At 33.8% G+C, this 72,089-nt stretch overlaps 3 protein-coding genes across 3 annotated transcripts; 2 read left to right on the forward strand and 1 right to left on the reverse strand.

Moving 5' to 3' along the window:
• Positions 1-4,766: 4,766 nt before the first annotated feature.
• Smp_197740 (hypothetical protein) lies at positions 4,767-5,140 on the forward strand (the record flags this gene model as incomplete). The annotated part of the gene is made up of 2 exons (XM_018791270.1): positions 4,767-4,808; positions 4,874-5,140. 2 exons carry the CDS (start codon positions 4,767-4,769, stop codon positions 5,138-5,140), a joined length of 309 nt encoding a protein of 102 aa, XP_018645547.1.
• A 1,529-nt stretch (positions 5,141-6,669) lies between these two features.
• Smp_138120 (Bardet-Biedl syndrome 7-like protein) lies at positions 6,670-23,168 on the forward strand (the record flags this gene model as incomplete). Its single annotated transcript, XM_018791271.1, has 9 exons — positions 6,670-6,692; positions 7,813-8,038; positions 10,105-10,189; positions 11,329-11,431; positions 14,625-14,883; positions 16,139-16,359; positions 17,367-17,677; positions 21,863-22,156; positions 23,026-23,168. 9 exons carry the CDS (start codon positions 6,670-6,672, stop codon positions 23,166-23,168), a joined length of 1,665 nt encoding a protein of 554 aa, XP_018645548.1.
• A 2,497-nt stretch (positions 23,169-25,665) lies between these two features.
• On the reverse strand, positions 25,666-51,067 carry Smp_138110 (homeobox protein distal-less dlx,putative; the record flags this gene model as incomplete). Its single annotated transcript, XM_018791272.1, has 7 exons — positions 25,666-25,773; positions 27,867-28,450; positions 28,601-29,105; positions 31,304-31,432; positions 44,289-44,866; positions 44,966-45,817; positions 50,956-51,067. The coding sequence occupies 7 exons, from the start codon at positions 51,065-51,067 to the stop codon at positions 25,666-25,668; spliced, it is 2,868 nt and encodes a 955-aa protein (XP_018645549.1).
• Between the last annotated feature and the right edge of the window lie 21,022 nt (positions 51,068-72,089).

The following is a 72,089-nucleotide window of genomic DNA, read 5'->3' on the forward strand; positions in this document are numbered from 1 at the left end:
TTCCAAAAAGGAACGGACTCACAGTTAATTGGTTTGGTGTACCAGATCACGTTAGGCTCACCACAGAAGATACGACGGATATTCTAGTTTTACAACTAGCAACCAGTAGTACCTTCTATATTCGATCGTTCCCAGCCAAAGGAAATCAGAAGTCAGACGAGAAGAGGTAGGAAAGATATATTTGATACGTTATCAATATATCGAGGAACCTTTATTATAAGCTGGCTAATGAACGTAGGAGCAGTGTCCCACGCCGAGTTGAAACGTGATCTGGTACGGATGCATGACCGAAAGCCTTCAGTTAAACAAGTCCACTTAAACAACGTGGTCATCATCCAATGTCGAACACTTAATGAGCTATTGATTTCGGGGAATTATTTACAGCTGCAAGCTCATAATAGCTATATCAGAAAGCAGCAAATAGTGATCTGTTGTTATTAAACACCTAAGTAAGCCAGTTGTGTGGTCTGCATGTTAATGAAAGAAAAATATTGAATTGATCATATATATGTACTGTAGACGACTTGTTCTCAGCCAACACTTTAGAGATGATGGAAATTAAAGATGGAGCTAGATATAGAAAGCATAAGAGCAAGCGTTGAGTTGAATTAGTGACAATAATTATTACAGAATACAATTTAATTCTGTTTTGATTACTTGGCTCTCGATTCTGCTTCATCAACTCCAAGTTATACACAGTTTGTCAGCCTTGCGCTTTACAATGTAGTTACTGAATTACTTCAATAGCCTGAGGTCATATCAGTTTACGTAAACTATGAAATTGATTATTTAGCTACAAACTTCATGCTAATTTTTTCTTCATGTAAAACCAACACGACCCTAGAAAAAATTTGGTTTTATAAAACATAAGTATTAGTTCAAACTGCTAAGGTAAATCTTTCTTTTTCGTCAAAAGAGACAGGCTAAAGCAATGATATGAAATTACCCAGGTAATACAGTTATTTATCACCAGATTTTGATTCAGTTTGGTGAACAGAAGCTCATTTTTCCGTAAATTTAGATCCATAAAATTAATAGCAATCATTGTCTTTATCTTCACGTTTATTGCGCCTGATGATGATTCTTTTACAGTGTGTTTCTTTATTACTACATGGCACTTACTGTTCAACTTACCATATAATACATCTTAACTTATAATATCATAACTTTAAAAAATGCACTTCTGCACAACATTGGAATATTTCATTAGAAGAATAACACTGACCATACAAATTAAGCTGTCTTATGAAGATTCATTCATATTATCATTTGACCTCGAGCTCTTGAAAAACTGTTTCAATGGTTTTATCAAATGGAAACAGTAACTACGACAATCACACAGACCTTCCTAGATTTACTTCTGTATTTAACGCTTTCAAATGATCCTCAAAGTTGTGAAACTATATTCTCATAGCAATTTGACAAGTAATGTCCATTTTCTCTTTTAAGATTTTATTTCAGTATTAAGTCAATGTGGCTTCTTCGAATTAAAATCAGTGATGTCTAATCAATAAACTAAAACTTTAGTACGAATTCACGGTGTGGATTGTGGATTCTTCAGTCTTACTTGCTGAGTGAGCATCACAGTTGGCACATGAAATTGTAACTGAGTATCCGTTAGAGGAAGTCCTGGATCGTTTGCTTCATATCTCTCATTACTTTTGAATATATTGTTAAGTACAGTGAGACGTAACTTATGATCAATAACTTATGAATCTAGTGAAAATATCCTCACTCGATTGTTTGTTTTCTAGTTATCTGCGTTTGTAAACATCTTGACCTGATAGTTCACTGACAAATCTCTCGGTAGTAGATCTACTGACCATTGGATGGCATCAATCGTTAGTTTGATATTTGACAAACTCATGGATGCGTTTAATAATGCTCTTCCGTTAGTCTGCAAAATTTGTTGCTTCAGAAACATGAACTCAGCCACTATTATTATTTTGATTCAGCAGTCAATAATTTTGCAAATGTTTTTATGTATCTTATTTTGTTGTGCATATTTAAACCTGGAGATTAAAAATATTTTTGAAACTCAAAAATATATTAGCAACTTACCACTGTGATGCAATGGTTATTAAATTCTTGCTGTATTTACATTTATTAAACTTCAACTAGGTCTGTCAAAACTATATAATCTGGCTAACTGAACTGGAAATCTGTATTTTCTATGACAGATGACGGATTTTCATTGACAATGAAGTCTCTTTACCAGCTGATCAGGCATATGTAAGGTGGTAGTAGGTCCGAGGGCTTGTGAAAGATATATGTAGACCAAAGGTGTGATCAAAGATGTCCACTAAATATTGCTTGAGAAACGTGAGAACACTGTGTTAGTCATTTTGAGGCTGAACTAAGGGTACTAGGTAGCAGGTCGGTTGATGAAATTCTAGATATTCATCAATTGAGGTGGTTGGAATATTTGTTACAAATGCTCAACTACTGCCTACTTCGATGTGTAATTTTTTACTGTTGTGGAAGTAAGTCGAAAGAAGTCTGGGCGGTCCTAAATCAGTGTATTGGGTCAGCTAATGAAGTCAGTGACTTGGTTTGATGTATGTTGATAGGTAAGGAGTATGTTGTTGTGGTCCTTGCTATGACCGGGTTTATTTGTTGGAAGCATTAGTGATATGTCCCAGAATCAATAAGGATGATACCAATCAACTAACTCTCCAACTTCTCGATCGTGAATTCTAGTATCCCTTCTCTTATACCTTTCCACACTGTCTTTTTAAACCATGGTTTTAACGTTTTGTATTTCTTATTATGATTGATAACATCATTATTTTAACTCCTTTTCTAGTCATATTTTTATTTTTATCTCATTTTGCTAATATGATGTGGCAGCTTGAGCTAAAATACATTCACGTTAGGCTATACGATGATTATAGCTGACTGACTAACCCATTTTTCTTCGTAGAATTTTGAACAGGAGAAAAATGTTTGGTGTGAACTGCTTACTTGATTTCCATATAGTTACTTCAATCCGTTGGTTGATTTATATCGTTTAATTACTCACTCGCAGTAATTGTTATACAATGTAAGTTATGTGTTTTATCATGAAACCACCAAAATGTAATTGCTTGTAGGATAATGTAAGGATGATTAAATGATATGTACTAGTTTATGGATAGTAACTTCGTATTTAGTGATCGTTTTTCTAAAATCTCAAAAGTGACTTTTAGAACTTAGTTTAATCCTTATTACGTTACTTTGTTGTTTTGGTATTGAATTGAAGCAAAAAGAAATCGAATTCCATTCTTTTCGGGTGACGTATTTTCACTAAACTGTTTGAAATAATGTATTTTTGGTAAAGTAACTGGTTTATAATAAAAGTTTTACCCATCTAATTCAAGTCATTAGAATACTTTTTACGAAATTCCTAATTTATTCCTCAGTTACACTGAAACATTTTATTAATTGTTTATCACATGAAAACGAAGCATTTTATATGACGAGTTCACTACAATTTCTCAGTGCCTCTCGATTAGAAGTCACTTCATATTGTCTGGTTTTATTCAAACCTTCATGTTTGCATAGTTCAGAAAATTTCATGTAACTGGATCCTTGTAGTTACACTAAAAGCATGAAGTTGCCAGTGTTTTATTATTTCACTCCTATCCATATCTTAAGTTTTGTATGAATGATGTGGAAACTTATTATTGATATAATATTCCACACCTGAACACGATTTCTAGTCGATATGTGATCAATACGAACTAATCAGAATATGATCACCTGGGTATTGTTTCTTCAAAATGTATACCGTGTCAAATATATGTGATAGGGAAGAATTAAAAATCTAAAATAAAATAGAAACAATGACTAGAATTAACTCATTTAAAAATGTATTAGTGTCATTCATCATAAAAAGTGTAACCTAGAACTAAATACATAAACATATACTTGATATATGATATATGGGTTCGAGTCCCAGAGTGAACATCAACTCTGAGATGTAGGTACAACCAGCTGACGAGTCCCAAATAGGTCGAAACGCGCGTCCTGGATTCCACTGCTAACCACTATCCATCTCTACTTACCATGCTTGTGAATTTAGGCTATATCGAGGCAATACGCACAGTATGCACATATTTCAATTAGAGACTGACCAGTTGCAGTCCTAACACATCGATGGGAAGATTCAAAACAAACAATACAAAATGAATTTAAACTTCACCCCATCGCACAAGCAAGTGGCTATCAGGACTCAGTGGCCGAGTGGATAACGCGATGGCGTTTGAAGCGAGGGTACTGGGTTCAAGTTCGAGAGTGAACATCAACTCTTCAGGTACATCCGGCTGACGAGCCCCAAATAGGACGAAACGCGCGTCAAACTGGATTCCACTGCTAACCACTATCCATCTCTGCTTACTATGAGTCACATTGTTTGATATTTTAAATTCTTGATTTTTGATGTCAATGAAGTGTGACAACATCATTCAAATCTATGGTTAATGACAGAATAATTTCGAACTGTTATCATTCTGTTACAACTAGTCGAACTAATGTAACTTTTTTTTGTTACATGTTTTCAGCTCGATATACCAAGGGATTTCTAAATACACGCAAAAACTATCGGATTTCCAATGTCATTCAATCTTCATCAATCCCACTATACATCTGTAATGGAAAATAGAACATAAATCCATCTCTTATTACTTTAGATAAAAACAACCAGTAGAAATTCTGCCAAAATCTTACTCCCATCTAAGTCATATTCTAATAAACATTGTAAGTGTAAATTAATTGTAGCAGACACCATGGGTGATGTACATTCATTTCAATATGTGAATGGATTAAAGGTAAATGGTGAAAAGAATAAGACGTTGTTATAATTAATATATATTACTTTATTAAATTCTAATAGCATACGAAATTTACTGTTGAATCACCAATTACTTGTATTGATATTGGAACATATCAAAATAATGAAAAACAACGTATCATTGTTTGTCATAATTTTAATATATCTGGATTTACGCCGAAAGGAAAACAAATTTTTGAACATCATTCAAATATTCAAGGTCATGTGGATTCAATGTGTGTTAATGAGTTAAAACAAATAATCGTGGCTTGTTTTTTCTCTTCGAATTGTTTAGATTTATACAATCTACTAATATTTATTATACTGTAGGATGTATGTATCAACAATTAACCAATTTTAAAGATACTGAATTTCTTTTACTACCTGATATTATTACAAGTATATATGTGATCAAAAATGATGCTATATGTTCAATACCTCTTGTTGTTCTTGCTTGTAAAGATAAATTAATACGCATTTTGAAAGTAAGTGAGATCTTTAAATTTTTCTATTATTCCATAGTTGAAAGTATGAGTCAATTGTACCCCTGAGTCTAGGTCGGACTAGACCTTGTAAAACGACGGCCAGTCCAGTGTGCTGGAAAGGGACTCCTCAGTGGTGCGCATCCACGATCCCGCGTCGCGAGACTCGAACCCGGGACGTACCAGTCTCGCGCCAAAGCACTTAACTGACAGACCAAACCATCCAGCTCAGAGAACAAAACTCCATGATGACCATTCACCTGAGCTACAAATCTTCTCCACTATATCTAAATTATCATAAGGGGTTTTGTGTGCACATTTTAGTAATTTTATAGTTGAAACCATGAGTTAATCGAAGCTAGACCAGTATGAAAAACCTGAAAGCACTGGACGGCCGTTTCGTTCTATTGTGGGACTCCTCAGCAGTGAGCATCTACGATCCTGACTGAAAGGTCCTGGGTTCTAATCTCGCCGTCCAGTGTTTCCAGGTTTTCCATGGTGGTCTAGTTTCAATTGACTCATGCTTTCAATTATGAAACATACTAAATCTCCACAAAACCCCTTCTGATAATTTTCTATTATGTTTCATAAGAACTTTGATACTACTGATTATTGTTTTATTTATTAGAATGGTGTATTGCTATGCGAATTGGAAATTTCTAGTTCACCAGTCTGTATAAATAGAGCTCATAAAAGTTATCCTTCAAATTATTTAATGTATGGGACGTCAGAAGGTTATTTTAGTCTTTTTCAAGTGACAAGGTAAATATTATCTTTGCTAACATATCTATAATTTAATTTGTATGAAAAGATTCTTAAAAAAGACATAATAGACTAAATAGATACATTTTAAATAAATTTTGTACTTTATATAAGAGACTGATCTTAGTTGTGTACTCTTTGAAAACTAGGGATATTTTACAGCTGTTTTGTCCAAGTATGAAAATTATCAGTGGCACTACACATCCATGACCCCACATGAGATGGAACATAGGATCCTTATTTCTCTCTACGAGGGTTCAAACTTTAGACTACTGAGTTAGCATCCAACGGTTTATTTTTCTAATTTCAATCAATTCGTGATTGATTATTTGATTGACTGGAGTTTTATTTATTATAATTAAATGTTCATTTTAGACAAATGTTTTAAAGTCTTAACGTTATATTGAAATGTATGAAATCAACCATATCAAATGATCAAGATAATCACTTCAATGACAAGCTTTGTCAATATAATTAAGAGAGCAAATATCAACTCTCTGTAATCTGCTGACCTAATGACTGCATAGCAACTGATAGAGTTGCAGATTCCTAGTTCAAACCTGTAATGAAAGAGGTGTGCACGAGAGTAAGAAGTCACAGGGTTTCTGTTTTTTAATGAATGTTGATAGTTTGAAATGGTAACTTTCGTTAAGTTTACCAATACCTCTGAAAACACTGCAGTATAAATAATTCAAGTTTGTCAATTTGTTTGGCTTATTGAATATATTATATCCCGTGATGCTAGAATAATGGTAGCACATTTACTTTTAGACCTGAACGTTATGAGTTCGATCTGTGTTGGTAGCTCACGAGTGTGGATACTAAATAAGTCATATATATAAGTACAAACCAACTTCTTATTGCTTTATACTTTTCGGTAGTTGGGTAGCTTAATTAAACTTTCTTCAAGGCAGACAATCTGGATAAATCTTCCACTCTGATAAGAAGCATTTCTTTCGGCCTACGTCAACTCATCCTAGTATTGATTACTTTTCCATGATTAGTTTTTATACAGATCTTGGCTCCTATGTAGCCACGTGGGTTTCTTGAATAATATTTACAAGATAAATATTCAACTTCGGTATTTTTCACATTCCGTCTTTAGTTTTGCAGTACCTCTGTAAAAGATATTTTTAGCAAATTAAATATATTTTCCAATAGTAACTAGGGTTGGAATTTAGAACTCTAATTTCGTTGTAGCTATTATCAATCTCAAATGGACGTACCTTGATCTTGGTGTTGATGCTCACAGTGAAACATGAATTTATTATCTAGCTCCAAAACTTATGATAGCTACCAACTTGTTTAAAGGTTACATACTATTATTCATTAGGATTTATGTTTTCGTGTTGTTAACATTCTGAGGTGTATTCAAGCAGTCTCGTTTGATATAACTATTAAACAAGCTAAATATGATCTTGACTCATTAGCTTAGTGGATAACTCAAAGTTCAAAGAAATAGGTGCTGGGTTTGTCAGTGGGATACAAGTACATTCAGCTGATGATACCTATACTGTAGGTTCCACTGTTAGAAACTAGTGTCATAATCATGTAACTGCAAGCAGTATTTATTAAGACATCCATTGAATGAACCGCTTATATCAACAGATACTGATAAAACACATTGTCGTGAATATTGACAACGAAAAGACAGAGATCATTACAAATAGTAATTTTATCGATTTAAGCCTCCCTGATAACAGTTTTTATTCCACACTTTATAATTATCAGTACTATTATTGTCATTGTTTTGTTCAGTGAAAATGTCACAAGGATATGGGAAGCTTCATCAAAATTTGGTACCAATGAAATTCTCTCACTGGAACATTATGATATGTTGAATTATGTTGATAACAACAGCAATAGCAATGATGATGATGATAATGAAAATACTGAGGATATACTAATTGTTGCTTTTACAAATGGAAGAATCGAACTATATAAATATGATCAGTATAAATATCCATTACTGATGTATGAAACGGTGAGTGATAGATACGTTAAATAGTTTTATGGAGATTATTAATATATTGGGAGTTTGGTAACAGAGGAACCTTTCATCAAGAACTGATATTATCTTCAGAAGCGTTCAAAACTAGACTGCATCGGACGGATGTTTTTTCCTTAAATTAAATAGATGTCTTCAGTAGCACTCAATCATGGCTTCAAAATATGAGATCAAACTCATAACTTTCAAATCCTGGTGATAAGATGTAAGCGAGAGGTCAAGAAATTACTGGCCTCTGATATTCTGTGGAGATCTTGATATATGTATCAGATAGTTTTTATAATTGAAAATATAATTTGTTGAATACTTGTTTATCGATTCATGATATCGTGCTTCCTGTATAATTTAAGGGTTTTGGGTTTGATTTCCAGTGAAGTTATGGATGCGCACTGCTGAGGAGTTCAATACTGGGACGATACAGATGTTTAGTGCTTCTTGGTTTTCAATGGTGACCTAAGATCTGTCCTTGATGTAAACTATGAAAACTAAGTAATTATCGATGAACACAAAATACAGTGAAGAATGGATTGAGGGTCAGCGAATAGAATTCAAAAAAATTAGTCCCTTTGATAAACTTTGACAATAGAATTCACATAAACTAAATTAATGTTACAAAAATTCACCTTAAAACTATATTGTGATACCGTTCATACCAATTTATGTTTGTAGATTTCATATCCTCAATAGAATGCTGATGTACCCTATGAGATTCAAACCCAGTTTCGTGGCCTGGGATGTTGTCACTGTCTATAACGATTGTAACGATTCGGCTAATTGGTAAACGTACTCGAATGTACGTAGCTTGTTGAACTGTTAATTTGTACACAGAATTCTAACCGAATAGTTTTCGAAAAATTAAAAAAACTAACCGACTGAGTGTATATGCATATACATATTAGACATTCAAGACAGTTATTGTTGATAGACAATTATTCAACCCAAATATCATGACCTCGAGCTAATTATCAGTTGTTAAATGACTAAACATGGTTGAAAATAAGTGTCAGAGGAAAAACTAACCAATGATTATTTTCATTCCTGCCTTTCTTAACTATATTTTCGCTGTTGACACTACTAGTCGGTCTAAGCTAAATCACCATTGAAAATCTGGGAGCACTTGATGGCCTAGTATTGAAATGCTTAGCAGTGCGCATTCTTGGCCCCACACGCGAGAATGGAACTCAGGACCTTCGGTCGCGCACTAAAGCTTCACTTCTAGACCCCCTAATCGGCATCCAGCGGTGTTAATGTCTAACCACAACCAATCCACGATCTTGCGCAACCATTTACTGATCATTGATTAGTGACATGTGCCAAGTTGTCTCGTTCTCAACGTTTATCAAATTTTATCGACGAATTTTCCAAGTGTATGAAGATTACAACAGCGTCTTATGGGAGAGGACAAACTAGCTTCCGGCTGAAGAGGAAATTAGGAAAAGACGTTGGAAGTGGATAGGAAATACATTAAGGAAATCACCAATGTGCATTACAAGGCAATCCCTAACTTGGAATCCGAAAGGGAAGCGGAAAAGCAGAAGGCCAAAGAACACATTACGCCGGGAAATAGAAGCAGATATGAAAAGGATGAATGTTAACTGGAAAGAACTGGAAAGGAAGGCTCAGGACAGAGTTGGATGGAGAATGCTGGTGAGCGGCGTATGCTCCTCGACGAGGGGTAACAGGCGTAAGTAAAGTAAGTAATGAAGATCACAGTGAAATTTGTTTGATATAAAGTGACTAAAAGCAATAGACATAAAACCTTGGTTCTCTTAAGCTAGATATTACTCATCAGCAAAAGTTACTTACAGTTATTGAGAAAAACGGATACGTCCCAAAACAATGTCATTCGGTAACAAATTCATCCAATGGTCTTTGTGTTACTTTGGAAACTACCCAGGAATGTCATTTTGAATTCATCCTCTTTGAAGACTATATATTCTTTTAGTCCCATAGTAAAACGTATGTAGATGTCATATTTACACTAAATTTCGTATTCTTTTACCTAGAACTTAAATGTCCCATCTACTTTTTTCACGTTTTAGAATGTAAATTATCATCTAACATCCGTGATAGCTGGTCGATTTTCTAATGTAAATTATCCGGAACTTTTATGCATAACATATACTGGTATGTTTTATTTTTATGCAAATAATAAGGAAATCTATTCAATCCCTTGTTCCGTTATGATCTTAACCCCCTAGTTCTCCAAACCCATTACACTATCTTCTTCTTTTGTACTCAACTATACTTTTATCCTTAACCTACTTATTTCGTTCTCCATGTCTTACTTGATTACATTTCACTTCGGTTTCTAAATTTTGTCTTATCATGTTGCACAACTATTTTTCATTTTTATTTATTTTATTTTTATTTAAACACATAAGTATTGGTTCAAGGAAGCACCAGATGCATATGCGCCGCACAAAACTCATTCGATTTGTGTCAGGGCTGTGATACTGCTCAGGTGCCCAAACTGAAGCAGGTGGTTATCTTAGGGTAACATACCCGGAGCCTTTGACCTGAAGGTCTGATCCACAAGGCAGTGGGGCATCGTGAGGAGATGCAGTCCCATGATTGCCGGTGACCAACAATTGGTTCATACGCCATTCGTTTCTTCAGGATACTGTAGCCCATGTGTACCATTGGTTTGTAATCAGTGTTTTCCAACTCCCCTATGTGGATCTTCAATATCCATCAACCCGGTTAAAGCGCCGGTTATTCACTTTTCGTCCTCTCAATTTCGTAAATAACATCTACGCCGCGAGAAGGCAGTGAGTAGGACTTCCATGGTAGAGGCTATATACGCGTATCCATTATGAGAGCATTTCGAGAGAGAGAGAGAGCGGACTCTCCCCACTCTTGGCCGTACCAAGGCCCTATTTTTCATAATTTACGGTCTTTTTCAAAACCTTGCGATGTTGTTCATAAACATGCAAGTTCTCATCAATTACATTTTCAGTGTATTTTGATAAGAATAAAATTTTATTCCTTTCCCGTTACTGTACTCAGTAAATTCCTATTGCTGTTGAAAAAAAACATGTCACTGACTGTCGAATTGAGAGTTAAACAGTATTCATTTATGTTTGTTTAGCTCTGTGCATAAATTTCCTCAAAAGAGAGAACTATTTCACTGTAACAAACTAGAAATTTGTATTCCAAGCATTCAAGTATGGCCTGACAAATCATTTTTGTACTACGATTATACTACTTGCAAATATAATAGTAGTCAAATTAGTAATCTACACTTTCATGACTTGTTTCTCAAGGTTTGATTTTTGGTTTAACTACACAACCAATCAGAAAAGAAATATCCTTAGACCAACCTGACCCAATGGAACTTCAATTTATGTCAAAAATGGATAAATTAAAGTGAGTTAGCAGTTGCTGTGATGGTTGGCTTCTGTGTTTCCTGTTATTCCCGCACTTTCATCTCTGACATTAAGAATATTCCGTATTAGGTTAGAGCAGTAGAGAGTTTGTAGATATTTTTACTTAGAAAAATGACTTGAAAGGGGTTTATAATTAGATCACGAAGTTTGGTTCATGAATGGTTAAACAAAGTCTATTATATAGCTAATTTTTGTTACATTTAGCCAATAGTGGTCATGTGGTGAAGATAACCATGGCGTTCAATGTCAGTTACGGTAATCCAGGGAGTTCTTTTTACCGGGTTCTGATATAACGATTGGTTTAAAGTATTTTTCTCACTATCAGGTATACTAAGACAATACGTTAATACGATAATGGAGCCGTTTACGTCATATTAGACTCAGGATTCACAACCCAGAATAGAGAACCAGATTAACACTAAATAATACTCTATTGAACAGTTACAGGTAATTACACTCAATAGGTTCTGAGTAGAAATGTGTAACAAGACGGGAAATTACATATTTAATGGTCAGTAGGTAATGTCCGTTAGTCAGCGCTCAATGATCAGTCATATTTTCATCTCACTACTGCACATTAGGTTCCAAACCATCTTCTACTGTAACCAGAAGGAGCTATGAACTATCTTCACTTTTGAAATAGATGTAAAATTTCAATCATATGCCAGAACTTGGTTGTATTTAATTAGGAGAAGCGAAAAATGCTTTTACTAATCTTTGAAGATAATTAATTAAAAAGTCACTTTGGATGACGATTTTATGCCTAGTAGATATTTTGTTACTTTATTCTTGTTTTTTTTTTAATGGTAATGTCTTAATCTTAAAGCTGGGTGACACGGTATCAAATTCCTTAGGAAGCTTCAGTTTTATGATAATTGTGTGAAAGACTTTCTGATGATGAACAAGTGGCACAAAACGTAGGTCAGGAAGGGTTTTCGATCGACTACGTTTAGCCACCTGACGTCTTGACATAGAGCATATGGTGCCAAGTCACTCAGACTAGTAGCTACAATTCAAGTTAATCAATGAAATCCTATCAGTACGTAAAGGGCTGGATAGACATGGCATTGGTTACTATAGTTGACCAATTAATCATGATCCTAGTTTTGTGGAGGACATAAAGTTTGCGTTGCAAAGTTTGTAAACTACATTCCGAAAATGATTTCCCCTGAGATCACTTTTATGAGTAAATTTCTTTGACTAAACAAGTGTTTATTAAGTTGACCCTAGAAACATGCAGACTGAAACCACAAAATTGTTTTTTTTTCCACAAAATTGAAGACAAAGTCATTCTTTGAAAATACTCTCTAATTATATCAAATCAGTTATATTATTTTCCATTTCTATTGTTACAATAAATCCCTGGAGAAATTTAGATGTCGGGTGTCAGTTATTGTGTAAAGAAAACAGATAATGTTTATTGATAAGTAACCGAACTAAGATAAATTACCAAGGTGCGATTGACTTTAGTTAGTGATGAAAGGGTAATTATTGTTTGAAAACTAGCTAGTGTGTGTCCGTAACTAACTATTTTAGTAGAATGATTTGCGTAATTATTGAACAAACCATTGTAATTTATCCTTCAAGGAGTTAATGAGGTGAGACTATAATTTATGGACGACCTTTGAGTGACGCTCAACTGATTTTGAGAGTGCCCACCTAATAACCAGAACGAAATGAGGGTTATAAACCAGTGTGAAGAATCATAATTATGATTTAAAGCGGATGATTAAGTTTAGGAATTAGATTTAGCGTTTCTCCATCACGAACTGATATCAGCTATAATGCTAAAACTATATTTAACCAAATGTTTAAGTGAATTTCGCGCCAAAATCGGAGAACTGTTATCTTGTACCTGATTGGTTCGTTCATAAATTACAATCTCGCCGCTAACGCTTTTTTAACTAAAATTTATTATAATTTCAATAGTTGAAATCATGAGTCAATTGAAGCTAGACCACCATGGAAAACCTAAAAGCACTGGATGGCCGTTTCGTCCTACTGTGTGTTGGGGGTGTCAAATCCCCAGAACTTACTCGGTAAATGGCTTAATTTTGTAATTCTATTTTGAAAATTTGAATTTCTTTGTTTTCGCGCCAAAAGCGCTCTTTTCACCTTCGGGTCGAATTTCCCTCTTGTAAAATATCTTAACGCTATTTGTCCATTGTTTCTTTGAGTGTGTTATTTTGTAATACTACCCAAGGACAATTCATTGCTGTATATATACGTTTGGTTTTTATCCCTTATGATTGTTTTGCTTCTGGCTGCTACGGAATATATTTTCCCCGCTTCCAACGGCAAGACTAAACTATATGGACGAGCCAGTCAGAAGCTTTCGCGGGTTTTCAAGGTCATGGCGCTAAGTTCGGTACCTGATGCTTACGTACGGTCGGTTCACAACGGATTTTAGAGAAGACGTTATAATTTAGCGTGTACAAGAGAAGTGATCATAAGATTTTAGCGCGAAATTCAATTATCCATTTGTATAAATAGAGTTTTGGCATTATAGCTGATGTCGTGATGAAAACTTTAAACCATAACCTTAACTCTAACCCTAAACTATACCAACATACCAACAACATTGAAGCTATGTGGTCGAGGCCAAAAGAATTTTTGAGACCTTATCATGGTTCCAGAGGTCGACTACTATGGAGCCACATGGATAAGTTCCTGTACCGTATGCACTATGATTTTAGAACTTCTGGACCTATATCTAACCTTGATAAGTTTTTGAGTCATGTAAAAGAACACTATCCCCTTTAATTTTTTAGTTTTGTATAATATATTTTTACTGTATACTAACTGTCTTCTGATTGGCTAATATTTCTCAAGGTCATTTAAGATTCGTTCAAAGGTCATCCATAAAGTTTAGTCTCGCCGTCTTTGTTCCGTTCGCTAACTAGTGAATTCGAAACGCTTCAGATATAACACTGGGACTCATCAGCAGTGCACATCCGAGATCCCGCCACGCAAGATTCGAACCCAGGGCCTATCAGTCTCACTCATGAGCGTTTAACCTCTAGACCACTAAGCCTGCCGGCATCCAACGGTGTTAATATCTAACTCCAACCTAATTTAACTGTTCATTATTCATAATGAATATATAAATGGTTTTTCAATTGTATGTTGTTCAATGTTTATTTTTCTTTATTTTTGTTTTAATTATCAAATAGTGAAGAAATTTCAAATCTAGAAAATCAACTACAGTTAATGAAATTAAAACAAGACCAAATTGAAAAACAACAAATTCATTTAATTCCATTAGAATTAATTTATAAATTTTATTTAAATAAACAATTATTTATTTATTGTTTAAATATAGAAACCCAATTACCAATTGATCATATATTAATACAAAGTGATTGTCAAATTGATTTATTCAATATTGAAGAGAATACAGCTGTGAATAGTTTAAGTGAATGTAAAAAAGGTGTAAGTGTTCATATATTACTTATTTACTTACTTACTTACGCCTGTTACTCCCAATGGAGCATAGGCCGCCGACCAGCATTCTCCAACCCACTATCTCCTGGGCCTTCTTTTCTAGTTCTATCCAGTTTCCGTTCTTTTTTTTATGTCTGTCTCTATTTCTCAGTGTAATGTGTTTTTTGGTCTTCCTTTTCTCCTTTGGCCTTCAGGATTCCATGTGAGGGCTTGCCTTGTGACACAGTTGGGTGATTTCCTCAAAGTGTGTCCAATCCACTTCCAGCGCTTCTTCCTGATTTCTTCTACCACTGGAATCTGGTTTGTTGTCTCCCACAGTAGAATGTTGCTGATAGTGTCTGGTCGACGGATCCGAAGTATCTTGCGTAGATAACTGTTAATAAACAAATGTATCTTGTCGATGATGGCTTTTGTAGTTCTCCACGTCTCCGCAAGTGTTCATATATATGTATATATAAATATTTCAATGTATATTATCAAGCTCTTTGTTTTATAACTAACTGTGATAACTTGTGGCCTAGTCGATGACTTGGTAACGTATATCGGGATAAGGCCGCCAATCAGAGAGCAGCGAATTATCGATTGGAATAGTAACACACGGAAATCTGTACGAGTAGTCTAGAGTACTTGTCGGTCCTGCTTTCTGCCTAGCCCAGCCAGTTAAGTCCAGAGCATCAATAAAAGCTTCTGTGGTAACAGTCATTATATTTCAAACATACTGAGTTTATATAACAATCAACACAGCCAACACGTCCCACCAGAGCACTCCTCTTTACATCAGGTTCCTGCACCAGACCTCTCTAACTAGCTCCTCTCCCGGCCCCACAACGGTGTCTGCAGAACCTCACCCTCTCCGCCTCTAGTTTGGGAACCACACTAAATGTAGTGAATGAACACTGAGGTGGGAAAGATCAATTTATTGTTTAATGTACAACCACACAGTGGTTTACTAAAATCTGAAAATCATACATCAAATATATCATTTGCACACCTTCGAATTGTCTCTAACAAGCTTCACCGTCCTTTTATTTCTGTTGCCATCTTGATTGCTTTCAGCTTCCTTCGCTTTATTTCAGTCTTCTCAACCTTCTGCTCTCAAACACTCCACTTCCAACTGGTGCTGCATGCTGCATATATCTGTTAACGTAACTCGCATGCCCCACAATATCACTGACCAATCGCTTAAAATGTTGATTTATATTTTTAACCACATGTTCATTCTCTTCTACTTGATTCTGATTAGGACGGGAATGCATTATTGACAACTTATCGGTGCCAAGTGAATACAACACGGTTTGACATTCAATTTCGTACAGTTGAAGGTCATTACGGTTATGTATCTGTGTATGTAGTACCAAAAATAAATTTATCAACTATGGTCGCATGTAAATGTATTAAGTTATTAATACATCCGTTATCATTACATTGTCTAACTCATCATATAGAAGATGAACCGTTAAAAAGGTGAGTTTACTGTTTTACTGGAATGATTGGTATGGTCTAATGGATTTGTTTATTCACTGAATTAACCCCCGAAATCTCTTGTAGACTTAAAATTTCAGGGGAAAAATCACTGACCAACTGATTGAATTTACACTTTCGAGAATCCAATCTCTGATTTTTATACTTATGATTAAATGTCAAAAGGTTGACCAAGGTCAAAAATGAATGTTACCAAAAAAACAATGAGACTAAACTTCTACCAGTCATATTATAGTTGATATTACTAATGAAGCATGGATTTGTTTGTTATATATGATATTGATATTTTGACAATGTAATTTGATATAATATGTGATGAGGAATAATTAAATGGGCTTTAACTAGTAGATTGTGCAGTATGAGCTTCCCTCCATTTCTTGTTTTGATTTTGAGCTGTTGAATAGTGTGCCAATGGTCCTCATATATCTCGTTCGATTTGCGTGAGGGCTGTGATACTGCCCAGGTGCCCAGACCGAAGCAGGTAGTTTTCTTAAGGGGCCACACCCCGAGCCTTTGACCTAAAGGTCTGATCCACAGGGCAGTGGAGCACCGTAAGATAACCGGTAACCAACGATTGGTTCATACGCCAATTGGTCCCTCAGGATACTGGAGTGCATGTGCACCATTTGTTTGGAATCAGGGTTTTCCAACTCTCCTAGGTGGAGTCACTGTGTCCACCAACCCGGTTAAGGTGCCGGACATTCGCTTTTCGTCCTCTCAATTTCGTAAACAACACACGTGGTGCGAGAAGGCAATGAGTAGGACTTCCCTGGTAGAGGCTATATGCGCGTGGCCATGTGAGAGCATTTCGAGAGGGAGAGTGTGGTCAAATGATTTATTCAACATTTCCCAGTTTTTCCAATGAGCTATTCATATTGTTTATTGATTCAACTTAATGTACACACATAATCTGATCCTAATTTTGTCTAACACGAGATACCTAGGGAGTTTTTTTCTTATTTTTATTCCATTAATAGACACTGGAACAGTTTACAACTAACTGGAAATTTTTCTTTAACGGAAATGCATAATTGGTTATCTATGTGTTTACCTGAAACACCTGAAAGGCCTACATTAATTAAATCGGGTACATCTCAAGCTAAGAATAATGACAATCAAAATATTGAAGAATTTGCTCAACTGTTCTATAAATCAATCTATCTTAAAAGTCAATTGAAATGCATTTATGCAAAAGGTTATGCTAATCTCCAATCGGACAATCTCACTACAATTGCTATATTGAAAGATGTCTTAACTAAAGAAGCTACTAGAAAGAAAATTCAATTAACAATTAACTTAGGTATTATATATTATCTTATTATCAAATTTGGAAGTTGAATTATCTTGTGCTTAATTATTCGGTGATAAGTTATTTGGTATAACTATAAAAGGCTAAAGTTATGGTAAAATAAGTTTTACAAAACGTTTAAACTACTTGTCTGATGTTTAAGTAGTTAAATCGTACCAACTAATTGATAACAATGTGGCACATTTCTCTTATTAGAAACTTTCGTGAGCTTTTTTTAAAAAAGGTGAATTCAGATTTAATCGATCTCTTATCATTTCAATCACTTCATATAGTTCCTTTTCATAGTAAACGAAAATTTTCATTTTATTTGTGTATATAATGTTATCGCTACTTCGAAAGTAAGCTATGAATATTGTCAGAAGGGGTTTTGTGGAGATTTGGTATTTTCATAGTTGAAAGCGTGAGTCAACTCGCGAGATTCGAACCCAGGACCTGCCAGTCTCGAGCCAATGCACTATCGGTTAAGTGCTCTGGCTGAAGACTGGTAGGTCCTGGGTTCAAATCTCGCGAGTGCGGAATCGTGGATGCGCACTGCTGAGGAGTTCCATAATAGGACGAAACGGCCGTCCAGTACTTCCAGGTTTTCCATGGCGGCCTAGCTTCAACTGACTCACGCTTTCAACTATGAATATTGTATTAAATTCCATACAAAATTCAATTAACTGATTAGTAAAATCTAGATTATCGTATTCCGTGAACATATGAAATTTTCGTATCATTTAGTATTGATCGTTATTCTATAGTTGTAGAGACCTAATATCTAGGATGAAGTTTTACTTATTCATAAGTCAAAGTGTACCTCGTTTGGAACTTAAAGTATCTTTCTTCAAAACCACTCAACAACAGTTTACTATTGTTACGTACCATACAGATTTAATTTATAGCAAGTCAAATAGATTCTAGATGGGAAATTACCAAGGATCATGCAACATTGAAAAGTTTTTGTTATCTCTTTATTTGGAACTTCTTAAAAGTGAAATCCTCTTGGTAATCAGGTTAGTGACGTTTGGATATTTCAACAAGTGTGTTACATGTAGACCACTGTATTGTAATTCAGTGAGCTAAGCTACGAGCTTCATTCAGTTCCTAGATATAACGCGACAGTTTTGGGAGCTATAATGTATTACACAGATATGTCTTCAGCTGTTTTGTCTTAGTCTGGGACTGGGACTCCTCTGTGACAGTGATCATTCTTGATCCCACATGAGATGGAACCCAGTAACATCAGATCTCTTGTTGAAAGTTTAACTTTTGATATACTAAGCGGGTATCCAAGATTGCACATCCATATTTCTGATCAACTGATCTATTTTTAAAAAACGACATGGTTGGTAGCGATTATTAGATCAACTGCAGAGAAAAGGATATCTAATAAGGAACCGTAAGTAATAGTATTAGTTGGATGAACTAGATATAACAACCTTACACAGTAATATAGACACATATTCACTAATGCATTTGTTTTAACTGAGATAAGAAATAGAAATGGGAAACTTTGAGAGTTATTCTTCACTATGAAGCAGTATATACAACTTTTACTCTGTTTTTATATGCATCCGCGAATTTGTAGTACATTCGTTTTCCAATATCCAATATGTTCATAGTATCAAGCATTTTTGTACATGTTTCTGTTCACTTTGTTGGTGAATACTGAATATAAGAGCATAATTTTCACTGAAGATTTCGCTTTATGCTCTAATTTGCTTTTTTTTCATCAGGTAAGTTGGGGTGCACTTCAGTGGCGTATTCATAGAGGGATGATATGTATATAGCTTTAGGTGGTTCAAATGAAATCTCCATTGAAAATTATGCTCTTATATGCAGCATTTATCCACTAAGTGAATCGTAATATGATTGGAAATGATGAATATTACACGTGTATTAAATATTGGTTGACCGTAGACCTTTTTAATAAACGATTGTTTCTTGCTATTTTGATGTCCCCCGTCTCCTTAATCATAAGCTACCATTTCATTTCCTATTAGTTGTCACAACTTTTTACGTCGTACCAAGACAGGAATTAGTTCACTTAATTATTAGCTGTTTATTTAAGCTGTATGAGAAATTGTGAAATTTCAGGTTGAAATCTGTAAAACAATCATTAAAAATTATAGGTAAAAGTGGATGGTGGCTACTAGTGGAATCTAGGACACGTGTTTCGTTTTATTTAGGACCGGTCATTTGGATGTACTTGCATCCTAGAGTTAACGTTTATTCCAGAATTCGAACCTAGTCCATTTTGCTTGAAATGACATCGTGTTACGCAATCTTATTCGAATTTATTATTTATTTATATATCCTTTCCATACATTTCCTACTACTGAACTGTTATTTCGTATAGTTTATTTGACAATACTATTGGAATTCAGTCAGTGAGTCTGCTACAACGTAGGACTTGGCACACAAGTCAGTCAGCTACAACGTATTCGTTCTTCTACTTTGATCAAGTTATTGCTAATATGATCTTTATGTAAAATGAAACAAGGTTCATGGTGCCTCATAACTTTTTAAAGTTGTCTAACTATGAAAAATAGTAAATCTCCACAAAATCTCTTCTGATAAGATCTAATTGTTATAGATAGTGTACAACTTGTGGTAAATGTTTATCAATACCAGTGAATACATTTCTTATTAGAACAAGTATAAAACATTAACAAGGTCAAATTTATATCAGTCTGCATAATAATAGTATAAATGGTGGTAAAACAAAAACCCAGTAATAATGAGCACAGTTTGTAGTAGTAATGTAGTGTGGTCTACTTATATCCATATAAATAGTATATAGTGTTGATCAAACATAGAATGTATTTCGGCAGAAGATCGATAAAGAACGAACAGGAATGAAACGCAATCGGTACGAAAATGCACGAACAATGAAATCAGAGAAGACGGACTGATATTTGAAGAAGGAACAGTTAACATTGAGACAATTGATTGTTATTTTTCAAATTAACTGTTCATTGTATAGTCAACAGAAATTAGTGAGATAGTCTGTAATTTGAGCTTAAATACTTCCGATTGTTCCCACCCATGTTCTTGTTCATTACAGTAAGAAGCATAAAATAATGCTAGAATACAAGATTGGGAAAAGTGTATCTTAAAAAAATGACTACATCTGAGTTACTGTGATCTATTTTCAATTATATCACTTAAAGCCTCCAAACATAGACCTCAACGAGAAAGATTACATCTATCGACACAGTTTGGGCCGTCAACAAATGAATTCATTAACTAATGTTACGTTTTGGATTGTACACTTTTGGCTTTTTCCCGATTTCTACTGTTGCGCAAACAAACTATTAAATATATGAGTAGACAATGGCTGGGATATACATAACATATGACCTAACCATATGAGTCAAGGAAAGTTTCTACTTTACCAAATAGTTTGTAATTTTTATTAATAACTATTATATCCCGTGGAGAATTATAAATGGTAACTTTGAGGACTATTTATGGACCAATGTGATATGTATATTTCCTATTGTATACTTGCTAAGTAACTAAACTATTCGTATTCGTGTCCCTTTTATTATAAGCTTTATTTTGACCTATAGACTATTATTATACGATTTACCATTCTTGAGTTATCCCCAGTCTATTGATTACTTTTCCCCCTATTCATAACCACATTTGACCAAATCTTGTACAAATGTTATTTTCTATTTTATGGTACGATGTGGTCTGTTTGGTTGTTATATAAACCCAGCATGTTTGAGTATAACGAGTCATATTGCAGAGGCTGTTCTTGGTGTTTGGGACTTAACTGGCTGGGCTAGGCAGATAGTAGGACTGATAAGTACTCAAGACTGCTCATACGGCTTTTGTGTAATCATTGCTCCGATCGATAATTCACTCCTCTCTGATTGGCGCGGATCATCACGTCATATATTAAAAGGGCTCGCATGCAAGCGACCTCAGTAATAATAACTCAAAAGTTTGAATATACGTGGTATATACACCGAAGATATCTAAGATTGATGATTAGCAGCTTAAGCATCATTACTTCTTACCTTCATAAACTATGTTTCGCAACTATATAGTTATGTAGATATATATGTAGTATCATTTTCCTTTGATAGACCGATGGACATCTAACCTGTACTACTGATAATAAAAGTATACTAAACATTAATCCTCATGAAAGATTCTTTTGTTTCGACTTTTTTTCTTTAGATATACAGATGGATAGTGCAGAATACATGTTAAGGATGATTGACACCAAATTGATTTATCTTAAAGAATTAGAAGAGAAAGTAAAATTAATCAAACCAATAACAGAGCTGATTACAAATGAAATTCAATCTATTAATGAAATCAATAGAAACCATTGTTTTTTAGAACAAATTACTAAAAGTGAAAATCCATTGCCAAATTTTTTACCATTAGAATATGCACAAATATGGCGGGATTCAGATAAATTAAAACAAGAATTCAAATATCAATCATGTCAGTTGAATAGATATTATGGTAAGATATTCCATTTTACTAATAAAAAACAAAACTCTTGACACTTAAGTTTCCTATATGAATTCACTTGAGTGCTGTTAGATGTATGAGGGCAGTTATCACTTCCCGGTTGCCCATACCGTGGAAGGATTCTTCTAGAGGTACCTGAAAAGGAAATTGGGTTATAAGTGGTCTTAATGACCTGAGAGCGTGACCGCAGTGCCCAAGGGACAACTGCTTGAGATCGGTCACACACGACCTTTTTGTGGGTAGTTTTTGTGTTAGCTCCGTAATTGTTGAGACCTTACCGCCGGAGACGGATATCCGTGGGATAAGGCGAGGTGTGCACTATTTTAGGGTCGAACTTTTCTAACCACACCCCTCCTTGTGGAAAGACAGCATCGCTGTTATACTGGTTGTCTGAAGGAAACACCTCACTGCAGTCACACCTCTGTACAATCAGCAGTACGACTTCGCCTTCGGACCTTGGGTTTGCTGCTTTTAGTCTTACCACTCTTCAACCGCTCTGTCTGGCATTGTAGGACCTTGAGGAACGATTGTTCCATCCAGTATAGCTCGATTGGTTCATCACGATAGGCAAGCCCAACCACCACGTCAAGGTAGCAGCGACGGTCTGGTGTTCATCTTGTTATGCTAACGAGGTGCGGCAACTTGGACCGATGCATAAATGTGCCTGGTCCTACGTTGTAGCTGACTGACTGACATACAAATTCACTATTGATCTAATGTGTACGGTGTAGTATCACTTATCTCATCAGAAATGATGAAATAACTACATCTATGTATATCACAATGATCTTGGTTCGCTGCAAATAGTTCCTTAACAATGTGTTGTTTATTTTTTTCTTTTCTCTTTTTTCAACTTTTAGAGTGTATTGTCAGTCTGTACATTGACAAATATCGTTTTCAAGGCAAAGATGTGAACTATAGAAAGAATGATTTACTTAAACTTTTGGAAAATTATAATTTGGATAAATTAATTGAATATTTTAACCAAGAACTATCTGTATAAGACTTGTTTTTTTTTGTTTGTTATTTTCTGATCGATACCTTCATATTTCAGAGCTTGTAATCATTAAATTTCATGGTAAATATACCAATTTCATACTGATTTAATTTGTTAATAAGTCACGTCCTGAAAATTTCGTCATAAGACTTGATCTACTAACAAGTAGTTTAAACAGTAATGTAAAAAAATAATAAGGGATCTTATGATCAATACCTATAGTTGTACTCAATTATGAGTTGGTCATATCTAAAAATAATGACCTGTCTTTTTCAGCTTATTACAGCAATAAACTAACCATTTACAGCTACTGTGATGTATTCTACTTATGTAGATAAAAGTAGTATATAAAACCAGTCAGAAGTGGAATACCTGACAGTGGAAAGAAAATTTTCTTTTCGATGAAATCATTTACTTTAGCTGTACATTCATATTTATAGTTATATGAAAAACATATGTCTATAGAAGGATAGAAAAGATTGCATCATAAATCTATTCGAGACTCTTATTATCAAGTGAGGTTACGCAATAATCAAAGGAGTAAGGAAGGAATATAAGGATGAAACTAATTTACGGATCAGATATCTCTTTGTAGCTTGTTCGTTTACACAATAATGATTGAATAAATTGTCGAGTGTCTGCAAAATCTACCTCAAAAAAATATAAGTATTGACCATACATTAATGTACAATGATGGTTTTAAAAACAGATAGTGTTTTGTTCTAACATACAATGATTGATCATTGGGTAGCGGCAATTGTCTTGTTTGATCGAATTCTGTCAATAAAGTTGAGCTGTTGCCATACGTCTGAGCGATGGAAAATCACGTTCATCATGTTTTTGTGTCAGGTGGCCAAAGTTATTCGATAAGGAACTGTACTTGACCTATGCTTCGTGCTATTTGAGACTCAAGTAACGTATACCTAGAATCTCGAAGGGTTTTATCTTTCCTATTGGATTCAAACTTCTATCATCATTTAGGCTCACAGTCTCAGACATCACTAGTGAGGTATTGAGACCGCAACTTACTTGATGTGATATGAAATACAAATTCCACAGGTAGTATCAGTTCTCTCAAGGTTGCCTTGTTTACGAGTTCTAGCTAGCATGAAACCTAAGGTGAACGGGATTTTCTGTCGACCATCTTCAGGCACCCAATATTAAACCACTTATTTTAATCTGTTAGAATTCAAAGTAAATATGAATTAAGAGATCGTGAAAACAACTATTTCATGGTTGTCTTACAAAGTACACGTCTCCTTTTTGTTTATTTAAGTGAATAATATCTACTTAATTCAGAAGGGGTTTTGTGGAGAATTTAGTATTTTCATAGTTGAAATCATAAGTCAATTGAAGCTGGACCACCATAGAAAACCTGAAAGCACTGGACAGCCGTTTCATCCTATTATGGGACTCCTCAGCAGTGCGCATCCACGATTCCGCACTCGCGAGACCCAGGACCTATCAGTCTCGCGCCGGAGCACTTAACCGATAGGCCACTTAATTATGTATCAGGTTGTCTGAAATACTCTTTTCGTTACAAATCATCAACTCTTTTCGTAGACTTAACGTAACTCTGAGTTATAAGTAAAATGTTATGAATAAGCCCATAATCACATGATAACAATTTGTACTTGTTTGAGTAAATAGATTAGGGTTGATTGATGTAAAGATAGCTTAGAACAAAATGTGGTATATAGTACTGTGGTGTGGGTTACTTATATCCACATAAGTAGTATATGGTGATGGTCAGGCATAGAATTTTTTTCGCAGAAGGTCGATGAGGAAAGAACAGGAACGAAGCGCAATTGGTATGAAAATGCACAAACAATGAAATTAGAGAAGATGGACTGATATTTACAGAAGGAACAGTGAAGATTGAGACAATTGATTGTTATTTTGCAATTAACTGTTACTGTAGGTTATCATATTTAGTGAGACAGTCTCTAATTCGTGCTGACATACATTCGATTGTCCCCACCCGTGTTCTTGTTCACTCCAGTACAAGGTTAGTGCTTATATACTTGCTCTCAATCAATGATCCATTCATTGTCTTCAAAAGTGACAAGTAACTGGCTGAAAGTCAATGTAAGTCTATTAAACGTCATGGTGACTCTACGATTGTAGAGTTTCAGTAAAATTCAAGTATTCTTTACGAATATAGAATATAACAGGAAGGGATGTAACTAGATCCAGAGTGTTAAGGGATATATATATATATGAAAACATTTGTCTGAATTTGATTGAATTGCTGACACAAACCAAGTGAGTAGGAATAAATAGTTGGATGTATTAAATTTACTGAAATAGGTTTCTTGGTTTCACTGTTTCGGTAAATAACTTTAAGTATGATGACGAAAAAAAGTCTGAAATTTTATCAAAGTCAGATATAAGTTTTAGTGATACCAGTCACAGATTAAAGATTGATGAAAACCAGGGGGCTTTGTGCTCATCTCGTTCATTTCGACATGAAACTCATCAGCAATGCACACTCAAGATCTTATCAAAGGGTTGAGTCAGGGAATTTCAGATCTGATGGAGATTGCTTAGCCAGTAGTTCAGTATCCATCATTTGTATATTTGCATGATTTTTGTGAGTCGATTCTACTATCTTTTATAAACGTTCATTAGCTTCAGATATCTGTCAAACATTCTGTATTTCCAACTCTATTTGTATTTTATATTATTAGAATATGAAAGCGATACTATGAACTGTATTTCCCCCATCTGTTAACCATGTTTTGATTGTAAATTTGTTTCAATATTACTGTTAGTAGAATAACGTAGTTCTGAATGTGAACATAATTTACAACATTGGTCGATTCGTTTCCTGGTGATTAGTTGAATGACATTGGGGTATCCTGGACGTCTATTTCAGCCTATTTTAAAATGCTTCAACTGTAAAAACTCAACACATGATTGAGCTCATAAAACTATCAAGTTTTAATCCAATGCTCTACATTTACATTAACTAACCACTAAGTACTGGCTACTGGTGAGTTCGTTTAGTTTTTAGTGTTGACTATGTTCTATTGATCGTGATGAAATATGGTCACTAGTGTAAGTGATTCAATATTATCTTCGATCAATCTTAGCACGTTATCAAAGTTTTGATGATTCCTAATATAATCTTGTAAGGATGGTTCGTTGGTAAACTCTAGGAAGCCTTCAAGAAGCCCAGAAAGAGCCGAAGACATTCCATCCAATCACTGCTAGGGGAATATTCTAGAATGTCGACGTGTAGCTTCCCTATTGGATGGATACGAATGACCCCCTATGTGCCTATTGGTTGTCCGAAATGATGATTTACTCTCAGTCAAAAAACTATAAATACATGAGATTTCTGTACTATATTTTGACACTGTTTTGGGGAATAAACTTCCTACTTACTAGTCTTCTGTCTTCTCTCTTGCGACGTTGCGGGTTCGATCGTTCAAGTAGTCTAGTGGTACGCGGCATTAGAAGGATAAAAGCTCTAGATATAACAAATCTGTGAGAACTAACATGAAGAATGTTCATCACTGAAGAGAACATAACTATTCAATTATCTTTGATTTTGAATTACTCTTTAACTAATATAATTCAGTGTTTCAAATATACTTCAAATTAAACAACCTTCATACAAATCGTAGATTATTGAAGAACTCATTGTTGATTTCCTTGAAAAATCTTGGATCAGATTGCCAAGCAAAACGTTGGATTTACTTCAAATTCATTCACTGAGATTTTACAAATATCTTCTTCATACTATTAAATGTCTTATATCAACTCGGCGCCCATATACTGTGAAACTATTCACTCTAATTTAGACGAAAGTTCTTATATATCATTGTTGATTCGTTTGATAATAAACAATTTTTAGGAGGGGGGGGGTTTGTGGAGATTTTAGTAATTTTATATCGTTGAAATCATGAGTCAATTGAGGCTAGATCACCATGAAAGCACTGGACGGCCGCACTGCTGAGGAGTCTCACAATAAATAATTTGTGTAAAGATGCATCATCTCTTTAAACTACTAGAATGGATAGATAAAATAAATGAAAATTGTTGTATTATATATAAAGGAATTAAGTAGTATTGTTTAGAAGTAACAATTTTGTAAAGTAACAAAGTCAACAATAGTTTTTCAAGTTCCTTATACAAATAAAAACAAACAGTATACAAGCTGATAGAGATGATGATGAGGAGGATGACGATGTAATGATCATTGTATATTCATAGTTATTCATGTATCCAAATGACAGGTATTTGGATTTATCCTGAATATGTGTTTTACACTTTTCTTTGTATGTAAACCAGTTTATGTTTCCTTTAATGATTATTAATTACATTAACTTAACATTAGAATATACACTACTTATATAGATCAAATTATTCAGTAGTATCTCTTCACTTAATTTGTTATTGTATAAGAAGAAACCAAAAACGTACTTTTCGAGGTAGTACTTATGATTAATTCACTAACAATAATAGTGATTATATTTAGCTTTATTAGGTGAAATATATAAAGAATCATCTTATTATTCATATGTATTTTTATTTATAGAAGAATGAAGGAATAATTTGATTGGAATTTCATCCTTTGTCAGTATTCATCAGTGAAACATGTTTTTTATTAATTTAAATGTACAATATGTTGTTGTGTAATGATGTCGATGACGATGATGAGGAGGATAATGATGATGACGGTGATGTTGAATCAACCATGATAGATGTCATTGTTGATGTTACTGATGTTGTATGTTCACATGGATCAGGAAATTGTGGTTCTTGTTGCTTTTGAAATTGATATTCACTTGTTAATGAAATCATAGAGTTTTTAAGAGTATCAGACATTTTCGTGAAATTATGATTTGTAATAATGACAGAGTTTTTATGGTTTAGTTCAGTTTCAGTCTGACCAGTGTTTTGTTGTTGTTGTACACAGATTGATTCTATAAGAGACCATGATGATGGTTGTGTTTCTACTGATGGTGTTGCTTGGGTTTCAGGTAATGTTTGTGAACAAGAGGAATGGAAATTGTAATTGAATGGATCTTGTGATGTTTTCGGTGAATTACCTTGTTCAAAGTTATAAGCTAATTGATTGGATTCATTATTGAAACAATATTTTTTCCATCCTTGATATGATGAATAAGTTTGTGATGGGGATTTGGAATAAATTATTTCAGAATTGTTTAATCTATCCTTATTCGTTGTTGGATTGAAATAACTGTGATCATTGAGTTTATTCAAAGTCCATAAGTCATGTATATTATTATTATTAGTGTCATTACTCGTATCCTGTTCTAATTCACTATCTTCGTGCTCATCATCGTTATCGTCATCATCATTGTTGTTGTTATCATCATCGCCACCATCATCTTCATCATTATTATCATCATTGTCGCATCTTGGAGTTGAATACGATCTGGGATTAAAATATGAACATTGATTACTTGTTGCCATTGGTAACCAATAGTTAGATGATGACGATGATGATGATTCAAACAATGATTTTGTCCAATAATATGGTCTTGGTAATGCATCCAATAGATTTATTTGATCAGTATTATTCGAGGAATAAAAAGTTTGATTTAAATAATTATTACATTGAACTGGATCATTGAATTTGAATTGATTTGGAACTATTTGGTTATCCGTGGAAATACTGTAATCATCTTTTAGATCTGTTGGCCATCCTTGATAGTTTACGAAGTTATTAGGCTGTACATTCAATTTAATATAGTTATTATTGGCATTAGTATTAGTAATATGTTTATTAAGATTAGTTTCAGGGGAACTGATTATTGATTGATTGATTGGACTGTTTGAGTTACTATTTGAATGACCATTCTCAAATCCAGATGAAGAGTCAATTGGTATATCATCTGAATTGATAAGAATATCAGTTTCAGATGGTATAGTTTTTATTAAGAGATCATGACAATCTTCATAAATATTCTAGATTAAATTAAGGTAAGAAACGGAGGGGAAAAAAGAGAAAATTTTAAAAATATCATATTACGTATGTTTGAATATTGTTAGATGGATGGCGACAATCAACAAGAGTCAGTGATTATCCTTGATTACAAGTTACTTAGTGTATAGTGGTTGTGGGTTTCTGAGCTCAGTTACTCAATATGATGGAAGTTTTGTTGGATTGCAACTAACTGTGGAGTTTATTCTGCATGTTTCATCTAAAGTGGGACTTGTCAGATGAATATATATGAACCTCAATGTTGATTTTCATGCAGAAATTCAATCTCAGCAACCATCTTTTCAAGTATTAACACACTATAATTTGTGTTATTGAGTCAAGATAGCCAGTGGCTTGTCGACAAACTGCATCCAGATGAAGAGTCTTACAGTTAATCTTACAGTTAACCACTATGTGTGACTAAATAACAATATCACTATGTCTTAACAAAGATATTTTTATGAGCTGACATTCATCTTTTGTGTTTCATATGCTTTGTTTGTTCCAAGCTATTTTGTTTCTTCATAAACGTGGTCACAGAGTTGTTCTACTTGTAACTAACTAACCAGTTGATATGATGCTTAACTAAATTAAATCCAAAAATTGCTCACTGATGGTAAACTAATTTTACATTGTTTAGTGTTTCTAGTTGACTAAGAATTGATGTGTTCGATTTAATCCCACACAGAAATGGTTTCATTTTAAATTGCACACTGCCTTCATCTGACGTGGTCACTGGTTTAAATGATTGGATAACTCATGCACTATGTTTTGATGTTCATATTTCTAAAGCTCTTGTGGGTCAGAATATTTGTACTTCTTGAAGTGGAGGCTCAGTAGATAAAGTATCTAGCTAAGTCTACGGTTCAAACCCCTCCCCACTCACTTTATTCGGGGAACTGGGTAGTATCATTAGACCCCATGGATAAGGTAACCAGGAGCAGAGTATAAGAATCTGTACATAGAGAATAATTCATCTGAATTAAATGAAGAATGAAGTTTTTTTCAGAATGTTCCCAAAAGATATTCCTGTGACTTTAAAAGTGCCCGTCAAATGTTAACACTCACAATTAATCGTTATGCTGATTGAATGAACTGATCTGTTGAAAATTGAATGGTGAATTGACCTTATATTTTTTTAATTTCATCTCTGAAATTGCCATACATATCTATGTACCACTGGTGAATGTGCAAAATAAGTTATTGTGATAGAAATAAGGATCATTTTTTTATGATTTCTAAATCACGAACTCGTCTTAGACAATTATTAAAAAACCTGAGAGTACTGGTGAGCCGTTTCGTCCCAGGAAATGACTCCTCACCAGTGGAAATTTACGACTTCTCCACTGAGAATTGAACCCAGAACCTTAAGTCCCATGAACAAACACTTAACCTCTAGACTACTGATCTGGCATTCAATGGTATTAATGTCTCACTTCAATCAATTCAAGATTTTGCACAAGGTCGTGTATGCACACTACAAAAGAGTCCCATATTAGGACGAAATGGCCGTTCAGTACATTTAAGTTTTCTGAGGTGGTCTAAGTAAAATCATCACAAAACCTTAATGCTGATAAAGATCACTTTTATTTAGCTCGAAAACATTATTACTATCGATTGAAAGCTAGTAGTGTTATTGTTACATAATAGTTTATTTATAGTAACACTCGAAAATTAATAGAATAAAGTTCTTCACGTGTAGAGTATTTGGTCATTCGAATATTTAAACTGGTTTGCAAAAATGTATATGCTAGTGATTGTTATTTTTACTTGTCCCAAGTTGGATGGTGACTAGCAGTAGAATCCAAGACGCGCGTTCCGTTCTATTTTGGAAGTGTCAGCTGTGTGTACCTGGATCGCAGAGTTAGTGTTCACTCTCTGGCTCAAACTCGACACCTTTCACTTCAAGTAACATCATGTTATCCAATTAACTATTAAGTACAGATAGTCACTGGCCAGTACATCCACCTGATGAATGTACATCTTGGATTCCGATTATAGCTGTTTATAGTGCTTACTACTCAATGGTATACCCAAACAACCCACACAAGTTGCGTATGTTTTCAAAGAGACTGATCAATTACAATCATTGACATCAATAAGAGGATAGAAATACAAAAATTAATTTTATGTATTCAGTTATCTAAAAAAGTGCATTTATTGATTTATAAACAATTCTTACCTCTGTTTGATTATTCAATTCACTTGTTTCTGATTTACAAGATAATGAATTTGTTAAAAGTGATACATCATGACCTTGATTGATTAATTTTTTAAATTTTGAACGCCTATTTTGAAACCATATTTTAACCTGTTAAACAAAAATAACACAGTATCCAAGTAATTGTAAAAGTATATTTTAGGTGGATAGCAACGTAAGTTAATATTACGAAAACTGATTTATCAATTATGACTCGTATTTACAATAAAAAAAATGACCATCTTTCTATCTACCATCTTGATTTGGAATAGAATAACTGTAATATAGTATACAGTTTTGTAGGGCAAAAACTTGGTATATTAAACTAGCCACTCTAAGCAGAATCAAGTAGGCACGTTTCGGCCTGTTTCGATGACGTCACAGTTGGGTGTACCTTCATTCTAGTGTTAATGTTCTGCATCTAATTTCTAATCTTATTAATTAATAGTCTCTTTTTCATTCTTTCCATACTCTTTCTTTGCTTCTGTTTTCTTGTTGTGTTCATATTATCTCCATTCATTTTCGTCATATCGTTCCAATACATAACATTTTATACTAGCCTTTTATTCTGTAGATGCCCCCAAATGTCCTGGTACGGCCGAGAGTGGGGAGAGTACGCTCTCACATGGCCACGCCTATATAGCCTTTGACACGGAAGTCCTATTCACTGCCTTCTCGTGGCACTACTGTTGTTTACGAAATTGAGAGGACGAAAAGCAAATGTCCGGTGCTTTAACCGGGTTGTTGGATACGGTGCGTCCACCTAGGAGAGTTGGAAAACCCTGATTCCAAACCAATGGTGCACATGGGCTAACTCCAGTATCCTGAGGGAACAAATGGCGTATGAATCTATTTCCAGTTGCCTATCAAAAAAAGTGAGAAAGCAACAAGCAGATTTATCTTCTCTTGTTGTAAGATCTTCATCAATCATAAACTCACAGGACTATACACATAAGTTACCTGACTACAACACACTACAAATATGGAATCACAATAGATATGTGTATGACAATTTGGTTGTAAGTGATGTAAAATTAAGTAACAAGTCCATAATCAATTCATGGTAATCTAGTAACCGTAAGATGTTTGAAATGAAAGCTTACATCAAGATCAATATTATATATATGTGCATTTATGCTGAACTTCATGCTGAAATAGCACAGCGTTTTATGGGAGAGGACAAACCAGCTTCCAGCTGAAGAGGTAATTAGGAAAAGACGTTGGAAGTGGATCGGACATACAATAAGGAAATCACCAATGTGCATACCAAGGCAATCCCTAACTTAGAATCCGGAAGGGAAGCGGAAAAGAGGAAGGCCAAAGAATACATTACGCCGGGAAATAGAAGCAGATATGAAAAGGATGAATGTTTACTGTAAAGAACTGGAAAGGATTGCCCAGGACCGAGTTGGATGGAGAATGCTGGTGAGCGGCCTATGCTCCTCCATGAGGGGTAACAGGAGTAAACACATGGACGAGTTAATAATGAAACTTTACAGTCGTAAGTATAAATGAAATTCTAAGTGTTAATTCCTTCAAGAAATATGAACAACAAACAATAATTATGACGTAATAGTTTATAATATTTAACTTAATAGTGTAAATTTTCCTATTAAATCATCATATCTATTCATTGAAGGAACTAGCACTTGAAATTCCATCTAGATACACTGTTGTACAGTTTGATAACAAATTTACTGAGAAGAGATACCTTCTTTGCATTTTGTGTTTTGAATGTCCAAATAGAAATTATGTAAGCCTATTTGTATAGTACATCCTGAAGGCCAAAGGAGACGAGGAAGACCAAAAAACACATTACGCCGAGAAATAGAGAGACGTGAGAAGAATGAACAAAAACTGGATAGAACTAGAAAAGAAGGTTCAGGACAGAGTGGGTTGGAGAATGCTGGTCGGCGGCCTATGCTCCACCGGGAGTAACGGTCGTAAGTAAGTAAGTAATTTATATAGTACGGTAAAAATACGTCTATACATTACACTAGATATGCATTGATTTCCAAGTAACATTTTTTGTTTGGATAGTTGACTAAAATAATAATGAAGAATGAAAGTTTTTTCTCATTTTAATCTTATACAAAAGGAAAATGGAGGCATTTTGCTCCCCGTTTGTATTTTCTTTTAAAACAATATTTCCAAGTTCTAGTTCTTTCTTTACGCTTTCTCATCTCGTGTACAGTATTTTCGAAACTGTGTGCACACACACATTTATGTATTTACGTACAGATTGCTTCGATACTTTCTAAGTTATGCATGATTGAACAAAGTTTATTCAACAATCACGATGATGACGATGAAATGGGGGGGGTGAAATTTCCGTTGTCTCTTTGACTTTATTTGGTTAAAAGTATTAGTTGGATAATTATTTATTAACCATCCATCCAATCAGTCATCGATGAGAATCATGGCAGATATGGCAGCAATGGTAACAATAAAATCATACTTCCGCACATCCACATACACACACACACACTTGTTTGCATTCATAGATATCATGGTTTGTTTTTTATCTTACAAAGGAGAATCAAACAGTGGAATAAATTCCAAAATAAACGAACGAAAAAAAGAGTAAGATTCAAAAAGAGAAACTATATTCACTGAAGCAAGATCAAGAAGAATATCAAAGTATTTAGATCATCTTTTGATTTTTTTTGATGGTTGGTATAGATACATAGAAACTGACAAACAAACAACAATGACAACAAGTTACCCAAATTAAGAAAAAAAGAAAAAAAAGTAGTGTAGATGATGTATTCATGGGTTTATTGTTTGACTCTTTGATCATTTGTTGTTTGTTTGTTTTTTCTCAGAGAATGAGAGAATGGAAGAGAGAGAGGGGGGGATTGAAAGCGAAAATGAAACAGGTTTGTCTTAGTTTTTTTCCATTACATTATATAATGTAACTAACGGAGGAAATTGTTTCGTATTAATTATGAAAACATATTTTTTTTATTTAGTTCACTATGATAAAGAAAGATAATGTTAAGGATAAATTATTTTCATAGTTGAAATCATGAGTCAATTGAAGATAGACCATCATGGAAAACCTTGGAGCACTGGACGGTCGTTTCGTCCTAGAATGGGACTTCTCAGCAGTGCGCAGGACCTACTAGTTTCGCGCCAGATCACTTAACCGATAGACCACTGAGCAGGATAAATTAGTTAATAAAGTCTATTAGTCATTTATGATCAGTTTAGAGCTTGGAACAAATATGCGTTGTCCCAAAGAGATGATAACAAGATGAATTTTAAAGTAGAAATAGTAACTAAATCAAAGTTATATATATATATATATATATATATATATATATATATATATATATATATATATATATATATATATATATATATATAATGTTGCAGTAATGATAATGGGGAAAACTAATCTCTGAAAATATAGATCGAGATGAAGGGACACTGAGATTGAAGACCCAGAAAAAGATAAAGAGTGAATCTGTTTACACCGCTATGACTGGTTTTTAACCGATGTCACTTGTCATCTCCAACGACTTATTGTGGTTTTCATATGGACCTTAATCGGGTAACCTAGATGTATCTATACAGATCAGACGAACATTCACTGACTGTGTGAACTTATACCCAGCATTGATTTGGCCGCCTCAAGCTTTTTCGCAACTTGCTACTACATCAATAAACGTTTCCCGCCGAAGCAGGCAGTTGTTAAGGATATATGACATCTATCTCAACCACCTGAGTCGATGTATGTTCAGTAAGTCGATGAAATATGATGTACTGTATAGCTGTTTCAGCATAGCCTCGTGTTCAGTACCCAGTAAAGTCTAAAGACAAATTTTCAGGAAGTTGAGTTGATAGTTCCTTTACCTTGTTAGTACTTATTAACAACGTGTTTTGATGACAGATTTCAAAGATTTTAAATGAGGTATCATGATCAGTGGAGTCTAATTATCTCGATAGTAAAACAAAGAGCACTAATCATATTGAAGGATCGTTAAGTATTATTGAGTGAAAATTAAATTTGTGGGTGTGGGACAATGATTATTGACATAATGATCTCAGTATATTGTTCTTTCTTTGAAGATCTACGGGTTCTTGACTCAACCTAGTGTGGTAGTAAGCATGCATACTGATGTTCACTGGTATACTGCAGAAGCACATATTTAGATTAGCGATTTAAATGTAACATTTTATAGTATCAGAATGATGTGTGTGTCATCTTAAACAGAAACAGACGTGTATTATAAAAATTTGAGTACACTCTTGACGAATGCACCCTATATTTCAATTTAAAATTGTTAATCCAAGGGTTTTTGTGCAGATTTGTTTTCGTAGGGCTACATTCGTCACAGATTAGTCTAAATTCTCGACGTGTCTGAATTTCATCAATCAATCTGTGACTGATACTACCCACAAAATACCATCTACTTTGATCATTAGTTTGTAAAGATCCATTTGTTAAATCTGAAGGAGGTTATAATTATCACCAGGTGGAAGATTAGGAAGATCCTTTAATATGATACAATGGATATCCACTACTGAGGCATAGCAATCTACCATAAACTAGCTATTTAGTAACAATTTCTATCCTTGATGGCTGATTTTGTAATAAATCAATGAAAAACTTTTGTGTTTCTACGGCAATTTTACAGATGACAGAAAGCAACAAAACGTTAGATGGCAAAATCTTGCTGGACTATCAAAATTAGCTTAAATTAAGTTTTGAAAAATCCCCCTCTATCTCAGTTTATCAAATCATTCGATGGAGACATTATGGTATAGGGACGAGTTTAAAACAGACATGAAAAGTTTCCAACTAGTTTCTAGTCAGTCAGAAGACGGTTTTCACAAGTGGATATTTTACTGCGAATAAAACAACAAGATTGCGAAGTGTAAGCCAATTTTACATAAATAACAAGTCGGTTAATGTTATATATAGATCATTCTGTCCATAAATGTCCATAAAAAACAGGAACAGACAAACTCGTTTTTCTGAACATAGATTACCCATCTTATCGAATCATTAAAAGGACTTTAACAGATTTTTAAGAGTACTGCATTCATCCCAGTTACAAGTTAAGTATTTGAAGTTATTATTAGGGGGTATCGGTTTTCATCATGAAATGACGTTATCTACAATGTATAAATGCTCTGGTGACATATATATATGAATAAAATGATCTCCCAAATATTATGGGATCTATCTGATTAATCCATCTGTATTGCCACCAACTTAAGGTTTATATCATGATTAAGATTTAGGGAATAGTATTGATCTATCTTTTATATACAATTCGAAGAGATACAATTAAGCATTTGATACATTTTTTACTATAAATGTCACTCTATAATTGTAAAAGTAAATAGTTTTCCGCTATCATGTAAAATGTTTTAAACAATGCACAGACTTATAAGCAAAGATGGATAGTGGTTAGCAGTGGAATCCAGGACGCGCGTCACTTCGTCCTATTTGGGACTCGTCAGTTGGATACACCTGAATCTCAGAGTTGATGTTTACTCTGGGATTCTAACCCACTACCTTTCGCTTCGAACACCATCGCGTTATCCACTCAGCTACTGAGTCCGGATAGCCGCTTGCTTGTGCAATGGAGTAAAGTTTAAATTCACTTGGTATTGCTTGGTTGAAGATTCAAGCAAACAATATCAAGTGAATTTAATGCACAGACTTGTTTCCAATACACATTGTATATATGAATTTCTGTAGTTCACACACACAGACAACCTAAAGGCTACGTTCATATTGGCTAATCCCTATACTGTATGTACACTTACCTATTCAATTTTCCTTTAAAATTCAAATATTGATATTGAAATATTGATAAAAATATTTAAATAATCTTCATTTCACATTAATTTTAATTTAAACAAACCTGTCAATATAAAAATTACTAAAATCTCCACAAAACCTCCTCCTGATAATGATGATATGCTCACTAGTGGCTGGCTCCATGAGATATTTCCTGGAGTTCTAGTGAGAAGTAGTAACCGGTGAAGTTCAACCAGGTCTGTTGTGAGATATCAACTCAATGAAGACATTGGTGAATGGTTGCTCAATTTCGTGGATTGGTCGAAGTTAGACATTAACAAAGTTGGATTCCGGCTCAATGGTCTAGAAGCTAAGCGCTCGCGAGGGAGACTGATAGGTCCTAGATTCGAATCTCGCGAGGCGGGATCGTGGATGCTCACTGCTCAGAAGTCTCACAGTAGTACGAAACGGCCATCCAGTACTTCCAGGTTTTCTATGGTAGTCTATCTTCAATTGACTCATGATCTCAACTATATAAGAATTACTTAAATCTCCACAAAACCCACTTCTGTCAATATGATTATAGTTTAAAAGTGTTTTTCTTTTATTATAAGGAATTGAAAACCAACATTTTTCATTATTACCCTATTCATTACATGTCATCAATTCAAAATGTCAGTTAGAAACTATTATTATTATTATCATTATTATTACTATTAGTGTTTGATTGCGTCATAATTAATGTGTCTGGTTTAATGATGGGGGTGTTGTTATTGTTGTTGTATTAATTTAAATGAACTATAAAATCATTACAATAAAAATCGATAATAATTTAAATTTATGACATATGTGTTATCATATAAGTTTAATTATCTTCTTTATTGATTGACCTTGAGTGATTTCATTTAAAGAAAAGGAATTAAACACGTGTTATTCAATTAAATTAATCATCAAGTCACGTGCTATTTTATAAATAGAAATTGATGAACCGTTATAGATTTTTATTAGAAAGGGGGGTATTGTGGAGATTTTAGGGATTTTAATAATTGAATTCAAAAGTTAATTAAAGCTATACCATCATAGATAATCTAGAAGCACTGGAAGGCTGTTTTGTTTCTGTATGAGACTACTCGGCAGTGTATGTCCGGTTCAGTAGTCTATAGGTTAAGCGTTCGCGCGCGAGACTGATAGGTTCTGGGTTGGAATCCAATGGGTGGGATCGTGGATGCGCGCTGCTGGGGATCCCCATACTAGGACGAAATAGCTGTTATAAGTTTACTTATCTCTGTTATGTAAATAATTTTTTAAATGAATAAATAGATTGTGGTAATAGTTTCTATAACTCAAATTGAGATTAGCTAGAAAATTATTACCATCAGAAAGGGATTTTGTGGATATTATAGGACGAGATAATGGATGCGAACTGCTGAGGAGTCCTACATTAGGATGAAACGACCGTCCAGTGCCATCAGGTTTTCCATAGTGATTTAGCTTCAATTAATTCATGAATTCAACTATTAAATTAGAAAATAATTGTTTACTTAAAACAAATAGAGAAGAGTAGGTATCATTACCAAGTTTCGATTTAATAATTTTGAATAAATTGAGCATTGGGTAGATTGTTATAAATATATTAATTTATTAAATAGACAAGAGGTTTGTGTGAATTGGAGTTTCACCAGTTCGATGTTCATTTATGAAGTAACAGGATTAAACTAGTGATATTGCGTATCATAGGATCCACTTAATTTTAATTACAATGTTTAAGTGTAGTCAGTCTCTAATATGATATTTTAAAATTCTGAGATCCCCACAGTAACCTGTTGGAGGCAGATACCATTGATGTTACTAAATGATAATTCCATCTGATTACTAATTGATGAACGTTGAATATGTAAACTATTGGATTTTTACTCAATAGTCTAAAGTTATCATTCTCACTTGGAGCATTGAATGTCCTAGATTCTATACTTTAGAGGTTTGCATATGCATAACTCGAATGAGTTTTAAATAGATTTTTAAGTGTTTTTTGACTCTTTATCAGTTTCTGTTCGTCATGGAAACTGAATTTGGAACGATTTTAACTTAACAACTTATGGTAAGCAAAGATGGATAGTGGCTAGAAGTCGAATCCAGGACGCGCGCTACGTCCTATTTGGGACTGGATGTACCTGCATCTCAGAGTTGATGTTCACTCTGAGACTAGAACCCAGTACCTTTCACTTCAAACGCCATCGCGTTAACCACTCAGCCACTGAGTCCCAAATAGGACGAAACGCACATCCTGGACTTCACTGCTAGCCACTATACATCTTTGCTTATAATGCTTGTGAATTTAGGCTATATCGAGGCAATACGCACAGTATGCACATATTTCAATTAGAGACTGACCAGTTGCAGTCCTAAACATCAATGAGAAGATTCAAACAAACAATATCAAGTGAATTTAACAACTTATGTTTAAACTACTTATATGTTTGATTTAGTAGGATATAAATTAATTAGACGTTGATAAAATCTGTGCATTCACTAATCATTCACAGTTTTTACATATACATTCAAATGTAAAATAACAATAAAAAGGACCGACGGAGTATTTTAACACTACTTGCCTATCTCATAAACCAGATTTTAATAACATACAGTGATAAACAACAACAACAACACCTTTTTTTCCTTCTTTCCATAAGAAATAAAAAGTGGGGAAAGAATGAATAGTGAAAATAATAATTAAATTGTCCACTTAACCTATAATTATAGTGTTTTCTTTTCAAAATGTAAGCATTTGGAGACAGAATTTTGTTTTGTAGAGATTTAAGAAAATCAATTCAGCGGTTAAACTTAAATTCAATAATCAATGGTAGTGACACTATGGAAACAATATATCTTTTAAAGTCACTTGATATTGTTTGTTTGAATCTGCTCATTGATGTTTAGGACTGTAACTGGTCAGTATCTTATTGGCACATGTGCATCCCGTGCGTATTGTCTCGATATAGACTTAATTCACAAGCATTATAAGCAAAGATGGATAGTGGCTAGCAGTGAAATTCAGGATGTGCGTTTCGTCCTATTTGGGACTCGTGAGCTGGATGTACCTGCATCTCAGAGTTGATGTGCATTCTGAGACTCCAGCCTAGTACCGTTTGTTTCAAACGCAATCATGTTATCCACTCAGCTACTGAGTTCTGATAGACACTTGCTTGTGAATTAAGGCTATATCAAGGCAATACGCGCAGTATGCACATATGCTAATTAGAGACTGATCAATTGCAGTCCTAACTCATCGATGGGAAGATTCAGACAAACAATACTAAGTGAATTTAAACTTCACCCCATTGCACAAGCAAGCGGCTATCAGGACTCAATAGCTGAGTGGATAACGCGATGGAGTTTGCGAAAAAAGGTACCAGGTTCGAGTCCAAGAGTGAAAATCAACTCCAATGCATCCAGCTGACGAGTCGGAAATAGGAAGAATTGGTGCGCGTCCTGGATTCCACTGCTATCCACTATCCATCTTTGCTTATAATATATTTTTTAGTTTAGTGAAAGAATTGAAAGCCATAATAACAAATGCTTGTAACTTAAATTGTATATGATCTTACTGACTTTAAGGCTACAGTTACCACTTTATTTGTTATTGGATCACAATCTAACATTTCTCAAAAATGCACAAAGTATTCGACTCAGCTTCACATCTTAGAAAGTCTGTAATGAAGACAATTTTTATAAATTTTAAATGGGGTGAAAGTTGTATTTCACTTAATATTTTGGATATTTACCACAGTTTAGGAATAAATAGTGACTAAAGAATCATTCACAATGAAAACACACAAATCAACTACAAGTTTAATGAATTACCTACCCCCTCCAGTGTTTTGTGTCGCATATATAGTTCATGTTCTATAACTCAAAATAATTATTATTTATCAAGAATATCAATTGCTTGTTTACAAATGAAACCAACTGAGAATTAATATGGAAAAAATGTTCAATAGTGTCCATTGATTCAGCTATCTAACAACAGAACTGACTATCTATTAGAATCAGTTAGGATACATCACAGTTGAAAAACTTTTGGCTGATTCGCTGGTCAATAGTCCAAAATGTTGATCCTTAATTCAATGAATAATCATTATTACTGATTTGTACTCTCAGTTTTGGTAAAAAAATAACGATTATAATAATCCTCCTAATAGAGCCTTGTAACCGAATGAACTACAACTTGAGCTTTACATTTTGTGCTCAGACTGAATCAAATGTAGAGAGGAGTTAAATGCTGTAACTTATCGGTTGAGAATTGAGTGAGTTAATTATTCTCAAATTACTAGTTATTAATTGATCAGTAAGTAATGGTTAAATTTATCAGTTGATCGGAAGATATAAATGGTAAGAGTTTGAGTGATTAACTGGCAACCGGTGACCTTTATTTATTTATATTATACCACTTCACTTATGTACTAATTATTGAGTCGATAAACAATTCTTGTCTTTTTATGATAGTTTGTGATTAGTGGATGAGTTTAGGGACGATCGTATTGTCCCATTTAGAACCTATCAACCGGATGTAATTACATTGTAGTGTTAATGTTCATATTGGAATTCAAACGCAGTAACCTGTGTTTCAACTGTCAACGCGTTATTTACTGAGCTACCAAGTTAGTATAGCCATTGACCTATTCAAAGAGTATGATGTTATTTGTAATAGTTTGTATTATCGTGCTGTTCATGACACAACTGCGGTTGACTAATTTCTATCCACTGAACAAGTTGTTGACTATCACGACTCCGTAGCTCAATGGATAATCCGTTGTCGTTTGAAGCGATAAGTATTGGTTTTGGGTTGAATTGTGAATATCAACACTGGGATACAGACACATGTAGCTGTAGAGACCTAAATAGTACGGACTAGGTGTATTGAATTCCAGTGTTGGCTACAACCATGTTTTACTGAAAATGTGTCACGAAATGTCCTTGTCGAAGCAATTAACTCAGGGAGAAAATATATCTACAGAGGCAGTTCGGTTTCAGTCCTGGATATCAACAATAAGAAAATACAAACCCATGCAATATATTTAGTCATTGTTTGGTGAATTAGTTATGATATTTTTTACTTACTTTCGGCAAAACAGTCATTTAGTAATATATTTTCATACGAACTTAACTAAAAACTTTCCTTTGAATTATTATTCGGTATTATATCCAGTACACATCAAGAATTATAGTCAGTTAACTACATATAAGTTACTCAATATTACAACAAATATAATTTAAGTTCTTTGGTGGTTGAAGGAAATCAAGAGGTATTAGTTAGTGCTTATCAAAGAAACGAAGTACTTATAATCTTTAGGGAACTAATACATCAATACTCTCTATGATGCACCAAGGACCTAAAGAACAAATCATCAGTCATTAACCAGTGATCAGTCAATAGAAATTTTGTGTAAGTGTTAAAACTAACTATTCCATGTTTTGTGACTACCTAAATTGTCTTCAGTAGTTCTGAATGGAGATTTTAGTAAGGAATCCTGTGATATTTAGAACATGTGAAAAAAATATAACGTTGAAGTCGGTTACTGTAATTGTTTTGAGCCACAAATACATTACAAAAAATGTGGTGCATTAAATGGTGAGATATTGATTAGAAAAATGAATAATATTGATTACCAGTAGCCTATCGGACATTGTTCTGATGTCTAGTGATGGGTCTAGATTTTATTGAACTAATTATGATACAATCATGCAAACTCAAACTGCTGTATACCTCGATGTGTGATGGATAATAGCATAGAAGATGGTTAATGGCCGTCAAAATAGATCGCGACATCACTTCATGAGATAACTGAATTTTTTAAAATGAATGGTATCCAGAGGAGTAAACTTCTCAGTTGAAGTTTGTAATCTATAGTCATACACCTTAAATGATATGTTATAGAATGTATTGTAGTGCGGCAAATCCATTCATTATTAATTTAAATCTTGAGTTTTAACATAATTTCATACTCCCTATTAGAACATTTCATTTCTTCCAACTACATTATCTGCGTTCATTTTCCTACTATGATGATAATACAGTTATTTTTGCCACTCTCTCTCTAATTTCCAAATGATTTATTGAAGTAAAGTATAGTAACTTATACCAATACACATTTTTACTAAGACTTACTTTATCTACAGAGAGAAAATGATTTGCACACTTGGTAAGTATTAAATGAAAGGTGACGCCATATATTGAAAATGGGTTGTGAACAATCACTGTGCAATGGAAATGTCAGTTTGAGATTCTAGTTAAGGAAATCAGTAGTTTTTCCAAACTCCTATAACTAACCAAAAATGGACAACTAACAAAACACCTCATATGTTTAATACCAGGATTATCTAAACACCGATTAGTTACCTTATAACTAATTTCTCCTGGTGGATGACTCTCGAAGGCTCTGGGAGACTCCTGTGTGAATAGGTCCAGTTGAAGAGAATAAACGAAGGAGAATGAAAATCAAATACATTCTATAGAAATCACGAATCGATCCAAGCTAGACCATCATTGAAGACCTGGAAGGACTGGACGTCCGTTTCGTCCCAGTATGGGACGCACCCACGAACTGGCACGTGGGAATCGAACCAAGGTTATTCGGTCTCGCGTGCGAACTCTTGAAATCTAGAAAAATGTGTCGGTATTCAAATCCGTTGATGTCTAACTTCAATCAGTTCGTGATATTTCGCGGTTGTCTTCCATCGTTTTCGGTGAATAACTGCCTCAAACCCGACGCAGTAGATTTTCACTGGTTACGAATCGGTATGGGGTTGTGGACATTGTTTAATTTCATTAAGATCCTACTTTCTGGATCATGGGTGTGAACTATTGAGGAGTCCCTTACTATGACAAAATGGTCTCCCAGTGTTTCCAGTTTTTCAGTAGTGGTCTATCATTGATCAGTTCATGAATTCAATGGAACTCAACATTCTCTTCAACCATATACTTGAATCCTTTTACTTTGAGTCAAATTTACTAACATTTAAAGATTACACTGAATCAAGCAATCTACTTAGTATCTCAACTGTCATAAAATACCACGTGATTATCAGTCAACTTCAAATTTTAATTAAATACACAGCTTTATTCAATTCATTAAAACAAAATGAAACAAACTGGGAAGGTCAGTGGTAAAGAAAGAAATAAACAAACAAATAACTCGATTTATTTCTCACCTGAGTTTGTGTTAATCCCAACGATGCAGCTAATTCTGCTCTTTCAGGTAAACTTAAATATTGTGTTAAATGAAATCGTTTTGCCAATTGTTGTAATTGCATACTAGAATAAATTGTACGTGGTTTACGTAATTTTTTATTTTTCTCATGATTAATTATTCGTGTACAATTCGCTGTTGATGATGTTGTTTGAATGATATCAGATACGGAGACACTGGATGATGTCATTGTTTTTCTTGATAAAGATAATGATGATGTAGAGGAAGAGGAGGATGATAGTGGAACTGTTGTCATTGTTGTTGTATATTCGGTAATCGGGAAAGCTGAATTGTTGATAAGTTGTCGTGATTGTGTAAAATTCAACATTTTAGTCATATTGTTCATCATTTCATCATTGTTATAGTCTACAATCATTCCACTAACAAATCCAATTTCATGTGCTGTATGTTTGTTATAATTTTTTGCTATTGTTAATGCATGAGGATTATTGTTTGTTAATTGAATAGGAAAGTTAACGTCTAATTCATTTACAGTATGGTTTAAATTCAATTGATGATCTGTTCTTTGCCTTGTCCCACCTTCACTCACATAATCATCTTGAACAACATCATCATTTCCTTCGTCATCCTCTTCATCATCATTGTCATCACCTTCAAGTAGACTTGTCTTTAATTTACTAAAATCTTTGTGCATAAGATCATTCTTCCAAGTGGACTTTTGTTGCTCCATTAAAAAATTACTATAATAATGATTATTACTATTCATAAAATGTTTATTTGACTGTAAATAAGCGGTCAGTGAATTATTGAAACCGTTGTCTCTACAATTCACATTACTACTTACATTAGTCTGATGATAGGCTTCATTGAATTCAGTCAAATTCAGACATTTTTGGGAATACTGGTCATCATTTTGTGTTGAATATAAATTCATATTTAAATATTTCTCATAATTCATTTCTTTTAATCTATTAGAATGAAATTTACCATCAGTACAATCTAAACTACTGATTATATTCTTATGAGTAGCATCGTCATCTTCAGTAGGTAGGTTAATCTTACTAACTACTGTCAAAGATAATGATGACGATGATGATGTGGAACATTCAGATGATGAATTTGAAAATGAAGAGTTTGATGAAGTGTAACCTGACGAATCGGTGATACAATGAGTTGGGTAACATGAAATATGATCAGGGTATACCGGTTTATTATCGGAAATCAATGATTGTTCACATTCATTTTTTGAGTGGTCACTATAAATATTTCCATCGACCATTTGATTATTGCTATTGGACCAGTCAATCATTTTGGAGTTTTCTGGTTGTCTTAAGGCTGACTGAAATAGACAGTTATCTTTTATGATTCCATTGTTGGTAGCTTGATGATAATGAGGACAATTGTATGAGTCGTCTACTTCTTTATTTTGTCCCTGTACTTCAGATGAATTAGTCTTGTTCTCATTGAAATTATTCAATTCTTTGTTGGATTTGTTAATAATATCACCATGATATTGATCGAACTTATTTCCTGCGGAATAATCAAAGTTAGCAAATTTTATTAACAGTTCAGTGAAAAATGATAAACAATTCTACAATAATTTCAAATATTATAAACAAAGATGAATGGTGCCTAGCAGTGGAAACTAGGAAGTCCGCCCCACCCTATTTCAGACTCGTCAGCTAAATGTACCTGCATCCCAGAGTTGATGTCCACTCCGGGATCCGAACTTAGTAAATTCCTCTCCAAACGCCATCGCGTCATCCACTATGTTACTGACTCCATGAATCCAGTTACTTGTACGATCGGTTGAAATTTTAGTTCATTTCCGTATTATTTGTCTGAATTATCCCACTGATGTTCAGAACTCCAATTGATCGGGCTCTTATTGGCACATGTGCATCCTGTACGGATTGCCTCGAAATTGCCTGAAGTTACAAGCAGTGTAAGCGACGATAGATAATTTCAAACTTTTTAAACTCTGGGAAAAACGAAAATTTACGAAATCAAGAACAGGATGACACATTAAAATTAAGCAAATCAGGTCATGTTGATGGAAGAGAATATTAATAAATATTTGTAGTTATATATTAATGTGGTTAAGAAAGTTAGATGAGGAGTATTCGTGTTTTGCTAAGCCTATCAACCGCAATGTTACAATGGTAAAATTCCTTATTGTAATAATCGATGACATAAGTTCGAATTCCCCCTAACACTATGGTGAAGAGTGTCAACTGAAACGAAACCTAGATCAAACAAGACTTTATGGCATATCCCATAAATCATGGGACAATAAACTGTTATCAAAGTTTAGTAAACTTTTGATAATGGAAGACGGATTTTCAAATCAAGGCTTGACTAATCTCATCTTATTTATTCCTATTCATATTTTAGATAATTAGTAGAAGTATCATCAACCATGAAACTACTCAGGTTGACAATGATGAAGTACACTAAAATAAATGTAATTCGTTTAGTATATGTAAATTCTTGTAATAGGTTCCCAAATATATTTAGTAATTGAGATGCAATTTCACATAGAATAAAGATTAAGTAAGCTTGTAGTTGGGATTCCTGAGTTAGTAAATTAATGCTTAGAGAGATGATCAAACTCCATCATCGATTCAGTCATACGCAATGTAGAAGGTGGGATATATGTTCATTTGTTTAAGCTGTAACACCATATTAGCACAACAGGATGATATTATCAAATTTGATCCTTGAGTAGTGAAAAAAGTAATAGTATCAGTAGATATAGAAAAGATTAGGTAACTAAATCAGACAAAAGATTTTAGAGAGATTTTAGGAATATGACTAAAATGAAAAACAAAGAGTGAATGCATGTACGCCAATGTGATTGATTCTGAGCCATGTCATATAACAACATCTACAAATTCACGTTCTAGTACATTCTAGTACATTTAAGTGATAAAAGAAGAGACAACATTGTGAAGAAATTAAAACAGGAAACCGTTTGCGTTCGAGACCAGTATTTACGAGTTTGGGTCCTGGTGGTAGGATTGTGGATGACCAATGTTGATAAGTCGCATTCACTAACGAAACATATGTTCAGTGCTTATTAGTTCTTAATGGTCTCCTTACCAAGATCAGTTCATTATATAACCTATGAAAATAAGAATAAGTGGGCAGTAGTAATCTGTGATGAGAGATACAATTCAGTTAAGAACTTAGCTTTACAACTGTTCTTTTAGTTAATACAGTTTCTATAACTTTTATAATGAATGTAAAAGAAAACTACAGTAGGGTATCCATTAGTTTCTGTTTTAAGTTATATCTGATCACGTTAGAAGTCACTGAGTTGGCAAGTCTCTCATCATCGAGTTGAAACAGTTGGACAGTCATCGAGAATCGAAGAATATTTCAAAATTGTATGATTGACTGATCACAGAGTAGTGATCGATATCATGTTTTTCCTTTAGTATTTAAGTGCTGATAGAATATCATCAATCCGATTTAAATAATTGAGCAGACAGTCCAAGTGAATCGGTATCACATGCACTGTGTTGAAACGTTAGGTCATTGAGGACAACCGGAAAGTACTTCCATCATTCGTAAAGTCAAGAAAAATTGCACCGATATTTCGTCTTATTTATGAACTTTTCAGGATTGTGTACATAAAACGACATTTAAATTTGAACCCAAAGCCTTCAGTTATCACGACAAACATAAATATATTCCAACAAGTGAGTCAGAAACCAGTGTCTCACACATCCATTCACTGAATACATTTCCTGATTTCATTCTGAATCATAAATTTTGCCAGTATTTACCTGGTTGTAATTCCATATTGTATATAACTGCATATTATTGCCAAGTAGCAATAATTTGAAATTTGTCACAGATGAGACTTGAGTCCTCGAAGTTGTTGAACATTCGTTTTTATCATCCAAAACATTAGCGATATAAAGTGTTTTTGAAGAATTTTCCGCTCATTTATTGAGTGAGTGTTACATGTTAAAGGATGATTTCACTGTGGATTTCATTTCAACATCTGGCTTTCCTTTTATTCGCTTTTTACATCCGGTAAGTTGAGATACGTTAAACGGGGGTGTTCGCAAAAGCCATATTTAGATGAGTAAAGATGGATAGTGGCTAGCAGTCGAATCCAGTTTGACGCGCGTTTCGTCCTATTTGGGACTCGTCAGCCGGATGTACCTGAATCTCAGAGTTGATGTTCAGTCTGAGACTCGAACACAGTACCTTTCGCCTCAAACGCCATCGCGTTATCCACTCGGTCACTGAGTCCTGCTAGCCACTATCCATCTTTGCTGAACATGCTTGTGAATTTAGGCTATATCGAAGCAATACGCACAGTATACACATATGCCAATAAGAGACTGACCAGTTGCAGTCCTAAGCATCAATGAGAAGATTCAAACAAACAATACTAAGTGAACATATTTAGATAGTTTTAGATGACTGAAATGAAAGCTTCAATAAAAATCACACTCTTACATGCGACATATAAACTAAATCAAAACAAAGGTGCTAGAAAACGCTAAATATTGCACTTTTATTAAGCACTGAATAAAGTATGGTTAACTGAACACATTTGTTCTTATATAGTTTTTGTAAACGACAGCTGTCTACCAAAACTTCTCTCCCATCAATTTTCCAAATAGACATTTATTGTCAGGTAGAATTTTCCGTTTTTAAATTTTATTTTAATTAACTGTATGCCTCAACGTCAACAGGAAACCCTGGACCCGGGTTTCCTGTTGACCACCTCCAACCACCATCTTATCTCTACATAGTGCACGCAGTGCCGAGCCACCTAGATTAGTGACCACATTGCAGCTTGATCGATGGCATTCTATCAGCACTAAGAAAGACTTAAAACGCATGACATTGATCACCACCCAGTGATCAATCAATTGTGACCCTTTCTGATATTTTTTTTGGATATTCGCAAAAAACTTTAATGTTGTTTTGATTTGGAATAGTTTGTGGCGAGATATTTTTATCGTGATTAAATATATAATATTGAATAAAGCAAGTATTCCTATTATCAATAAACGTAAAATGTTTATCATACAAACGGTTGGAGTGAAGTTATTTCAAAGTATACTACTGAATTATTGGTTCAAATACTGTTACTGATGTCAGATGACTGAGTAGTATGTGTTATGATTACTAGAGTTTAACTATAAAATTCACTTTGTCTCCGATGCAATGCGTGTTTTTACAGAGACTGGATACTTCTTTGGGGTTTAAAAATATTAGTCAAGATATTTTATGGAGATTGGTTTTTACTTGTAGATGAGAGTCATCATAGATCGATGTAAGTTTAAGTTTCAAAAGTTGTAAAAAGAAATGTTCATTATTCTTTCTCAAGGATAATTCGGTTGATATCAGATCTTTAATTTGAAAAAAATGTGCTGTTTAAAAGAAACTAAATATTTATCATTTAGAGTGCATAAATTGTGACTAGCAGCGGGATTCAAAGCCCGTCATTCACCTTATTTAAGGCTTGTCATAGTTTAATGTACTTGCTACATGTTAGTGTTACTGTTTACACTGGAAACACGAACGTAGTACCCTTCACAAATAATGTAGCTCTTAGAACGGGAACTCAAGCAGTAAATGTAGTAGCTCTCTACTCTAAATGTAATTTTTTTTATTTGGGTTAAAAGTGAGATCATCTAATTACCATTTGGTCTTATCAGTTGTCTAAAGAAAAACCTAGTCATTTGGAGATCATCTTGAATAAAGGGGATTTTAGTTTCGTTAAAAATAATATCCTATTACTATAGAAATGGAAGTTCGAGTTATCCACCAACTGTCTGTTATGCACAATTCTATTGGAGTAAATTCGATGCTTTCATGAAGATCATGATCTAATATTCACCACTCACTCACTGAATGAGCAGAAAAGTGTCCGGAACTTCTAGTCAAATTGCACTTAGTGAATATGAAGAAGGTGAAGATAATTTCACCCATAATTAATGGTATATGACAATAATACTTTTTTCAAGAATGATATTATTCGTTAATATAATATCTCAGTGCAAACGCCAATACATTCAGCTGCAAATACATCCAGCTGATGAGCATCGGATGAGACGAAACCAGATTTTTAGATTAATCATCATTTAGATGTAATGGAAGTTATTATTTTAAAAGACAATAACAAGATGTTTTCACAAGATATTAACACCGTTGGATGCCGGCTAGCTCAGTCGTCTATCGGTTAAGTGCTCCGGCGCGAAGCTGGTAGGTGCTGGGTTCAAATCTCGCGGATGCGGGATCGTGGATGCGTACTGCTGAATAGTCCCACAATAGGATGAAACGGCCGTTCAGTGCTTCCAGGTTTTCCATGGTGGTCTAGCTTCAATTGACTCATGATTTCGATTATGAAAATATCCACAAAAACCTCTTCTGACCAATACTAAGATAATTCATTCGAGATGCACATATGTTAAAATAGAGACTGTTTAGTTGCAGTCCGCAAAATCAACAGTTGAAAAATTCCAAAACTCTTACAAATAATTTGACATGACAGTATCAATATGATTACTGCTAAATACACAAGGAGATCTATTAAATATCAAGATATGAGTTTTTATGGTATTCGATTGAGATGGAAGCCTCATATTCAAACTGAAACACTCAAGTTAAATAATAATAATAATAATAGATTATCTTACTATTCGTTTTATTGATTAATGAATTTTCATAATGTCCATCATAACTGTTAGATATTCCCAGATTATTACCGCATTTATCAAGATTATTATTCCAGTTAGAGTTTGTTTTCATCATCGCTTGGAGTTCACAATCCATATAATTGATTAATTGATCATCACTTGTACTCTCAACTTCAATATTGACCTTGGAAGTATGTATACTGAATTCATTACTACTACTACTACTACTACTAATATTATTATTAATAGTAGTATTCGTGATTTTATAATCATTGTTATTATCATGATTTAAATGTTGAGTAGATTTTCCATTTCCATAATCAATCTCTCCACATTTTTTCATAGTGTTATTCACTTCATTATCTTCGTCATTATCACAATGGTGATGGTGTGGATGATATGGAATATTCAATTTTTCACAAGTCATCTGATTAATTATCCAAGAACTTTCAATGTTATTTTCACCACTAGTATTATTATTATTATTATTCGAGATTGCATTCATTGCATAATCTGACCATTTCAATGATTTGTTGATTACATTCAATGTTTCAGTGTTCATCTCGTTACTTATATATATGTTATGTTATACGATAGGGAAATTTGTTTGTAGGTTGAATGAGAGAAGAAACTTATATTATCCATCATCCATGTACATCTATAACTATCTACCTATCTACTAATCGACCGCAATATATAAATATATATATGTACACATACTTGCATACCATACTAAGTGTTTAGGCATGCTAACATATTAGTTTCCTATTTATTATTTATTTATTTATTCTTTAACCATATACTTTAAGAATAACTAGAAAAATATGTGGGGTTTTATTTGTTCCCTTTTTCTATATAAGATAACTTCTATTTAACCAATAGTTTCTTTCTATCTTGTTGATTGGTTGATTGATTCAAATGATTATGGGAAAATTAAAGACATGGAAACAAATATTATCTTAGTGATTATTAAAATTAAAATAATTTTTTTTGCTGTGTGGATAATTTCAACCAATAGGATTTTTTGTATAAAATTATTAAATAAGAACCAATCAGATTTGAGTAATTTGTCGATCGAATTATTTTGGAAATTCAATACTCTTCTTTCAAATAATTAGTAACATTGAAATTTATTTAGTATTGTTTGTTTGGATCTTCCCATTGATATTTTTAGGACTGTAACTGGTCAGTCTCTAATTGGCATATGTGCATACTGTGAGTATTGCTTCAATATAGCCTAAATTCACAAGCATTATAAGCAAAGATGGATAGTGGCTAGAAGTGGAAATAGGATGAGCGTCACCACGTTCTATTTGGGACTCGTCAGCTGGATGTACATGCATCTGAGACTCGAACCTAGTACCTTTCGGTTCAAACGCCATCACTTTATCCACTCGGCCACTGAATCCTGATAGCCACTTGCTTGTGCGATGGGGTGAAGTTTAAATTCATTGAGAATTGTTTGTTTGGGTCTTCCCATTGATGTTTTTAGGACTGCAACTGGTCAGTCTCTAATTGGTAACATTATTATTATCATTAACTCTATACAATATTATATTATCGGTACAATATAAAATTCTCAGCAGAAAGTACTTCAACAAGTTTTATTTTCTTATTTCTTGATTGACCCTTGCGATAAATATTGAGTAGTTGCCAGTTGGATGTTAGTGTGGTGAACAAAACACTAGTTGGGAACAATCGAATGTATTTAGACACAAATTACAGACTATCTCACTAATTTCTGATAATCATACAGTAAACATCCCAATCATATTAAAAGACTAATATTTGAACGAAGAATATTCTTTTCGATAAATTCTCTTCAGGTTCTACAATTATATATCCAAATTAATAATCCGAAAATTTGGCCAAGTTAAAGGCAAAGTACATCGTTTATGGCATGTAAATTTAGGAATGTCAAATCAAATAGAATAAAATTGTTAATGTTGATATGACTCATATAGAATGTTAATTTGAATCTGTATATATGTAAAGTGAAAATTTAAGATCTGTGATCAGAATATAAATATGGGTCAGATAGGGTGAGAGAGATATGATAGTGCAATTACAATTCGATCAAGTGGAAGACTAAATTGTGTGAAAAATCAGTGAGACGTAATAAGGAGGGATCAATGCGAAGTGAATGAATCATGTATAGGGGAGATTAATAATGATGTTTAACCAATAATAATAATAATACAAAGATTTGTGAATAAAGATAAGAGAGACAATTACATTTAACTACGAAAGGTCGTAAGTACATAGTCAAATTAGGTCATACAATAGCTAAGATTACTATTAATTAATCGGTCTTGTGGCTGGCCAAGGTAGGAGCAGGGGTTGGAGATATTTCTTCTGTACGCACAGCTCCGTTTTCTTCATCCTGATGGCTACTGCCTCCGCCGTTCGAAGAACTTTAAGCCTGACAAGCTTTGGCAAAAATTTAATGACCCTATAAATAATCGAAAAAGATTGGTTTATACTGGCACTATGACCAGTTTGTACTAAATGGGCCAAAATCGAGCTGTTTACTTTCCTCATCAGACCTTTGCTTAGCCACGCTGGGAGGTGTTCACGAGCACGAAAATGTAAATTCCTAGAACTTCGACCAATATAACTTGCTCCACAGGAGCAGTCGAACTGATAAATACAAAATGAAGTGGTCATTCTAGGAACTTCATCTTTAAGCCTCGGTGTCACTATTGGACGCGTAGAAAACACCAAACGTAGTTCATCGGTGTTGAAAGATTTTTGGATAGATCTGCGTAATCTCTGAGCAAGTATTTCGCCAGCGGCATCCCCTCTGAATTGTAGGCGCATGAACAAGGACTTTTTCTTGACCGTTTGGAATTCGCCTATTTTCACTTTAAAGATCATATATTTAATTATAAATTTTCTGGGATACCCGTTCTCCCTTAGAGCATTATACAATGTGTTTAGCTCATTGTCAACTACATCCGCCGAACATATAGTGCGTATTCGATAGCTAAGGGTTTTGATTAGGTTTCGTTTGTACTGTAGAGGTACAAAGCTAAGGAAGTATGTATACTGTCCAGTCCAAGTACTTTTTCTGTTCATGTTTCTTCTTAACGATCCATCTGATCTCTTAGTTAAGAGGACGTCTAAAAAGGCTAATCGGCCATCACTCTCTTCCTCCGATGTAAACTGGATGGCTGGATGTACTTCGTTAAACTGTCTAAGCACATCTTGTTGTGAAATATTATCTTTACACAGGATGAATGTGTCATCCATATATCTGCAGTAAAATTTGAATTCTTGAATAATCTTTTCCAGATGACCGTTCTCTAGTTTAGCTAGAAATATATCAGCTAGTATAGGGCCCAGAGGTGAACCCATTGCTACACCATCTGTTTGTCTAAATATTTCACTGTTGAATTTGAAATTTACATTCATGGTGCATTTCAATAATAACTCTTTCAAGACATTAATCGGAACTGTAGTTTCAATTTTATTCTATTTTTTATTTTATTTGTAAGAATACTTTTGTAATTAAATTTATTGTTTTTATACTGGTAGCAACAGTCCACAAGAGTAGATTTAAAGTGCTCCAGTTGTTGATCAGAATTAACCACTAAATCACGTGTCTGGCTGTATAAATTCTCAAACTGTATATCGGTATCTATGTGGTTACAATTATTACGGGTATCACAAAACTTTAGACATTTTTTCGGATTATTAATTTGGTTATATAATTGTAGAACTTGAAGAGAATTTATCGAAAAGAATATTCTTCGTTCAAATATTAGTCTTTTAAATACAGTAAACAGTTAATTTGCAAAATAACAACCAATCGTTTTCATCTTCACTGATTCTTCTGTAAATATCAATCCATCTTCTCTAATTTCATTGTTTGTGCAGTTTCCTGCCAATTGCGCTTCATTTCAGTTCTTTCCTTATCGGTCTTCTGCCAAAATAATTCTATGTCTGATTATCACTATATACTACTTACATGGATATAAGTAGACCACACCACATTAGTAGTTTAGAAATCAACATCTGAACGACGTTCATTCTTTTCTATATATATTACCAGCAACTACGATGTCTCTGATTGGACTCTTTTGTAAATTTTACAGTGAAACGTCGTAAACTTTTCAGAAATGCATCTGAATAGGTTATGTAACTAGTAAGCATAATGATGCTTTAAAACAAATAAGAAAACAGATAACTTGTTGAAATATCCAGATGATAGGAACAAGTAGCTCAGGTATTCAAGCAGGCCGCCTTACAATGGTAAAAAAAGAAGATACAGTTTATGAAGAACAATAGAATTGATACATGAATTGATCGTTAATCAAGGTTATACGGCCTTTTATATTAACCAAGTTCTATTCATTAAATGACTGAGTGTCCAATCGTCTCAGTTACTTGGCATAAATTTATATATTATTATCACGTTAAATGATTAAGACTAATCAGCGATAATTTCTGATATTTCACTTTGTTTCAAACTGTAATTATAAGTAAAACACGTTTGTTATCTTGAATGAACTAGTATTCTCTTATATTCACGAAATTTCAAATACTAACACCTATTATATTGGTTAGGGTTTTCACTTCGCATAGTTGATATTCGGTGCTACATCTGATTAGTTCGTCTTACTATTTATGGGTCCTATGCAATATAGCCTTTAGTCAAACGTTTTAAAATATAAATTTTATCATCAACGAGAAATGACAAACCTTTAGAAATAAATTCAGTCCAGTGAGATAAGTTAGCGGCTACCTGGATTCAGTATTCTGTAAAATAAAGCGTCGGATCTGCGGCTAGTGTTAGCTTTAATGCTACGATGAAGTTATATCTACATTACAGGTTGGGAATTAGACAAGATGCATGTTTTAGAGTCATCTATTATTTACAAACCAAAACCTGTCACTATATTTTTTTTGCTGTGGTGAATTTAGTTTCCTCACTATTTGAATAGCTTAATGAAGGTGAATAATTATCCAATAATTAGATTAAATCAATGCCAGATTATTAACACAGATAATTTAAAGATATGGATGTTGATCTTGGTTACTTTGGTTGAGATTTCTCTTGGTTATTGCGAAATATTGTCGTATTGCACCATGAAATAACTGAAGTTAAAATGTTTTCTTAAGTTTGAATTACACACAACACAAGTGAGTGAAGATTTTCCTTATTTCAAACCCTTGAGAGCAAATCATAATATTATAAGCTATGAAGTAGTCAACTATAGGCTAAAGTTAATTAATTCAACAGCACTGTATTGGTTTTCATGTCAAAAACATTGTTGAAATCACGTAGCGAAGTCAGGTAAGAAAGTTTTTAAAAGCATGTGAGCAATTTTCAGCTATACCATTACAGTGTGATCATTCTCAATGATACAAACTCACAAGATTCACATATGCCATGACTAGTGTAGTTCAATTTGTATCTGGTGTGAGAAAGATATCCATCGTAGGCAATAGTTGAGAGTTGCGCAATATCACGAATTGTCCGTAGTTAGACATTAACACTGCCTGATGCCGTGTCAAAGGTCTAGAGAGTGAACATTCGTGTGGGTTCTCGAAGGGCTTGGTTTGGCTTCTTGAATGAGGAGTCGTTGCTACGCACAGTTAGAGAGCCCCATATAGTGATGAAACGGCAGTCCACTGACTCCAGGCTTTCAATGATAATCTAATCAAGATCAGATACTGATCTAAACTGTAAAAACTATGCGATCTTCAAATATCACCTATATTATTTAATTTTTTGTTCAAATTAACTATTTGTATCTATCGACCGCATGTATTTACAGGCTTTCTTAGGGTGTTTACAGAAGAATTCATGAAGAACCGTTACATCGGTTTGTAAGTTTTTCCTCATCGTCTATTCTTTGGAGAAACTAGTGATGATTACCATTGAATTAATACATCAGCGATGAAAATGTATGTTATAGTTGTAAGACTGATTGTAAATATTTACGAACGAATATAAATGACAGTTAATCACTGTTTACTTACATTTTTACATCTTTTTCGTGATATTCAGAAGTTAAATACTTAGAAAACGGGAATGTCGCTGTATTATTCGATAATTTTGATGATTAAAACACTTTGCTGTGATCAGATGTATGATATTAAATAAAGCAAAGGTTGTTATCATTGAGGGTAAGCAACTAGTGATAATCAAATGGGGCTAGACAACTATCTTATTTCGTCGGTGTATCTTGATGATACAGTTAGAGATCGAACCCATCATATTCACACTTTGTAACGTGGTTATTATCTTTAAGGTACTCAGAGAAAATTCAGTGGTTAGTGTTTCGAGGCCCAATAAATTTATGATATAAATCGATTAATCCTTATTCTCATCAACTATATTTGTCTTCACACGAACATAGTAGAACAGTTTCGTTAAACTGTAGTATCAGTTGTTATGTTAAGCTTCGCCGAACGAACACGGACAAGAATCGACAACCTCTGCGTACGAACTCACTACATAATTGGCGACCGTAACGAGCAAACACAAACCAAAAATGGAACCGTCGACGACATATTCTGTTATGATTCGAATAACCTCTATATGCTCATTATTACAATAATTTCATATCATCAACTAACGTGGAATTATTATTTTTGTTCGTATTAACGTTAAACTATGACATTTACGCAGTCAACTTACTAATCGAACAAATTATAATTATATGGACAGTACACGTTATGATATTCGAAACTCACTGGATTATTTTTATTATTCAATGACGTACAATTTTCCTGATTCAAGTGAGTTCGTTCCAATTTTTTCTTTTTCATGTCATTTTCGGCTTAATATTACACTATCATAGACATAAGTTTGGAGTCATACTCCCGATTGTAGGAACTTATGTTCTCGATACAACTAATATTCATTCATCTCATCGGTACTCAGCAATCGTCATTTTCTACTTTTTACGCGACAACCTCAACTGAACTTCAGCAATTTTGGTTTCACGATGATCCATACTTTAATGTTTATACACAAATCAAGTATTCGACGCCGCATTACCAGCCTATTTGTAATGATTATGTTCATATTATCTATTCATTCACATGTATGACTAAATGCTGCATCATCCATTACCTATAAACACTATTCGATTATTGCTATTAATTTTCTATTCCCATTGCACTGTACACCAGAACATAGAGTTTAGAGCTAGTCTCTCAAAGATACACTCTTGTTCGTCACACCCAAGTCAGTCTCACTCGCCGTCATCGATAATCATATGTATTGGTATTTTTATCATGCCTTAATACGGTTTCGTAACAAACGAGGTTGAGCGCATATCCCTCTAACGACATAAACCACGCTAGGCTTCATGACCAAAAAGGAATACGACTCCGCATATCTCGTCTCAGCAGTCACTATCCTGTTCCTCTGGTCATTCTACTAATACATATTTAACGATAACTCGACGCGAACGACAACGTACACTGACTTCGCATTTATTATCATTATCGGTACAGCAACGAATATCACCCGTTGATGCAGTCATCATCCTACGGCTGGATTATTTTTTATCCCACATGAACTTCAGTTATGTAAATTCGAATCCGTTCATCGACAATCGACGCTATTTACTCTACTGCGGCTTATCAGAACATATTTCACTGTTCTTTATCCTCATATCCAGTCGGCATCACAGACCAATTTCTGTCATACTCAAACAGTTTATTACTCTATTTTCACTATATTTCGAATTGCTCATACAAACATGTTATTTTATCATCCGGACAGTCTCAACATAAATGCATGTTAAATTTTTTTTTCGTACTCTTACTAATGTACTCATAATCATATGCTAGCATTTCAATTTTTGTCTGAATCTTGACGATATTCATGTACATTTTTACATACATATGACACCTTCGTATAATACGCTCACCCCTCACATGACACTGTAATTTATCAGATATTGTACCATTTTTTCCCACATTTTGACATTATCCACATACCGCTTCAGTGTTATTTTTCGAAAACAGACATTTTTTTATAAATGTGCTATTTTCTACAAGGGGGCTATGTAGTATCAGTTTATTTGTTAAGCCCATATACTTTATCCTAGCTACTGGCCAAGCCAATTCGCCTGTCATGAGTCATATTTTGATCTTGTTCATTATTCGCTTATTAACCTTGGCTATACTTTTATATGAGCATATATGTGTACATTTCGTATCTTATTCATCATATGTCTGTCACTCATTTTTGTCTGACCATAAATGTTGATTAACGCTTGCTTAAATCGAGTTGGCTTCCCAGCCACATCCAATACGCATTATCTTTCGCTTCGCTCTCGAGTTGGCTTCCCAGCCATCTCCACTGCATGTCATTTCCGCCTCGTTCGCTTCCTTCGCTTATTCGCCTGTTCACTCGCTCGTTATTATTCGCTCAGGTGTTGCAAACTTTCTGACCTGAGTTATTCGACAATAGACTGTAGTTGCTGCTATCCTTTGTCTTCTGATTTTACGCGCCGTTAAGATTAGAATTATATCGATTATCTAAACGAACGATTAACGAATCGCGGCACTACAGAATTGGAGGCCTCGCCGTACGAGTACGACGCAACAAAACGAGAGTCCATCAACGCGTTTAATTTATATACTTGAAACAATTCCATAACCCAGGTAATATTCGAGTCCGTCCTCTACCCATCAAAATACCAATCAGAGTAACCGGTAAACCTGTAAACGACTTTATGTTATTTATATTTGAAATACGAGGCTACATGGTACCATAAATAAAAGTATCTCAGTAAGTCCAAAATAAAGTTATTCATAGTATGAATCTAATTGGCAGGATTACAATCAATTAAAAATAATTTGAGAACGAAAAGGGGTCACTACTGAACCGAATTATTAAATAAATACATATACTTACACATGTTCCTTTCATACAAATTAATAATTTAAAAGAAAGTTCAATAATGAAAATTACATGATTAATTGAGACATAAATTTTTGATTTTTAATACAATAGAATTCATGTAGGCATGTTTAGTAAGTACAGTTAAGTTGAATAATCAGTATGGAGTTGTGGAGATTATTACGTTTTTGATTGAATTCATGAACTGATTGATGTTAGACCACCATTGAAGATCTGGAAGCAATGGAAGGACGTTTCGTCCTATTGTGGTAGCGCAATTTCGTGGATTGGTTGAGGTTAAAAATTAAAACCGTTAGTCTAAGGGTTAAGCCTTCGCGCGAGACCGAGGACTCTGGGTTTGAATCCCGCGAGCGAGATCGTGGGTGAGCACAGCTGAAGAGTCCCACAATGGAACGAAACAGCCTTCTGGTGCTTTCAGGTTTTCAATGGTGCTCTAACATCAATCAGTTCATGATCTCAACCGGATACATAAGTTGAATAAGTTCTTATAAATGTGAGGATAATCGTCAGAATAAATATAGATAACATAAGAGTAGAGAAACAATGGTATGATTAAATGGTATGCCAAATATTTAGTTGTAGACTAAGTTGTGATAAGTATTCATATTAAGAATACATATATATGCTGATTTACTGGAGGAAAAATAGTTACCAGTATGTTTCCCCGTTTCTAATTATTTATTTCGTCCATTCATAGGACAAGTCAAGTATTTTCCATTACAATTTCCGGGTATTTATCTCAACAGTAATCCCACTGTTTTCTATCATCTAGACTACAATATTTATTTGGATGGACATTGATGATATTTGACAATTTCAAAATGATTTCTTAAAAGATTATTCTACCATGGATTCATTATGGAATGTCGAACAACCACGATATGATAGTTGATATCTATCCTGAAGGTGTATTGTGTGCTGGGGAACCAGTGTTCATACCAACATGTATAAGGTAATCTATAGTAAAGAAGGAATAAAAGAAAGTGTAAATCACCAACTCTGTAATCACATAAGATGATATATTTATAATAATAGCATAAAAGTGTAAGATTAAGACGACTTGACAATCAGAAATTAACCTTGTAAAAAGATAGTTTTGTATTGATTTCCTAAAGAGATAGATAAAATCGAGATTTATTGACCCAGAACAAATCATTCCTGAATTGCAAGCATATAGGTATCAAGAATACTGACAGACAAAATGTATTTCCTTTTTTCTCAATTCACCTTTTCAATCAATTACCAACTGAAACTAGAAGTCAGTAGAGTAAGATTTCAAATCTTTCAAAATAAGGGAATTTCTTAAAACATAAAAAATTGAGCAAAGATGATTTTCCAACCTGAACTGTTGAGAAGACCCATTAAAAAACAAACAAATGAATAAACAATAAGGGAACAGTTAAGAAAGAGAAATTTATGCTTAAATTTTAGTCTATTTGTCTTGTCCTATTACTAACAATAATTTATCAATCATTACTGTAAGGATGGCTCATTGGCAAACTCAAGGAAGCCTCAAGAAGCCCAGAAAGAATCGAAGACATTCCATCCAATCACCACTACGGGGAAGATTCTAGAATGTCGACATGTAGCTTCCCTATTGGATGAGTGAGAAGGACCCACTATGTGCCTATTGGCTGTCCGAAATAATGATTTACTTTCAGCCAAAAACTATAAATACATGAGATTTTTGTACTATACTTGACACTGTTTTGGGGATAAAATCCCTACTTACTAGTCTTCTGTTTTCTCTTTTGCGACGTTGCGGGTTCGACCGTTCAAGTAGTCTAGTAGCACGCGGCATAGCAAGAATCAAAGCTCTAGATATAGCAATAACTTTTACTGACTGTTATTACTACCATGACTATTATTATCATTATTGCTACTACAGTTATTCAGAATGATAATTAGCTTGGTCACAGAAAGCTAATACCAGAAATCTTATTCTACTGTCGCTCTACCCATCACTTCTCACTGATACATATATATACTCATTCATCTACTTTTCTTTGAAGTGTTATGAACTTTTTATCCTCGAAGAAGAAAAGCCACTTTATAACTGGTCTTTGATTGTGTGTGTTTATGTGTTGTAAAGAATATTTGTTCACCAGTGTATACATAACTGCTAATTAAATCTCTTATTCATCTGACAACAGGTCATGGTTTAGTCAACTTTTCTTCTGTGGCTACTACTACTACTTTCCTTCCTAGTATTACAAGTAGTATAATACTTGTATATACATGAACACTAATAATAATAATAGTCCTAGTTACTAAGACATTCAACTCATCTTCTAAAATTATAAATAACCAAGGGGCAAATTTTAAGATTACCAGTTTTTTTTCATTTTATCATTTTGATGTCAACATGGATATTGTGAAAATGAGTATGGCTGAAATGTCAGTTTGTATGTAACGTGTTGAATATATATATATATATATATATATATATATATATATATATATATATATGCATGACAACAAGATTCTTACGTAATCTATTTTTGTAAGAAACAGAAAAAAGAAATCTTAAAAATCAAAATAATAATTTTTATCATTTACAAGTGATTCATGTTTTTCAATAGTAGCTAAGGGAAGAAATCAGAATGGGCGTTTTTATACCACTTCAGAGTTGGCAGTTGAGTGTCTATTAGATCCTACAGGTTAATATCAACAGTAAAACTTGAATTCAGTTTATACTGTTAACCAGTATCAGTCTTTTTCGGTGTATGTGAACTTTTTATATGTGTAATTGTATAGTTTTTATCTTGGAAAAATTGCTCGGAGTTCAATCCTAAATATTAACGAGATAGTACAACGGACAACAGGTTAATATCATGTCGTTTAAATAAGTTCATAGGTATATTTGGACTCAACACCTTAGTGGATAAAGGGTTGGCTTCTGAAGAACTAGGTGCTGAACCCAAATCCTTATTTGAATATCAACATTACAAAGCGGGTACATCTAACTATTGAGCCTTTAATTGGGAAAAAGTGACCTTTACAAATTTCACTGTTAGCTATAATTCAAATTAATTTACAAAAGAACGATTTTCACCTAGTATCAAATGAGTCCATCTGAATTAATTTATTATGACTATGTGCATATTATAACAGTACCATTCATAACTTCCAAGTTGATCATTTATTTCATTTATTAATCAGCGTTATCATAAATCATTTAAATGTTCATCTGTTTGAACAACTTTCACTCATCCAGTCGTTAGTTTGTAGTCAGATAACTACTGAAAAACAAGGACACTGAATAACTGCTTTGTTCCCATACTGAAGCCCTTAGGAGTACATATCCACAAACTTATTAAGGGTCCAACCTAGAACCTTCAAGTCATTTGGTGAGCTATAAACCTTTAAGATTCAGATATAGTGTCGTAGTTCAGAAAGACAACTATAATGAAACCTCACCGTACAGGAAGTTAATGAAAGTTTTATCTTTAAACTATCTAGGTCTCTGTAAGGACGGCCCGTCGGTAGACTCTAGGAAGCCTTAAGAAGCCCAGGAAGAGCCACAGACATTCCATCCAATCACTGCTAGGGGAATGTTCTAGAATGTCGACGTGTAGCTTCCCCATTGGATGGACTAGCATGACCCCTATGTGCCTATTGGTTGACCTAAATGATGATTTACATTCAGCCAAAAAACTATAAATACACGAGATTTTTGTGCTATATTTTGACACTGATTTGGGGAATAAACTTCCTACTTACCAGTCTTTGTCTTCTCTCTTTTGCGACGTTGCGGGTTCTATCGTTCAAGTAGTCGAGTAGTTCGCGGCATATTAAGGATCAAGGCTCTAGATATAACAATCTCATTAGAAGGCTTCACCATAGTGAAAGACTTCACTGTTATACCTTGATCTGACTACTCTTAGCTTTTTCGCAACCTACTTCTATGCAACCCATTAAATGGTATTTTAATAAAGTTCTCATCAGCAACTTACTTGAAAATTAATATTGTAAAGACCTAGTAGGAAAAAATTATTGATGTAGTCCATGAAGCTCTAGTAAGAAACCACTGCCAGTTAAGCTCGATATGTTCAGACATGGGACCAATACCACTAATGATTATGAGTGATTAGTACCCAATATCGTGAATTAACTGAAGTTAGCAATCTTAAAAATAGTCAGTAACAACTCAAATGTATAAAGTTCAAACGCTTATCACGAGACTTCAAGGTCCTGAGCCCAGCTCTCAGTGTAATCATGAATGTACATCCTCAAAAAGTTCTACGATGAGTTGACACAACTGTTCAGTTCTTAATGTGAATTATCAGATTTAACAATCTCCTTCAAATCCTTACAACAATTCCTAATATTAACTGGATTCTCTTGAACAAAGTTTTACTGTACAACCATGAAATTACGTAACTCAAACATGATACATTATGTTGAATGAGAAATAGTTAGAAAGAAACAGATGCTAGACAATATACCGTATTTTAAAACCTGTTCTGTATTTAACGTTTTACTTTAGATAAAGTTCTGTGAAATAATTCCATTAACTATGTTTATGTTATATTCGTTTTATTCTTTTGGACCGATGCCTCACTTTTTTTTTAAATCATAAAATACATCATGTAGGTGACTGGCAAAAGTGAGGACGATCATTAGTTGATTCATTCTCAACCCTGATCATTTATTTTTGGTAACTGACATATGACGTTCATATTGCTTCAGTATACAATTACTGTTTATATAACAAAAGCTTTAGTTAACTAATGTATCTATTGGATAAAGAGTTAGTCAGTTAAAGATCCTGAAATATTTTCAGTTGAAAGTTAGTTACTGTTTCATTGAACAGAATGACTTGTTCATTGTTCTAATTTTCTGAATATTTTCATCAATACTACACATTAGTCCAATCAGTAACTTCAGTGAGTCCTACTTCTCAACAATTCTGCAACTGACAACATTATTACATAACGAATAAAGACCTACGCAACTTTACTCAGTAAACATGAAAAACAATATGATTTACACTTAACAAATTAATTACTAATACCACGAATCGACCTAACTTAGTCATCCACTAAAAACCACTCTCGTGATATCAATAACATTTTGACAAACCTCCGTACAGATAATTATCATATGTCCACTAATGAATAATTTAAACAAGTGTTGCTGGGATTCTTAAGAGGTGTCTTAACTAGTGAATTTCAACAGTATCAAGCACCATTGAAAACAATGAAAGATGTTCACGTAATATCATGAATTGATTAAAGTTAAACATATACTTCATTGAATTCTGCTCAGGAGGATAAGTATATATGTGCGACTGAAAGTGCTGGGTACGATTTCTATTAATAGGATCATGAATATACACTATTGAGGAGTCCCATACTAAGATGAAACAGCTAGCTAGTCATCTCATATTTTCAATGAGTCGTGTAAAGATCCCTATCATATTAAAAGACTAATATTTTGAACGAAGAATATTCTTTTGGATAAATTCTCTTCAGGTTCTACAATTATATATCCAAATTAATAATCCGAAAAATGGCCAGGTTAAAGGCAAAGTACATCGTTTAATGCACGTAAATTTAGGTATGTCAAACCACCAATAGAATAAAATCGTTAATGTTGATATTGACTCATATAGAATGTTAACTTGGCAGCCTGTTTAAACATCTGGGCTACCTGTTCCTGTCATCTAGATATTTCAACAAGTTATCTAATTTCGTTTGTTTTAATACATCATTATGCCTATTAATCGCACAACCTATTCAGGTGCGTTTCTGAAAAGTGTAAGACCTATCGCTGTAAAGGTTACAGAAGGCCTAATCAGAGATATCATGGTTGCTGGCAATATTCAGCGAGAAGAATGAACATTATTCAGATGTCGATTGACTGGGCTGTTAACTTTTAACTGGCGATCATTCATTATTTATCGTCAGGAAGGACGAAGAAGTAAGAAACGGAAACTTTTTGAAGTACTTTGTGCTAAGAATTCTATATTGTACCAAAAATATAATATTGAATAAAGATAATAATAATAAATAAATATTAATTTGTATATATGTAAAGTGAAAATTTAAGATCTGTGATCAGAATATAAATATGGATCAGATAGGGTGAGAGAGTGCAATTACAATTCGATCAAGTGGAAGACTAAATGTGTGAAAAATTAGTGAGACGTAATAAGGAGGGATCAATGCGAAGTGAATGAATCATGTATAGGGGAGATTAATAATGATGTTTAACCAATAATAATAATAATAATAATAATAATAATAATAATAATAATAATAATACAAAAATTTGTGAATAAAGATAAGAGAGACAATTACATTTGACTACGAAAGGTCGTAAGTACATAGTCAAATTAGGTCATACAATAGCTAAGATTACTATTGATTAATTGGTCTTGTGGCTGGCCAAGGGAGGAGCAGGGGTTGGAGATATTTCTTCTGTACGCACAGCTCCGTTTTCTTCATCCTGATGGCTACTGCCTCAGCCGTTCGAAGAACTTTAATCCTGACAAGCTTTGGCAAAAATTTAATGACCCTATAAATAATCGAAAAAGATTGGTTTATACTGGCACTATGACCAGTTTGTACTAAATGGACCAATACTTTTTTCACCAAACATTTAATTAGCCACGCTGAGAGGTGTTCACGAGTACAAAAATGTAAATTCCTAAAACTTCGACCAATATAACTTGCTCCACAGGAGCAGTCAAACTGATAAATACAAAATGAGGTGGTCATTCTAGATAATTCATCTTTAAGCTTCGGTGTCACCATTTGGCGCGTAGAAAATACTAAACGTAGTTCATCGGTGTTGAAAGATTTTTGGAATGATCTGCGTAATCTCCGAGTTAGTATTTTGCTAGCTTCATCCCCCTCTGAATTGAATGTTTAACTTCGGTCGATGAATGATATGAATAACATTTAGTAATCTCCAGGAGAACATTTACACTATAAATTATTTATACCATAACAGATGTTTCATTTAATATACATATAAATAAATGTATAATTCACTTTTAATAACTTTCAACTATACACATTAAGTTTGAATACGTTTGTTTGTTTGTTGTTGTTGTTGTTGTTCTACCAAACTCAACAAGTTTTTCCCATAACAGTCTTCCCTATATCCAGTCTATACTTTCTATATACAAAAAAATAATCATTATCAGAAGGGGGGGAGGCGGTTCATCATCATTATTTACAATAATGATGATGAATGACAAAGATAATTTTGATTACAGAAAAAAAAGAGGAACAATTAAAATTTTCTACTTCCGGTTCATTAATAGATAGTCATATTTGGTTTGGATATCAAACTATGCTAATACATTTGCTGCAAATGTGCCCTATTCTATGTACAATGTGTAGATATGTGTGGGTATACATATGTATATATTCTCTTTCTCGTATAGTTTCTTCTTTACTGTATTAATTAAAATCAAATTTCTGTAAAAGTCTATTTTATACATGTTACTAATTGCCTTATAAATTTATTAGTAGTATGGTAATTTTTGAAATAAAGTTAGCTGTTAAAAAAAATTAATATATTAGATTTTATCAGAAGGGGGTTTTGTGGAGATTTTAGTAATTCTTATATAGTTGAAATCATGAGTCAATTGAAGCTAGAACACCATGGAAAACATGGAAGCATTGGACGGCCGTTTCGTCCTATTGTGGGACTTCTCAGCAGTGTACATCCACGATCCCACCTCGCGAGAGATATCAAATCACTGAAGACATGGGTGAATGGTTGCTAAATTTCATGAATTGGTTGAAGTTAGGTATTAACACCATTGGATGCCGACTAGCTCAGTGGTCTGTCGGTTAAATGCTCTGGTGCGAGACTGATAGGTCCTCGGTTCGAATCTCACGAGGCGGGATCGTGGATGCGCACTGCTCAGGAGTCCCACAGTGGGGCGAAACGGTCGTCCATTGCTTCCAGGTTTTCCGTGGTGGTCTAGCTTCAATTGACTCATGATCTCAATTATATAGAATTAGATTTTAGTTAAATAATCTGAATGACAACGTATAATGTCCATGAATATCATAGTCTTATTATCGATTCTCGCTGGAGCCATGGTTGGATATTAGGGAAATATAAATAAAGCAGGGAAGAACAAGATTTTATGAATTACATGAATTCGTTTTATAACTTCAAAGCTTCTCATAACATGTAAATGGCCTGAATGTACATGAGAAATATTATTATGGAAATTATTTTTTAAATAGTTGACAAGATAAAGGGATATTATAAAAGAGTTTAAAATCATTAGTAAGTGTTAAACATCAATTTTACTCTGCTTTACAGGATCCAAAGACATTAAAGTGCTTTAAACCTAACTTTTGTATACAGAAAGAAGGTGTGGCGAAGCTCTCATTGTCATGATGAGATAGTTATATCAATATTTTAACATTTTGTCAATTATTTGATCTCTTTATTGTATTTTATAACTTAAAATACAAAAATCCCGCTGACGTTCACACAAAGTTAACTTGGATTCGGTGCCACCTACGTGCCTTGGTTTTCGCCGTCTGAATTATGGTTAGTAGTGAAATCTAAAGCTCTGGTCTCGTCTCATCTGATGCTCATCAGCTGGATGTATTTGCATCTGAACGTCTTGGTGTTTGCACTGAGATATTATGTTTAATTTTATTAACAAATAATATAACTCTTAAAAAAATATCATTGTCATATACCATGAATTATAGATGAGATTATCTTCACCTTCTCTATATTCACTAAGTGCAATTTGGCTAGAACTTCTGGACACTCTTCTGCTCATTCAGTGAGTGAGTAGTGAATATTAAAGAATGATATTCATGAAGCATCGAATTGTGTCAGGATTTACTCCAATAGATAGGTACATAGCAGACAGTTGGTGGGTAACTCCATCTTACATTTCTATATTGATAGGATAACATTTGTAACGAAACTAAAATCTCCTTTAAAGTAATCTTCAAATGACTCGTTCACAATAATCATCGACCATCTTCCATAACCTGAAGTGAATAATTGTCTCGCGTCCGACGTATTTGTACTTCACTGGTCATGACTTCTAATAATATTTCCAGGAATTGCATCTTGAAGCTAGTCATCGATTAGTATATGATTACTTTTAGTGTAGGGGGATTTGTTACATTATACGAAGTAGATTTCAAAAGCCCATTTTGTGTTCAACTCAATCAATAATTGATAAACATATCAATACTGATTCAATTTAACAACCCATACACTAAAGGCTACTCAATTAAGAACGTTGATTTATACGCGAATATAAGCGTACAAAGACGATCAACCATAAATAAAGTCGTTCAAATGATTTAATTTACCTACGTGATATCATATTCTATTCTATTCAAAGTAGACAGTGATGTCATTATTATATAATAAACAATATACAATTAAATCAACTACTTAAAAGAACCATGTACCGCCTGATGTACAGATCTTTATCAATAGTAGTGACAATATAATATATAAATATGTCTTTATAATAGTAAGACAAGTAACAGCATTTAGTAAGGAAGAGAACTGAGTATAATGAAGATAACTTCAAAACAGAAGGGGTTATGTGGAGTTGAAAAATATTTTCAAAACACTTAATTAACTCATAGGAATAAGAATTAAAAAAAAGCAACTCCATTATCTTCATTTGATTATGCTATTCTCTTCTCTGTTGTTTCAAATATGTGATTCCTGGCATTATAACATACATTTTGTATGTATGTATATATGTATGTATAGATGTGTTTGTGTTCAAGATTTTCCGAATGGATTACTTTATTCATCCAAGGTCAATAGTCTTCAGAAATACATCTATCCTTTATACCTCGTCCCCACAAATATCATCCTATGAGTATTAGTATTATTAGTACTACTTATTATAAGTAGTATTGTTTACTTTATACTCAAGTAAATAAAGAAACACACATTGAACAGATACACACATGAATGAATCTGGAATCTTTTAAAAGTTTCATTAAAAAAAAACAAATACAAATAGCTCAATTAATATTAGTGTAAAAATTCAGCAACAACAACAACAACAACAAAAAAATTTAAAAATTTTATTCGTACTACTAAGTTTAGCGTTAATATCAGTAGTATTAGAAGTAATATGTGCCTTCCCAATACTTATTTCTAAATTAATGTATGTTAGTGTTGACATGTGTTCGTGTGTGTATGTCTGCTTGCATTAGAGTGCGTATATAAGACAGTAAGGGGGGGGGTAGAAGGGAATAAAACGGAATGGTACTCTTACACATTATTATTATTATTATATTCTAATAATGCTTCACTGGTCATTAGAGGTAATAAATCCGAGAAGAAAATTTGGTTTCAATTTTCATCATTTTTTTATTTTTATGTTGATTTCAATAAATTTCATTGTCTGAAGTTTGTTTATCCATCAATCTATCTGTGTATGTGCGTGTGTGTGTGTGTTTATGTTCATTTACAGCTAAGTGGGATGGATCAAAGAAAATTTCTCTGAAATAGCCGTTTTTATAACTTTTATCAACTTGTAAATATTGAATTAATAAAATAATTCTTCCATCTTTTATTTAAGAAAATTGTTGATCTTAAATTATATAGTTGAAATCATGAGTCAATTGAAGCTAAACCACCATGAAAAACCTGGAAGCACTAGACGGCCTTTTCGTCTTATTGTGGAACTCCTTAGCAGTGCGCATCCACAATCTGATCTCTCGAGATTCAGACTCAGAACCTATCAGTCTCGCGCGCGAGCGCTTAACCACTAGACCATGGGGCTAGTTGGCATCGCATGGTGTTAATGTCTGACTTCAGCCAATCCACGAAATTGAGCAACCATTCACCTATGTCTTGAGTGAGTTGATATCTCACAACAGATCTAGTTGGCAGTTTAATTTAATTTTGTTTACAAATTTCGAAACAAAAACCGTACTAAGTTTAAAATTCAATAATGGTTTCTATTCCAAACTGAGATACATTTAATGATCTTAATGTGATAACTATTAAAAATTATGAAGTCAGTATTACATAACTTTTTCACTTTGTTATATAAAACATTCATCAGTATCAATATGTACTTATGGCCCAAATTTCTTGGAAAGCCTGTAATCGGTTAGACTGCCGATTCGAAATCCCGTGACCAATCAATTTAGAACTTCATATAGGTAGCTACTTACAATCTTAGTCTTTGGTGTGCTGATTGAAAATTATCGATCAAGTTACAATATGGTCATTATTCTAAGTTACTCGACGTCGTGAGTATTATGTAAAGATTTTATTCGGGTTGAGGTAGTCAGCAGTTGGTTAATTAGCGAATACTAGTGACATTAAAGGAGTCAATGATCTCTAGTGGATTCAAACTCATGTCATGTAGTTTATCAAACTAAGGCGTTAACTATGAACTATTATAAATTCATTTAGTATTGTTTGTTTGAATCTTCCCATAGATATGTTAGGACTGCAACTGGTGAGTCTCTAATTGGCATACTGTGCATATTGCCTCGATATAGCCTTAATTCACAAGCATTGTAAGCAGAGATGGATAGTGGCTAGCAGTGGAATCCAGTTTGACGCGCGTTTCGTCCTATTTGGGACTCGTCAGCCGGATGTACCTGCATCTCAGAGTTGATGTTCACTCTGGGACTCGAACCCAGTACCTTTCGCTTCCAATTATTTTGATTATCGTTGTTGACAAACTATGTCAATATAAATGAGTAAGTCAATTATTGTTAAACAAAACAATCTCCTCAAACATCATCTAAGACAAATGATCAGTCATTAGTATAGAAATAATTAATTGTGAAATGAATTCTGAAACTTTCAGAGGATTGCTCATGACCACAGTATTGATGGTAGTAAGAAAGTCGCTCTTAACAGTAGAATTCGTTGATAATTGTTCCACTCTATTGTGAATCATTCAACTTTATTTTAAAAAAAATATGTAAACACTTTTATACTGATTTTATTGTGTATACTATGAAACATCATGGCTGAGTATTTGATCATTTGTTAGAGTATTAGTTATACAGACTTTTAGTGATACAGAACACCATGACAATATAGCGTTGGCTTAGCATTTCCGTTCCTATGAAACAAGTTGTAGCTGATAGGTAATCTTTAGTTATATCAAACAGTCATGTCATTAGCAATAATTAGCAATCAATTTAAGCTACAGCACTGGCAGATCAGTCTTGTTATAAGTCATTACAAGCAATAACAGAAATTTTCCCAAACATAACATTTTGAAATAAAAATTACATTATTT

The sequence above is a fragment of the Schistosoma mansoni genome, assembly GCF_000237925.1.
Source record: "Schistosoma mansoni, WGS project CABG00000000 data, chromosome 3 unplaced supercontig 0124, strain Puerto Rico, whole genome shotgun sequence".
Taxonomy (NCBI): Eukaryota; Metazoa; Platyhelminthes; class Trematoda; order Strigeidida; family Schistosomatidae; genus Schistosoma; species Schistosoma mansoni.